Source organism: Hibiscus syriacus, unplaced genomic scaffold (genome assembly GCF_006381635.1).
Source record: "Hibiscus syriacus cultivar Baekdansim isolate YM2019G1 unplaced genomic scaffold, ASM638163v2 tig00116971_pilon, whole genome shotgun sequence".
NCBI lineage: Eukaryota > Viridiplantae > Streptophyta > Magnoliopsida > Malvales > Malvaceae > Hibiscus > Hibiscus syriacus.
In genome coordinates, this window is record NW_024063495.1 from 7,702,510 (window position 1) to 7,774,598 (window position 72,089).

The 72,089-nt window shown below is 35.0% G+C and overlaps 4 protein-coding genes across 4 annotated transcripts; 2 read left to right on the plus strand and 2 right to left on the minus strand.

The window, feature by feature from the left end:
• Nucleotides 1-26,764: 26,764 nt before the first annotated feature.
• Nucleotides 26,765-28,595, plus strand: LOC120191755 (dehydration-responsive element-binding protein 2A-like). The gene is made up of 2 exons (XM_039194677.1): nucleotides 26,765-27,426; nucleotides 27,817-28,595. Exons 1-2 carry the CDS (start codon nucleotides 26,821-26,823, stop codon nucleotides 28,408-28,410), a joined length of 1,200 nt encoding a protein of 399 aa, XP_039050608.1. The 5' UTR covers nucleotides 26,765-26,820; the 3' UTR covers nucleotides 28,411-28,595.
• Nucleotides 28,596-28,828: 233 nt separating this feature from the next.
• On the minus strand, nucleotides 28,829-31,557 carry LOC120191764 (protein trichome birefringence-like 35). The gene is made up of 6 exons (XM_039194684.1): nucleotides 31,222-31,557; nucleotides 30,794-31,076; nucleotides 30,196-30,367; nucleotides 29,842-30,038; nucleotides 29,583-29,735; nucleotides 28,829-29,364 (listed from the first exon to the last, which is right to left on the minus strand). The coding sequence occupies exons 1-6, from the start codon at nucleotides 31,424-31,426 to the stop codon at nucleotides 29,034-29,036; spliced, it is 1,341 nt and encodes a 446-aa protein (XP_039050615.1). The 5' UTR covers nucleotides 31,427-31,557; the 3' UTR covers nucleotides 28,829-29,033.
• Nucleotides 31,558-63,941: 32,384 nt separating this feature from the next.
• Nucleotides 63,942-64,720, minus strand: LOC120192060 (abscisic acid receptor PYL4-like). The gene has a single exon (XM_039194914.1). The coding sequence runs from the start codon at nucleotides 64,675-64,677 to the stop codon at nucleotides 64,024-64,026; it is 654 nt and encodes a 217-aa protein (XP_039050845.1). The 5' UTR covers nucleotides 64,678-64,720; the 3' UTR covers nucleotides 63,942-64,023.
• A 2,198-nt stretch (nucleotides 64,721-66,918) lies between these two features.
• Nucleotides 66,919-68,893, plus strand: LOC120192061 (uncharacterized protein At5g01610-like). Its single transcript, XM_039194915.1, has 3 exons — nucleotides 66,919-67,180; nucleotides 67,784-67,838; nucleotides 68,368-68,893. Exons 1-3 carry the CDS (start codon nucleotides 67,094-67,096, stop codon nucleotides 68,736-68,738), a joined length of 513 nt encoding a protein of 170 aa, XP_039050846.1. The 5' UTR covers nucleotides 66,919-67,093; the 3' UTR covers nucleotides 68,739-68,893.
• The last annotated feature ends 3,196 nt before the right edge of the window (nucleotides 68,894-72,089 follow it).

Consider the following 72,089-nt stretch of genomic DNA (forward strand, 5'->3'; position numbering starts at 1 on the left):
GCAAGAAAATGCACCAGCAAAAATCTTCTATTTTATCCTGATGATGTTTATTTCTTCCAGTAAGGTTGTTACACTGGATGTCACCGACAACAAGGTCGAATTCGACAAATCTACTCATCAATTGCTCCAACCGATCATCATTCAGTTCTTGCACATCTGTTTTCAAAAATATGCCAAGACAGTAGAAGACAGCCTCTGCATTATTGATCCCAGAAGAAAAAAAGAGACAGGACATTGATATCACCAGAGAACATGTCTCTAGCAGCTCCTTATATATGGTTTTTAGGGAAACCTAGAAGCATTTCTACCTCATCAGGTTCAAGTGGAACAACTTTATTTCTTCCAACCCATACCAGATTCCATTTTCGGCACTCATCAAGAACATACTTCTGGACACTCGAAGGTAGCTCATCGTCATAAAGCTTCAAGAGCCTTACAGATCATTTCTGTCAATCTGGAACTTCTTGTACATGTTTGTAAGCAGTTCAACTTTGTTCTTGGATCCCATGAAGACTATCATTTCTTTGTCAATGGAAAAATATCATGTATAGTGCATGGAGAAAACAAGATAAGAGGAAATCTGTTCTCAATTGGCAGATTATGAATATAGCCTATTTTCAGTGTAACAGCATGAAAATGTTTCGAATCTACAAATTCTGGCTATACATCGAATAAGTACTGTGATATTCCAGTCCAAACATTAACTGGAGCAAGTGCCACGTTCTCATAGTAGAAATAAGGAGACCCATAACATCTTCTGGAAGTGTTCTTTGAGTTATCTGATCTGGTTTGGTATGAACCACAGAACCAGTTATTGAATTTGGAAGAGGAATGTGCTCATAGCATCTTCTGGAAGTGTTCTTTGAGTTATCTGATCTGGTTTGGTATGAACCACAGAACCAGTTATTGAATTTGGAAGAGGAATGTGCTCATAGCATCTTCTGGAAGTGTTCTTTGAGTTATCTGATCTGGTTTGGTATGAACCACAGAACCAATCATTGAATTTGGAAGATGAATGTGCTCATAGCATCTTTTGGAAGTGTTCTTTGAGTTATCTGATCTGGTTTGGTATGGAACCACAGAATCAATCATTGAATTTGGAAGATGAATGTGCTCATAGCATCTTCTGGAAGTGTTCTTTGAATTATCTGATATGATTTGGTATGAACTCTAAAATCAATCATTGGATTTGAAAGATGAATTTTGCTCATAGTAGAAATAAGGAGACCCAATAGCATCTTCTGGAAGTGTTCTTTGAGTTATCTGATATGATTCGGTAGGAACCCCAGAACCGATCATTGGAATTGAAAGATAAACTGCATGATCATCTTCATTAAGAAGCTTCTTTTCAAGCTTCCTCTGCTTCTTCCTTTTCCACAAATCATAGCCCAAGTTTCGCCTTTGCTTGTAATTGGGATCATTGCATAATGGCTTCCTATCTTCTACCATAAGAAATGCGTCAGTAACCTTAGCCATTGGATCAGCACATATAAAATCTGTCAACTTTGCAATTGATTGAATCTGGAGCACATATCTCCATGGCTATTGAAGCCTCAGCCTCTGAGAATCCCATTTTTGTCAAGTATAACAGTTTATTCTCCTCATCAGAATCAGAATTCAGGATTTCCTCGATATCAGAAGAACTATCAATATCTGTGAAATCATCCTAAAAGATCGCTTCATAATCAGATGAGTTATTATCAGAATCAACATGTTGCATGGGTGTGGATTTTTGAAGAGCATGTATCACTGTATATGTAGTCTTGTATTGCATCAGATTACTGTTTGCATAAATTGGTTTTTCTCCCACAGAAAAGTATATTTCAGAGATGGCCTTCACTGAAAGATGATAAGCCACTGTGTCAGCCTGGAACGGATTACCAAGCTATTTTTACTACTCTGTCTGATTAAATCCCTCTAGATTCAGAAAATAGTCACCTCATTCAGAAGACACATATCTCAGACATTTTCGTCAGAATGATTGAGTACTTCTTAGGTTTGTGACAACATGAAGAGAATTCCTACAGTTACTTGACAACACTGCTGTTTATTGACACCATAATGAGAGCATTCAAGATAAACAGATTTGGGGCACGAATAAATCCACAAGTACCTACAACAGTGCATTGTCAAAATTAGACCTCAAGAGGATCATGATATTCCAGTCAAACAAACATTAAGAGTAAATCAGAAGTAGAATATTGGGGCATCTCGAAAGCCCATTTCAGATAGAAATGTTTCATGTGGGACATCTTGAGGGCTCATTTCCACCAGAAATAGAATATTGGGGCATTTTGAAGGCTCACAACAATATGAATATTTGGGCATTCTTGGAGGCTCATCTCAACAAGAAGTAATGTTGAACATACTTTTGGCATCTGTATCAGCAAATGTTGGGGCATTTTAAAGGTTCCTTCAGACAGATCCATGTGGGGCATTTTGAAGGCTCAGATTAACAAAAAGCAAATGTTGGGGCATGCTGAAAGCCCATTTCAATCAGAATCAAGAATGTCGATGCATTATGCACGCTTGTATTAGCCGATGTTGGGGCATGCTGAAGGCCCACAATATCTTGTGTCAAGATCATTGACTTGAAAAAATATTTCCAATGAGATAGAAAGATATGAAGAATGAAAATGGTGAAACAGTGACAGTCGAACTGACTATACATAATTGCTTCGTTCATCAGGCAGTTATATTATGATCATGTTGTTGAACAAAATCTACTCAGCAAGTATGTTTTCAAATACCTAATCTTCTTAACCGTATGTCACATGACAGTGTGTTCTTTGATAAACTACATTACGGTTGCATGAATAAAGATGATCCCCAGGTAGACTACTTGATCCAGGGTTCAGTTCCTTAAGATCTCAGCATTGAATTTGGCCTTCTGTGTGTCGGTAATAACTGAAAATATTTCTTTGAGATTCCTAGCAAATAGTTTCAACCATACTATTGAGATTATGAAGCTATTTTTCATATCAGTTTTTACTTCCTTGATGACATTGAAAAGGGAGACTCGACTCTCACTTATATTACTGTTATTCCCGTTGTTATTTGGGATCATCATTGCTAGCCAAGATGAACTGAGTTTTCATCTATTTTGGTTTTATCATTTATATTTCATCCCCAGCTGCAAAAATTCCACGGATATCTTTCTGTACATTGATCCTACAGTTGATGTGTTGCTACTTCCTACAAAGATCATTATAGAAGAAAATGTGATCAGTATCACATTTGTCTTTATCCGAGATGATATCAAGATCAGTTAGTGTCTCCTATTCAATTCGACACCAGCATATCTTGTGAATTTGACCAACTTTTTGGTCATACCAACATTACACTTGAATCCCCACTGAGTTTTTGTTCTCAAATGGTCTTGTGACATCATTCAAAAGCTTTGGACACTAGGCAAAGAGATTCAATGTTTGAGAACATCTGAGCAGAAGCCACAAAAAAATGAATGTGTTGTCAAATGTTTTACGAACATCTGAACAGAAACCACAGGAAAGGATGAATGTGTTGTCAAATGTTTTACGAACATCTGAGCAGAAGCCACAGGAAAGGATGAATGCACTATCAAATGTTTTACGAACCTGCTATTCTGATGCTGAACCAATGTTACGATCATATGGTTTCCATTTATTGATCCAAGATGAAGTTTGTCTTCTTCAACCCCAAGATTAAAAGTGAGATATAATGTAGATTTCTTTCCAAGGAAAGCTGAAAATTTTGACAACAAGAAACTAGTGGAGCCAACTAAGATCAAACAATAGGTTGTTGTTAAACATCTTTACATGATATGGTTTGAGTTGTTTTGTTCGAGATCCAATTAGATGTGGAGACATTAAAGGAATGGGAATAAATCCTCATTGTAATATGTTTCAAGAGTCAAATCAGATCAGACTCTACTCTCCTAATTAATCCCTGCTGAGTCAGGCATATCTACATCTACACTCTTCAAAGATGATAGATTCTCTTTTTAAAGATGACAGATTCTCTTTTCAAAGATGAAAACTTTATGGGATTTCTACACAAGTCCAAACAAATAAAGTTGGTTTTATCCAAAACAAAATGAGGCATCAAGGTCATAGTTTTGACTACGACAAGAGTTCCACAAGTGAAACATTTCTTCTAAGACTTTCATGAAGCAAAGAAGACAGCAAATATATAAGTTGATCAGATGATTCTGCATGAATGCAAGCTTGATAGCATAAGTTGCGATACTGATATCCAGAGGTAACCCTGGCAATAAATGATGAACTGAAGGAAGATCGAGTTCACCACTTTGAAGTCAAATGAAGATTGCATCAACATTCATGCATTCATAAGAACATCATTTGCACAATAAACACTGCATTACATTGATACATTTGAGTGCATTCAAACATGAAGTTTTACAGATCTTCGGAATAACAAGAAGATTCATGGTAAGAAATACCTTACAAGAAGAAGGTATTCAAACCGCAAATACAGGAATCATGCAAATATATGAAAAAGTGATGGATGCAATCCACAAGAATGAAAATTATCTTGATATTGGGGCATGTTACCCAATCAACATATTATTTCAAAAAAATAATGAGAAAACGATTTCCATAGTTTCTCATTCAATATTTTCTGAAAAAAGAAATTGTTGAATAGTAAGAAAACGATTTCCATAGTTTCTTACTTAGTAAACTATTTCCCACGTCTATAAGCCCTTCAGTGCATGATGTTTCCAAAAAGCCTTCGGGAGCTTTTTGATGTTTCCAAAAAGCCTTCGGGAGCTTTTTGATGTTTTCAAAGCCTTCGGGTCATCTGTAAGCCCTTCAGTGCATGATGTTTCCAAAAAGCCTTCGGGAGCTTTTTGATGTTTTCAAAGCCTTCGGGTCATCTGTAAGCCCTTCAGTGCATGATGTTTCCAAAAAGCCTTCGGGAGCTTTTTGATGTTTTCAAAGCCTTCGGGTCATCTGTAAGCCCTTCAGTGCATGATGTTTCCAAAAAGCCTTCGGGAGCTTTTTGATGTTTTCAAAGCCTTCGGGTCATCTGTAAGCCCTTCAGTGCATGATGTTTCCAAAAAGCCTTCGGGAGCTTTTTGATGTTTTCAAAGCCTTCGGGTCATCTGTAAGCCCTTCAGTGCATGATGTTTCCAAAAAGCCTTCGGGAGCTTTTGATGTTTTCAAAGCCTTCGGGTCATCTGTAAGCCCTTCAGTGCATGATGTTTCCAAAAAGCCTTCGGGAGCTTTTTGATGTTTTCAAAGCCTTCGGGTCATCTGTAAGCCCTTCAGTGCAAGATGTTTCCAAAAAGCCTTCGGGAGCTTTTTGATGTTTTCAAAAACCTTCGGGTCATCTGTAAGCCCTTTAGTGCATGATGTTTCCAAAAAAACCTTCGGGAGTTTTTTGATGTTTTCAAAAACCTTCGGGTCATCTGTAAGCCCTTCAGTGCATGATGTTTTCAAACATTTCCATCCTGCTCAAAAGAAGCCAAATGAAAAAATTATTGTCTTTTTCGTCTTTGCTCTATTCTTGTTAACACCAGGATGAGCAAAGAGGGGCAGCTGTAGACATCATTTTTTCATTTAAATATATTATTATTATTAAAATTATTATTATTATTATTATTATTTATTATTATTATTAATATTATATATTATTATTATTTAATAAATAATTACAAAACTGGACCGGCCCAGTTACAAACAAACTAGAACCGGCCCAGACCAACTAGAAACCCTAAACATTTGGGGTTTCAGCTAGGGTTTCTAAACCCTAGCCCCCCAGCCGCCTCTGATGCTTCCAGAAGCCCAGCCGCCGCCTCTGCCGACACTCCCACTGCCAGGTGACCCAACCATATGCTGCCGACGATCCCCTGCTACCACGACTCCCATGAAGAAGTCTCCAGAACGCCACGAAGCTACCCACATCGAGCCCTATGGTGAGTCACCGCCATAGCTATGGTGACTCACCAGAAGTCCCCACTGGAACCGGTCCGACGAGAGCCTCAGTGGTGGCTATAAAAGCCACCACACCTGCAAGAAAGAAGACGACGGCAGAGAACGACAAAAAAAAACAGAACAGAAAACAAAAAAAAAACGAGATAAGAGATAGACAGAGAACGAGAGACGAACAGAACGGGAAATAAGCAACATAGATGAGCAACAGAGACGAGCCACGAACTCACAACCAGCAGTAAACCAAAACAGAAACGAAGAAAAGAAGAGGAACTTACCCTTGAAGCCTCGCTCATTGCCAGAAATACCGAGGGTCACCGGAGTCTCATTTTTCGAAGGTAAAAAAATTCGATCTACATCGATCTAAAGAGATTTAGGGAAAAAGGATACTAGAACTGACATTAGGGTGTTCAGATCTATCTTCTGGGGGGATTTTGTAAATTTTCGGCCACCATTAACGGTGGCCGGCGGCGGTGATCGCCACCAGAGAACGGTGGCCCGTGGTCGCCGGGATTCTCTCCGTTGAGAGAGTTAGAGAGAATTTTTAATTCTCTCGTTTGTTGAGAGAAGAGAGAAAGAAGAGAGTGAGGAAGATGGCATGTATGGCCGGCCATTCGGGGTATTTAAACCCCTCCCCGAACGACGTCGTTTTGGGGGAGGGGTGTGCGTGTAATTTCCATCATGGGTAAACCCTTTCCGCAGTCACTCCGAGTTTGTAACATTACAAATTAGTCACTGAAAGCAAGTTTTGATTCTTTTAATTATGTCATTCAATTTTATTTTATTACATTTTAGTCATTATCAGTTTATATATATATTTAGGGTAAATAACTGATTTAGTACCTTATAATTTTATTAACATTTATTTTAATCCGATTAATTAAATAAGGCTAAATTACAATTTTAGCACTTAAAGTTTTTATTTATTCGAGATAGAGCCTTTAAACTTTGATAAATTTTATTTTAATCACTGATTAATTAATTAATTAAGGATTAATTACACTATTAGTAATTTTATTTTATGATGATTCAAGTTATGTTCATTATTTTAAATAATTTTACATTTATTATTATTTTATTTATTTTTAGTCATTGTTTAGTTATATTTTAACTTAATTTTTATTATTTTAATATATTTTAAATCATTACTTTAATTATTGTTTTACTATATTATAAATATATATATTATTTATTTAATAATGTTTATTTATTTTCCATATTAAAGAAAAGGGCAGTCTTAATACAACTGGATGTCCTATTCTGGTATTTTAAAACTAATTATTATAAAAATTATAATTTAGTTTTATTACATTTTTATTTATTAATATAGAAGAAAAGAGCTGTCTTAAGGTACCTAGAAGCCCTTTTCTGATATTTCTAAATAAATAAATATCTTATTTATATATATTAATATATTTTCTTAAAATTATAAATTTGAAATAAAAGGATTATGAATTAAATATATTCGAAATTTTTTCTTCTAATAATAGAGACAATTTATAGTTAATAAAGTACCAATTTTGGGCGTTGTAGGGGTGCTAATCCTTCCCTAAACGTAACCGACCACGAATCCCTTTTTATTAATAAAAAAAATGAATTTTTGGTTAAACGCAGATCAGTTTATCTTTTAACTGATGTTTTCTTAAAAACTCTTTTAAAAGTTGATTTTTAGGTATTCGACCTACCTGACCCAAAAGGCCGATGGCGACTCCCAAATTATTTTAAAAACCATTTATTCACATTACTTTTCCCATGAAGTTAATATTTCGTGCCCGGACGAAAACCGGTTACGACACAGCTAATACAAAGAAATCATGTTGTCGTTGTTTTTATCTTATGATTCAACCATAACTTTCCCAGAATTCTTTCTATCCCATCTGTTTTTAGAGCGTCATGGAATATTTAATCGCTCCTAATTGAGAAATTATTTCATGAACTATTTCTACCACATCATCAATGGTCTCAACAAATTAAAAATTCAACGTCAATTTTTTTCCATATCATTTACACAAATCAATTTCTTCATTAATACATGTCAAATCAAACTTAAATTTAGGGATTATTTTTAGGATCTTTTTCAATGCATTTTAAAAAAATCTATCCATTTGTTCCAAGGTTTGCTGCAATTCTCGTTTCCATAGTTGACACTTCACTGTAATTGGTGTTTTGAGGATTCATTACATATATTCCCAGAATGTTAATCATGGTTGCTACTGCTTCATCATCACCTAACATGTTGTCTAAGATTTCATCTTGACAAAGTATTTTGTCTTCATTTGGTGAATCGACGACGATGTCTATGAACATTATGTAATCAGTGGCATGATGCAGATCTCTATCTGATACAAACAGTTTCTCGAATGTGATGAGATTTCGCAAGAAAGATTCAGTATAATCATCGTGTTAGATTTGTCTAGAAATTAAGTTGACAAGTTGGAAATTTCATATTGGTTGGTGGCCAACTTATTGGAAATTTCATCTTGGTTGGTGGCCAAACTTTGAACATGTGAATTTCATATTTGGTGGCTAACTTGTACACATTGGAAAATTCTTTGGTAGGTGGCCAAACTTTGAACATATTGTTCTTGAAACTCAACTATAAATAGGTCTAAGTATTTCCATTAGAAATCATCCCAAAAACAAGTTCTCTCTTCCTCTTGTATTCTTCATTCTCCCACTTTGGGAATTTCAAAGAATTTCATTTGTTGTAATATTGGCGATATAGTGAAGTTATCATCCGGTGTGGTGCCCGAGGAGTAGACGATATTCTCGTCGAACCTCGTAAATTTGGTGTGTTCTCTCCTTTATTGTTTTTTATTCGGTTCTTTTCCATTGTGTTTCAATATTCAATAGTTTGACAGGTTTATCCGTTTTTCAACCTTTGGTGGTTTTAATCTTGACATTTTAGGTCAATTTTAAAACTACGTTCGTGTGGGAAATAACCCGTTTTCCCCAACAATTGGCATCAGAGCTTCAGTTGAGGTTATCCTGGTGGTTCCGTTGCTGAAAAGATACAGTTCGTGATATTGAATATTGTTCGTTAGAATTAAAATGCCAAAATACGGATCAGTTGAGACATCAAGCTCTTCATCTGGATCGGTGAGGAGGGTGATGTCATATGTAAATTTCTCGGTGGAGTTGTTCGATAGATCCGGTCATTTTGGCATGTGGCAAGGCGAGGTGTTAGACGCTTTATTCCAACAAGGTATAGACATCGCCATTGAGGAAGAAAAGCCTGAATATATGGAGGAGAAAGAATAGGGAACAATCAATCGTTTGGTATGCAACACGATTCGATCTTGTCTTTCCAGGGAGCAGAAGTATGGCTACAAGAACGAGACTTCTGCAAGTAAGATGTAGAAAGCTTTGGAGGAAAAATTCCTGAAGAAAAGCTCTCAGAATCGTCTCCATATGAAGAAAAGATTGTTCAGATTTGATTATCAACCAGGCACCAATATGAATGAACACATCACTGCGTTCAATGAGCTAGTGGAAGACTTATTGGGCATGGATGAAACCTTCAAAGATGAAGATTTGGCTTTGATGTTGTTGTCATCTCTTCCAGATGAATTTGAGCACCTTGAGACAACGTTACTTCATGGTAAGGATAATGTTACCCTTAAAGATGTAACTGCTGCTTTGTATAGTTATGAACTCAGGAAGAAAACCAAGAAGGAGAGCAAGTAAGAAGCAGCAGAGGCCATGGTGGCAAGAGGTCGCTCGAAAAGTCAAAAGCCAAAGTGGAGAGGGAGATCAAAGTCGAAGTCCAGACTGGGAAATGATGAATGTGCCTTTTGTCATGAGAAAGGCCATTGGAAGAAAGATTGTCCAAAGCTGAAGAAAAAAGGAAAAGCTGCTCCAGATGTATGTGTTGCAGAGCATGATGCACATTACTCTGACATATCATTGGTTGCTTCATCACCAACATTCCATTTCGATGAGTGGATATTAGATTCGGGTTGCACCTATCATATGTCCCCTAATCGGGAGTGGTTCTCCGATTTAGTGGAACTAAATGCATGAGTTGTTTATATGGGCAATGACAATGCCTGTAAAACTGTTGGGATAGGTTCAATTCGATTGAAGAATCAAGATGGATCAACCAAAGTTCTGACGGATGTCCGATATGTGCCCAGTTTGAAGAAAAATCTTATCTCGTTGGGAGCCTTAGAATCCAAAGGCTCAGTAGTCACTATGAGAGATGGAGTTTTAAAAGTCACATATGGCGTACTTGTGATAATGAAGGGCATCAGGAAAAATAATTTGTATTACTACCAAGGTAGTACAATTATTGGAGCAGTTGCAGCAGCTTCCAGAGGTGATGATTTGGGCGCAACCCAGTTGTGGCATATGCGATTGGGACATGCTGGAGAGAAATCGTTGCAAATTCTGGCAAAGAAAGGATTGTTGAAAGGTGAAAAGGCTTGCAAATTGAACTTTTGCGAGCATTGTGTTCTGGGAAAGCAGAAGAGAGTGAAGTTTGGCACCACTATACATAATACAAAAGGTATTGTAGATTATATTCACTCAGATGTATGGGGTCCTTCAAAGACATCGTCTTTGGGAGGAAACCATTATTTTTTAACTTTTGTAGATGACTTTTCCAGAAGAGTTTGGGTGTATCCGATGAAGTCTAAAGATGAAGTGCTTCAAATTTTCCTGAAATGGAAAAATATGATCGAGAACCAGACTGGTAGAAAGATCAAACGTCTTAGGACGGACAATGGAGGGGAATATAAAAGTGACCCATTCTTTGACGTTTGCCATGAGTATGGTATTGTTCGACACTTCACTGTTAGACATACACCACAACAGAATGGGGTGGCAGAGCGTATGAATCGAACACTATTGGAGAAAGTTCGATGTATGTTGTCTAATGCTGGGTTAGGCAATGCATTTTGGGCTGAGGCTGTGACATATGCTGGCCATCTCATTAATCGTTTGCCATCATCAGCGATAGGAGGAAAAACACCATTGGAGGTATGGTCTGGAAAACCTGTTACTGATTATGATTCCTTACATGTATTTGGATCCACTGCTTATTATCATGTGAAGGAATCCAAGCTTGATCCGAGAGCAAAGAAGGCTCTCTTTATGGGAATCACCCATGGAGTGAAGGGATTCCGCCTTTGGTGTTTAGACACCAAGAAGATAATTTGTAGCAAAGATGTTACCTTTGATGAATCTGCCCTAGTAAAGAAGGTAACAAGTGAAGCTGTCCAGACAAGTAGTACTCAACAGCAGGTGGAGCATACTCCAAAACAGGTGGAGTTTCAGCAAATGATGATCCCAGAAGTTGATGCAGCTAATTCTTCAACTCCAATAGAAGAATCAGAAGATGAAGAGGTTCAAACCCAAGAACCATTAGAGACACCAGAAAAACTTGCAGTTACAAGGCCAAGGAGAGAAATTCGTAGACCTGCTCGATTTATTGATATGGTGGCCTATGCTCTTTCAGTTGTTGATGATGATATCCCTATCACTTACCAAGAAGCAACACAAAGCTTGGAAAGTGATAAGTGGAAAAGTGCCATGGATGAAGAAATGTAATCTCTCCAAAAGAACGACACTTGGAAACTGGCACAATTACCGAAAGGTAAAAGACCCATTGGATGCAAGTGGGTATTTGTAAAGAAAGATGGATCTCATAACAAGAAAGATGTTCAAGGCACGGTTGGTAGCTAAAGGCTACGCTCAAAAGGAGGGAATTGACTACAATGAAGTATTTTTCCCTGTTGTGAAGCATTCCTCCATTAGAATATTGTTGGCCTTGGTAGCACAGTTGAATTTGGAGCTAGCTCAACTTGATGTAAAGAAGGCTTTCTTGCACGGTGATTTAGAAGAGGAGATCTATATGACACAGCCAGAAGGATACAAAGATGGTGGTTGTGAGAAATGGGTTTGTAAGCTGAACAAATCGCTATATGGATTGAAGCAATCTCCGAGGCAGTGGTACAAGCGATTTGATAGCTTTATGAGGAGGCAAAAGTATACTAGAAGCAAATATGATCATTGTGTGTATTTGCAAAAGCTTAAAGATGGATCTTTCATTTATCTTCTCTTGTACGTTGACGATATGTTGATCGCTTCGAAGAGTCAAAAGGAGATAGACAAATTAAAGGCTCAGTTGAATCAAGAGTTTAAGATAAAAGATCTAGGTGAGGCCAAGAAGATTCTTGGTATGGAGATAAGCAGAGATAGACAGAGAGGGAAGCTTTGTTTAACACAGAAGCAGTATCTGAGAAAGGTATTACAATGTTTTGGCATGAATGAAAATACCAAACATGTAAGTATCCCATTGGCTTCTCATTTGAAACTTAGTTCTCAATTATCTCCTAAAACTAACGAAGAACGATTGTATATGGCAAAAGTTCCATATGCTAATGCAGTTGGGAGCTTGATGTATGCAATGGTGTGTACGCGTCCTGACATTTCACAAGCAGTTGGAGTTGTGAGCAGGTACATGCATGATCCTGGAGAAGGACATTGGCAAGCTGTGAAATGGATTCTACGGTATCTCCAACAAACTGTGGATGTTGGTTTAGTTTTTGAACAGGATGAAGCACTTGGTCAGTGTATGGTTGGATATGTTGATTCCGATTATGCTGGTGATTTGGATAAGCGTCGATCAACTACTGGGTATTTGTTTACTCTTGCTAAAGCCCCAGTAAGTTGGAAGTCTACATTGCAATCTACGGTGGCCTTATCTACTACAGAGGCAGAATACATGGCAGTTTCAGAGGCTGTAAAGGAAACAATTTGGCTTAACGGGTTGATGGAAGACTTGGGAGTTGTTCAAAGTCACATTAGTCTCTATTGTGTCAGTCAGAGCGCTATTCACTTAGCGAAAAATCAAGTCTACCATTCAAAGACTAAGCATATCGACGTGAGGTATCACTTTTTGCGGGAGATCTTTGAAGAAGGAAAGATTCTACTTCAGAAAATTGCGACATCAGAAAATCCTGCAGATATGATGACCAAGGTGGTAACAGTAATCAAGTTCAATCATTGTTTGAACTTGATTAACATCCTGAAAGTATGAACACCTTCGGGTGTGTGGCGCTTGTGAGCGCAATTAGAGGCACTACAAATTTGGGGAGTTGAAGAAGTTGAGTAGGCTTGGTAATTTCAAGCCAAGGTGGAGATTTGTTAGATTTGTCTAGAAATTAAGTTGACAAGTTGGAAATTTCATCTTGGTTGGTGGCCAACTTATTGGAAATTTCATCTTGGTTGGTGGCCAAACTTTGAACATGCGAATTTCATATTTGGTGGCTAACTTGTACATATTGGAAAATTCTTTGGTAGGTGGCCAAACTTTGAACATATTGTTCTTGAAACTCAACTATAAATAGGCCTAAGTATTTCCATTAGAAATCATCCCAAAAACAAGTTCTTTCTTCCTCTTATATTCTTCATTCTCCCACTTTGGGAATTCCAAAGAATTCCATTTGTTGTAATATTGGCGATATAGTGAAGTTATCATCCGGTGTGGTGCCCGAGGAGTAGACGATATTCTCGTCGAACCTCGTAAATTTGGTGTGTTCTCTCCTTTATTGTTTTTTATTCGGTTCTTTTCCATTGTGTTTCAATATTAAATAGTTTGACAGGTTTATCCGTTGTGCAACCTTTGGTGGTTTTAATCTTGACATTTTAGGTCAATTTTAAAACAACGTTCATGTGGGAAATAACCCGTTTTCCCCAACACATCGATGATGAGTTTAGGGATATATAAGATGTTATTTTCGAGCCTTATATCGAACATGCTATTTCCCTCTATTGTCTTGAATTCCATCCCATCTTCTTTGAGTTTCAAGGCACAACGTATAAGGTTCATATCAGAATTCTGTGTTTCCTCGAAGACCTTTATTTCTAAACTTGAAGGATGAAAGCAATGGTGATATGTAAAGTCTAGCAAGTGATTGATTCCTGATCCGACGGACTTGAGGTCGTTTTTGGGACACCCCTTTCATGGTACTCTATGGAAGTATATATGAAAATCGCGTACATGAATGCACCTCAACCAACTCAGGGCTCAATCATGGCAAATAGATAACGAAGAATGGAAGTTGATTTTGGAGTAACAAAATGTCTTAAACTAAAGCAAGAAAGAAGCCGTTAGGGTAACACTCGAACAAATCTGTATCCTCCTGTAAATACAAGCACATCAGCTAAACAACAAAGCATCATCGACGAGCAACATTTTGATGAAATCATCTGAGTGAAGGCTTAAAGGTTGTCCATAGCATTTTCTAGCTTGTTATTCTGAAACATTAATCTCCTATGTTTCTTCAACAAGTTGTAGAAGAAGGCCAAGCTTTTGGCTCTTCCATTGCTCTCAAGTGACCTAACGAAGATAATTAGGCACTCTGAAAATACAAGGCCGAGGCGACGTCACTGATGAATTCTTAAACTTTTGTTCTTTTAATCTTGTTTTCCGATTTCTAACTTGGATTAACAGAAAGTAAAAGAACTTCATAAACAGAGATATTCCTTTTTAAAAAATGCATTAACGAAGATTCTAAAAATAGTTCTTAAATTTAAGTTAAATTTAATATGTATTAATGAAGAAATTGATTTGGAAAATAAAATCTTTATAGGTAAATGACATAAAAAAAAGATTAATGTGAAATTTTTTAATTGACTGAGACCATTAATGATGTGGTGGATAGGGTCCACGAAAAAATTTCTCTTCCTAATTGCACTGCACGATGGTTTAGCATCTTATTCTTAATGGCTCCATGCTTAATCTTCAAAGGTAAATTACTTGTACAATTGGTCAATGTGGTTTATATGTATAAAATATTACTTTAATTCACCAACTCATTGAATTTTTTAATGCAAATAAAAACAGTTAAAAGATAACTAAATAAATATGTGAATATATAAAAGGTGATAAAAATACAATAGAGGATTAAACTACTGAAATAAAAACAGTTAAGATAATTAAATAAATATGTGAATAGATAAAAGAGTGATAAAAACATCAGAGTCGAGCGTATAATAAAACTATCTCTAAACACAAACCGCATATTCAAATTCAATCGAGGGTCCAAAGCAGAGCAAATCAATGTGATAACAAATAAAGTTTCATCTTGATCAATAGAGACGATGTCAAATTTATCCCTGAAAAAAAATTAAACAAAAAAGAACGATCAAGTGACTGATAGAGAAGATTAAAAGTGTGCCAAAAGACAAAGAATAATGTGTCATAAAATCAAATGAAATTGTGCGATGAAGATAAAATTATTAAAAATTATAAAAAAAAAATATGTATAAGAAAATAGATGAAAATAATAAGAATACCAACAGTTGGCAATTAATACTGCGCTTAGCTCGTAGACTTTATTCTCATTCTCCATGAAGCCAACTCTGCTGCAGATTTGCTTGAAAAATATTCTCTTTGCCAAGGACCCGATCATTACTTTGTCAGCTCTACCCCGTCCTTCATCAATGAAGTTTTAGCTCGAGATTCAAATAGCCCCAGCAGGGCTGTTTTTTAAAGTTGTAAAGCTTTATCTTCTTTTTTATTTAGAGAAAAAAAAAGCTAACCAGCTCGAGAGAAGAAAGAGAATACCCTAAGAGACGTGAAAGGAAAACAACCTTTAAAATCTTTACCATGTTACCAACTCTTTGAATTGAATGGACTAATTTATAAAATAAAAAATATATTTTATTCTGTTCAAACGAGTAAATAAAAAAAAATTATTCATATGACCACTTAACTATTACATCTTTTTATTTTGACTACTGATTTTAAAATTTTGTCAATCATACCACTTATCTATTTAAGTGTGACAATTAAGTCACATGTCGTTAACATTTAACGAAGAAGGTGATGTGGTAATTAAAAGTTTTGATATAATTTCAAATTTAATCACTGTTACTTATATATTCTATCATTTTGCTCTTAATTTTACCAAAATACTTGCAATTTGATGGTTGAGTTTTTTATTTACCCTCCATTAGTCAACTCCTAAACTCCTTCCCGAGATCCTGATTTGACCTCACTGTGTTTGTAGATCGAGTACTACTGAAAGAAGCATCCTCATCGTCTTTTCAAATGGAATCGTCAGCTGCTTCAGGCTTGGCCCACCAATAAAATTTTGGGTCAAGTATATAAATGGTCCCCCGACTATAAGATATTGCTTTGTTGAGTCCTTCGACTATTAAAATTTACAAAATGATCACTCGACTATTCATTATATTCCAAACTCTTTTTTTTTCGTTAAAAAATTAATGGTCGTCTGAACTGGACGTTAACATGTTGATTGAGATATGATAATCGTTTGAGATTATGAGATCAGATTTTATCATATCTCAATCAGCAAGTTAACGTTTAGCTCACACTGTCGTTAATTTTTTAACGGAAAAGACGAGTTTGGAACATAATGAGTAGTCGGGTGACCATTTTATAACTTTTAATAGTCGATACTCAATAAGACAGTATCATATAGTCGAGGGACCTTTGTAGACTTTATCCAAAAATATTTACCGTAAACATTGACCTTGTTAGCATCATTTGACTCATTCTCAAACAAACAGTCATTAAACGTGTAACAAATTCCTATACTCTTCATCACTAAAAATCTTCATAGCTCAAACACCCTTGGCCACGAAATAAACCCTACGTTGATCTCCAGAGTTTCGTCTTTCAAGTCTTGGTAATGTTCTTCTTCATACTCCTCGTCTGAGCCTGAAATAAGATCCTTGCGACTATGAGCGCCTCCCATTTCTATTGAAAGAGAACTCAACTGTGAATTTAGAAAAAAATGTTCTCTTTTGGGGGTTTTAAAGGGAATGGGGGAGAGGATCAAATTGATAAAATACATAGGTAAGATGAACTAAATATGGAATTATATTAAAAATTTTAACTACCACGTTACATTTTCTGTTAAATGTTAACGACAAGTTATTTGATGACATATTTTATATTCTCCATAATAAATAATGTAAATCGAATAAATTTTCATGTTAAAACGTAAAATGTTACCATCAATGTAAACTCATGTATATTTTAGGTTGTAATAAGAATTCTTACTGAATATGTAACTTTTTTTAGGTTAGACAGGGAAATATTTTAAGTTGAAACTGAAAATGTTACATTATTCATAATAAATCATTTAGATCAAATAACTTTTTAGGTTAAAACGTAAAATGTTGCCATCAATGTTAGTTTTTTTCCAATTGAGAAACTCATGTAATATTTTAGGTTATAGCCTAAATTCTTACCGAATATGTAACTTTTTATATTGGATATGATAGTATTTTAGGTTAGAACCGAAAATGTTATATTCTCCATAATAAATCATATAAATTGAAAAACTTTTTAGGTTAAACGTAAAATGTTACTATTAGTGTTAAGTTCTTTTCAATTAAGAAACTCGTGTAACATTTTAGATTTTAATAAAAAATCTTACATAATACGTAACTTTTAGAGGGGAGACGATATTATTTTAAATTGAAATTTAAAATATCATGTTCTTCATAATAAGTCATGTAGCTTTGATAACTTTTCATGTTAAAATGTAAAATGTCACCATCAATGTTAAAGGCTTTTTTTTTTTCAATTAAGAAACTCATGTAATATTCTAGGATGTAACTAATTTTTTTATCGAATATGTATCTTTTTAGGTTGGGTATAGTAACATTTTCGGTCTGAAAATGTTACTTTTCCCATAATAATTACGTAGATCATATAATTTTTCACGTTAAGAATTAAAATGTTACCATCAATGTTAAGTTTTTTTAGTTGAGAAACTCGTATAACATTTTTCTGTTATAATTGAAATTCTTACCAAATATGTAACTTTTTATGTTGGACAAAATAATCATTTAGGTTAGAATATAAAATATTATGTTCATAATAAATCATATAGATCAGATAATTTTTTAAATTAAAACGTACAAAAATTAACATTATCTTGAAAAAAAATTCAATTGAAAAACTCATATAACATTTCAGATTATAATTTTTTTTCATACTAAATATCTAACTTTTTAACATTTTAATTTAAAATTAAATAATATTTTAATCCTATCAATTATTTATTGAACTGATCACACCATAAATTAGCCTTATATACAGAACCTCCCTCAAACCCAACAGTACAAAAAGCTCTAACATATACATAATGTCCTAAAAAGTAATACATTACCAGCCGTACTAATATATATATATATGAACGGCCCATTCTTTCATGGTTATCAGAATCGGATCGGTCAGCGAATTGATTGTGCTATCAGTTCATTGGTTCAATCAGTCAAATCGGTCAGATCGATCGAAAGAATCGGACGACGTCATAATTAATTAATTATTTAAAAATTAAATAAAAATATAAAAAAATATTTAATTAAAAATAGTTTTGTATATCACAAGTCATATTCAAAGTAAATTATAACATATATAAGTTAAAAACTATAAAATCAAGTGAAACAAAATGATTCAAATCAACTATAACTTAATATTTAAGTTAAAACATATTAAATAATAAATATAATTATATAACTATAATCAAAAAATAAATTTGGGGTTAAAAAAATCATAACAAACGATGCCGTTTGGTTTAATTTTTTTTTAAATCTCACATGGCTAAAAAACATAGAAGAGCATCACAAAAGTCTAAAGAGTAAAAATATGAAAACAAAACAATCTCACATGACTAAGAAACATAGAAGAGCATCCCAACTGACTTCTATAAAAAATAGAGGTAATTTGACATTCAAAATCATAAAGCCTTTTGGTGAGCACAGAGCGAACTATTCTTTCGTTTCAATTGAGCTCAAATTTCAGGCTTCAATCAAGCTTCTAATTTTTTTTTGAGTTCGAGTTTTTTGGAGTTCAAGTTTCAATATTATATTTCAAGTTCGAGTTGAACTTGATAATTTTTAGCTCGTGAGTTTTTGAGTCGAGTTGAGCTTACTTTTAAAGTTTTCGAGTTCGACTCGGCTCATTTAACAAATGACGTCGTTTGATTTAATTTTTTTTTTTAAAAAAAAACATAAACGGTTTTCAACCGATTCACGGTTCGGACGGTTCACTGCCGGTTCAACGGTTCCTTCCGATTCACTAGTAACGATATAACCGATGTAGAATAAACCAGACCAAACAACGGTTTCCGGTTGAACCGACCTATCCGGTTTGATTTTCAAAACACTGCACTCTTCCCTCTATTTTTTATCTAATACTCCTTTCGCCGGAAAACCCTTCTACGTCCTTCCATGCGTGAATCCTCCGTCATCCTTTCCCTCTCCTCTAACCTCAATATCCGTCTCCCAAACCATCAATTCCCTTTTCCACCCCTTCAATTTTCCTTCACTTTGTGCGTTCCAATTCCAATAAACGAATCTCTGTTTTAATCCGTTGTCAATCGATATAGTCAACATTGAACCTGTGTTTAGTGGGCATTAGGGTGCGTTTACGCTGCCATTTTTGAGCTGCGAGTTAAGGAGCTTAACGGCGATCAATGAATTCAGAAATGAGGAAATTTATTTGGAATGAAACAAGAAGCAAAGCATCAATCGGAGTTGGATAAGTGCGCCGAGGGTATGCAAATTGGGAGATTGAACCGGTTGGTCGGGCCGGAAACCGTTAATTATTCGGCAGGATTAGAGGATTTATATGAGAAAATGCTTTCTGAAATCGAAAGCTTGGGCAGACTCGTCGAAGCCAGCTCAGCTAAGGCTCCTGAACAGGTGAGGTTATTACCCCCGTTTTATGTTGTTGTAAATCAATTGTTAGGCAGGAAAATCAGAATAGGAGGTTACGATACAAAGTTGCTAGGTCTGCTGGGGCGGAATAATTGGTTCCTGTTTTTTATTTTTGAATACCATGCCATTTAATCATGTTTCTTGTTTTTGCATCACTTGATATGGCTAAAACTCGATTATCATGATAATGTGTATTGGTTTTAGGTTTGTTAAGGGAACAAGTTTGATTCGTTTGTAGTTGACGGTTCAGTTCTTTTAGTTTAGATAGAATCAGTGACGGGTCTATAAATATATTTTTAAGATAAGCATGTCAGTTAAGTTAAATAAACAATTAATATAAAAAATTTCAGATTTTAAACGTGTCCCACTCTAAAATATACACGTACGTCCGCGTTGGCTAGAGTAACAATCGTTTAGCGAACAACTGTTGGCTAGTGTTAAAGAAAAAAAGATGTGTTATGAAAACAAGGATAAAATATAATTGGGGTTGTAGGGAGCCAGCCCCATTTTAGTATCAATTAAGATATTATCAATCAGTTATATTCTAATTAGATTAAAAAGATAGTGTGGTCAAGCTTTAAATTTTATTTTGATCATTTTATTTGAAAACTTTGTTCATATACTATAGTTGATTTAAAAGATTATTGAAGATTTAAGTGAAAAGAAGTATTTATAAGAAGGTAACTGGTGGCATCCGAAGATGATCTCCGGAAGTTTAACAAAGTCCTTGGCTAAACCTGTTTTCTTCTGTTTATCTTTGAAGTGAACTTAGCCCTAGGGATAGCAGAATAGAGTTTGGTAGATGTTTGTTGAAAAATGATAATGGGATAATCACAATTAATCCCTAGGTTTTAGGGTATTTACAAGATTAAGTCCTTAAGTTTCAACTATAAATACCCTAGCTCATTTAGCTTCAAAACCATCCCAAAAATCATTTCTTTCTCCCAATACTAGAGAGCTTTCTTGTGAGTAGTGAGTGTTTTGTAAACACCTATAAATTTTCTCTCTTAGTAAAAGATCTGCAGCAGTCCGGAGACGTAAGCACAATTGGCTGAACTCCGTTATCAATTTCGGGTATTATTTTTCCGCTTTTATTTTGCATTCTCACTAATCTGGTTATAGGGAAATTACTTGTTACTCGGTTTATTTCCTAACAACTGGCATCAGAGCTTTTGGTTGTGAATTCTGTCAATTTTTTCGAGGTTACTATTCGGGTTACTATTCACGTAAATAGTGAATTTCGTGAATAGTGAAATTCGGTCGACGATACGAGTTTGTCGACGAATGTGTTCTAATACACGGCGGTTCGCAGAAATTATCAGAAACGATCCAAACGAAGCCATATTCGAGTGGGAACGATGGCTGCAGACGAAAGGAAGTTGAAAATTGAAAAGTTCGATGGTGCGGACTTTGGATTTTGGAAGATGCAAATTGAAGATTTTCTATACCAGAAAAATCTATATCAACCCCTCTTAGGAAAACAACCAGAGGGCATGAAGAATGAAGACTGGGCTCTTCTCGACAGACAAGCCCTCGGAGTTATCCGACTGACGTTATCCCGCAATGTTGCTTTCAACATAGCAAAAGAAAAGACCACGGCGGGTCTTATGACGGCTCTCTCCAGTATGTATGAGAAGCCATCGACCTCAAACAAAGTTCATTTGATGAGGCAATTATTTAATTTGCGGATGACGGAAGGGGCATCGGTGGCAAAACACCTAAATGAACTCAACACAATCACAACCCAGTTGAGTTCAGTGGAAATTGAATTTGATGATGAAGTTCGAGCTTTAATTCTCTTATCATCTTTACCAGACAGTTGGAATGCTACTGTTACAGCAGTCAGCAGTTCGTCGGGAAACAACAAATTAAAATTCGACGATGTTCGGGATCTGGTACTGAGCGAAGAAATTCAACGGAGAGAATCGGGTGAAGCATCAACCTCCTCAGCCTTGCACACAGATTCCAGAGGGAGAACTTCAGAAAGAAATTCAAATCGTGGCAAATCGAAATCCAGAAGGGGTAAATCAAGAATAGGAAATAAAGATTTTACCTGTTATAATTGCGGCAAGAAGGGCCACTTCAAAAGAGATTGCCGAGCACCGAAGAAAAATACCGGCGCATAGGAATCTGCCAATATGACGGAGGAGACAGGTGATGCTATGATTTTAAGTGTCAACAGCCCGATTGAATCATGGATTTTGGATTCAGGGGCATCTTTCCACTCCACGCCATGCCAAGAAATCATGGAGAACTATGTTAGTGGTGATTTTGGGAAGGTTCATCTTGCTGATGATGAAACCTTGAAGATCGTCGGAAAAGGAGACATCCGACTAAAGCTGCCAAACCAGACCACATGGAAGCTGACAGGAGTGAGACATATTCCTGGTCTCAAAAGAAATTTGATTTCTGTAGGACAGCTTGATGGAGAATGATACAGTACAACCTTTTCAGGTTGTAAATAGAAGATTACCAAATGAGCACTCGTAATTGCTCGTGGTAAGAAGACTGGTACTCTCTATGTAACCTCAAATTTAGAGAATATCATTGCAGTAGCAGATATTGATGGAAAATCAAACCTATGGCACCAAAGGCTTGGCCATATGAGCGAGAAAGGAATGAAGATACTTCTGTCAAAAGGGAAGCTGTCGGATCTAAAGAATGTAGATGTCGAACTATGCGAGGATTGCATATTTGGCAAACAAAAGAAAGTCAGTTTTGCAAAGATTGGCAAGACACCCAAGGCAGAAAGGTTAGAATTGGTTTATACTGATGTATGGGGACCATCCCCAGTTCCATCTCTTGCAGGCTCACTACATTATGTCACCTTCATCGATGATTCAACAAGGAAGGTGTGGGTTTATTTTCTGAAGAAGAAATCAGAAGTCTTCGATACCTTCAGAAAATGGAAGGCCATGGTGGAAAATGAGACTGGTTTAAAAGTCAAGCGGTTGAGGTCTGACAATGGAGGAGAGTACAGAGATAGTACATTCAGAGATTTCTGCGCAAACAATGGGATCAAGATGGAGATAACAGTTCCCATACCGCAGCAGAATGGCGTAGCAGAGCGCATGAACAGAACTCTGAATGAACATGCCAGAAGCATGAGGATACATGCCGGATTGCCCAAATTTCTATGGGTTGAAGCTATCAACACTGCAGCTTATATGATCAACCGTGGGCCCTCAGTTCCTTTGGATGGCGGAATACCAGAGGAAGCTTGGAGTAAGAAAGAAATAAACCTTTCACACTTAAGAGTGTTTGGTTGTATTTCTTATGTACACATAAACTCTGCTGAAAGAAGTAAACTTGATGCCAAGTCCAACAAATACGTATTTGTTGGTTACGGTGGTGATGAGTTTGGTTACCGGTTTTGGGACTACGAAAATCGGAAGATCATTAGAAGCAGAGACGTCATTTTCAATGAAAATGTGATGTATAAAGACAGGTCAACCGCAGAATCAAGTAATACCGAAGCTGAAACAAAGGAATTTGCTGAGTTCGAGGAGATTTCTGGAAATGATGTTCAGATCAGTCCTGAAGCAGTTCAAGAGGAAGAACCAGGCACACCAGAACTGAGACGCTCCTCCAGAATTCCTAAACCAACCCAACGGTATTCTCCTTCTTTGCACTACTTGTTGCTGACTGACAATGGTGAACCAGAGTGCTATGATGAATCAATGCAAGTGGAGGATTCAGTCAAGTGGGAGTCTTCCATGAAAGATGAGATGGACTCGCTTTTGTCAAATCAGACGTGAGAATTAGCTGAATTACCACCAGGCAAGAAAGCGCTTCACAACAAGTGGATTTACAGGATCAAAGAAGAGCACGATGGGAGCAAACGCTACAAAGTGAGATTGGTTGTCAAAGGTTTTCAGCAAAAAGAAGGTATTGACTAGAATGAAATTTTCTCTCCAGTCGTGAAACTGTCTACAATCAGACTGGTGTTGAAAATTGTAGCTGCAGAGAATTTACATCTTGAGCAGTTAGATGTAAAGACAGCTTTCCTTCATGGTGATTTGGAGGAAGAAATCTATATGAGGCAGCCAGAAGGCTTCATAGAAGCAGACAAGAAAAACCTGGTATGCAGGTTGAAGAAGAGCTTGTATGGTTTAAAACAAGCTCCTAGACAGTGGTACAAGAAGTTCGATAGTTTCATGAGTAGCAGTGGTTTTACCAGATGCCAAGCAGATCATTGTTGCTACATCAAGAGGTTCGAAAATAGCTTCATTATTTTATTGTTGTACGTTGATGACATGCTCGTTGCAGGCTCAGACATGCAAAAGATTATAAACTTGAAGCAAAAATTGTCAAAGCAGTTTGCTATGAAGGATATGGGCGCTGCAAAGCAAATTCTTGGGATGAGGATCAAGAGAGACACAAAGTCAGGGACTTTGATATTATCACAGGCTGAGTATATCAACAAAGTACTCTCCAGGTTCAACATGCAAGATGCTAAACCAGTAAGTACACCTTTAGGTGTTCATTTCAGACTCTCCAAAGAACAGTCACCAAAGACGGAGGAAGAACGTGCACACATGGTGAAGGTGTCGTACGCCTCAGTGATTGGAAGTCTGATGTATGCCATGGTTTGTACCAGATCAGATATTGCTCAAGCAGTGGGAGCTGTTAGCAGGTACATGAATAATCCGGGCAAGGTACACTGGGAAGCAGTCAAATGGATCCTCAGATATATGCGGGGTACCATAAACAAAGCACTTTGTTTCAAAGGTGGAGATACGATACTGACAGGCTATGTAGATGCTGACTTAGCCGGAAATATTGACATCAGAATGAGCACTACAGGGTATGTCTATACTCTAGGAGGAACCGCAGTGAGTTGGGTTTCTCAACTACAGAAGATAGTTGCTCTCTCCATAACTGAAGCAGAATATGTCGCTGTTACGGAAGCTAGCAAGGAGATGGTTTGGCTCCAAAGTTTCTTGGAAGAGTTAGGCAAGAAACAAGAAAACAATGTCTTGTATTGCGACAGTCAAAGTGCTATACATCTAGCAAAGAATCTGTCTTTTCATTCCAGGACAAAGCACATACAATTGCGATATCATTTTATCCGGTCTCTTCTGGAAGATGAGATTTTGAAACTTGAAAAGATCAGTGGAGCTCAAAATCCGGCAGATATGTTGACAAAGACGGTGACTACAGACAAACTGAAGTTGTGTTCAACTTCAGTTGGCATGCTAGAGTAACAAGACTAGAAAAGATGTTGCATTGATCTAGGTGTGAAGACAAATTAAAATCAGTCTTCAAGTGGGAGATTGTTGAAAGTATTAAAATTGTTTTCAAGTTTGGTAACCAACTTTGAAAAAATGGTTTTCAAAGTTTGGTAAATGTTTCTTTGAAAATGGTTTTCAAAGTTTGGTAAATGTTTCTTTGAAAAATAGTTTTTCAAAGTTTGGTAAATGTTTCTTTGAAAAATAGTTTTTCAAAGTTTGGTAGATGTTTGTTGAAAAATGATAATGGGATAATCACAATTAATCCCTAGGTTTTAGGGTATTTACAAGATTAAGTCCTTAAGTTTTAACTATAAATACCCTAGCTCATTTAGCTTCAAAACCATCCCAAAAATCATTTCTTTCTCCCAATACTAGAGAGCTTTCTTGTGAGTAGTGAGTGTTTTGTAAACACCTGTAAATTTTTTCTCATAGTAAAAGATCTGCAGCAGTCCGGAGACGTAAGCACAATTGGCTGAACTCCGTTATCAATTTCGGGTATTATTTTTCCGCTTTTATTTTACATTCTCACTAATCTGGTTATAGAGAAATTACTTGTTACTCAGTTTATTTCTTAACATAAAGAACTCCTTTAAGCTTCTTGCTTCTGCACTGTTTTTATCGTTTGTGAATTGAGGGGTATTTAGTAGGCATTACTTAAATATAAACTTTTATAAACTCGTTACGTGTTACGGTGTCAAATAATAATTATTAAATTTAACTATTGTTATAATTTATATATTTAAAAATATAACGTTAAAAAAGTTAAACATCTACTTTTAATAAAAAAATTAAATATTTAGAATTAATTTAAATACTTATTTTATATTAAGGCCTTCTCTCCGTAGATTTTAATCAAGTGTAGGTTATCTAATAATTCAATGGAATTATGGAGCAACTGAAGCCAAAATATTATTATATTATTTGTGTAATTAATGTGCGAGATGAAGGATATATTTGGTTGAGAATGACGTTATCTTGGGCAAGACTACCTCCCGGGAAAGGAAAAGAAGAGTAATGCCCATCGGTCCAAAGTATCCAAAATAAATGCAACATAAAAAAAGTAGCCGCCACAATCAAAAGTTCTAATCAAAACACACGTCTTCTACGCCAAGATAACGATGGAGGATGGGAACTCACCTACGTTTGCTAGGTTTTGTCCACCACTTCTATCCCTATTTTTTATTCCGTACACAATATGCCACCTCCTATTTTTTTTATTCATTTTAGGATTGTTAAATTTTTTATTTTTAAAAATTATAAAATGATCATCTAATTATTTATATGATTTAATTTTTTTTATTTTTATTATAAATTAACGTTTGTATGAGCTATACATTAACTTTCTTATTATGATATAATAAAATCTAATCTTTAAATCTTAAATAAATATACAAATTAAACAGTTATGAAATTAGATTTTATCATATCTTAGTTAATATATTAATGTCAAGTTCATAATATTAAATTTTTTTCAATGAAAAATAATAAATTTAAAACATACGAATAATTATGTGATTATTATATATTTTTTAATTATTTGGAGACTCGATAAATTAATATTTTATAAATAAATAATTATTTTGTAATTTTTAATAATTAAAAAATTAAACAAAATATTTATATTTAATTAGAGATCATTTATATAGTTCATTAAAAATAAATAAATAAAACCAAGTGTTTCCCGACCCTGCTTACAGGTGTTTTTTTCCTTCGTTTCCAAGAAATCATCAGCTAACCCTAACCACAAATAGATTACAACGTCAACATGTTCATTTCTCATGATTCCAGGACAAACCCAAACCCAAACCCCTGCTCTTGCCTGTTGCTAAATTTTCTGCTATTGTTTTTTTTTCTTTTCTTCATTAAATTACTAGTACCTAGTATATATACACACATACTTTCGTTCCTCATTTTGTTCACTTGTTGAATCAAGTACGAGTTAGCAAATGGAAGTAAAGCGCGGTTCTTCTGATATGGAGGATAGTTTTAGAGCTAGAAGAAATAAGAAGCCACGGGCAAGAAGGAATGGACGTGAATCAGTGGAGGACACCATTGAAAAGTGGAGGAAGTACAACAACGACAACCAACTTCGATTTGGTGAAGAAGATGGCCTCGAAAGGGTTCCCAAGGTTCCTGCAAAAGGTTCTAAGAAAGGGTGTATGAGAGGGAAAGGAGGGCCCGAGAATACCAGATGCAAGTTTAGAGGTGTAAGGCAAAGGATATGGGGGAAGTGGGTGGCGGAAATTCGGCAACCAATCAACAGTGGTTGTCTAGCGAGTAAAGGGAACAACAATAGGCTTTGGCTTGGAACGTTCTCTAGTGCCATTGATGCAGCTCTTGCTTATGATGCAGCAGCCAAGGCTATGCATGGTACTCGTGCTCGCCTCAATTTCCCCGACGAGCATTCCAAGGAATCGGTTGGTAACAAAGTGTCTGCTTCATCCACCATTGAGATATGTTCAATCGAGTCTACTTCAACATCAGATTTGAATGACGAAGGAGCTAAAAAGGAATCAAGTACTACTTATGAGTCCCCTGCAGTAGAACCTATTGAAGAATCAAAGGAATTCATTAAGGGTATTTCGACAGAGAAACACCATCTTTATCGAGTTACTATGGAGGAGGATGTGGGATATATAGCAAAGGACAACGAAACAGCAGCCAGAGCCAGCAGAACAGGTTGCAGTTCGAATAAAGAGAGTGGAATTGAAGTTGAGGCATTATTAATGGATGACTTTATGCGAACCCACAACTCTAATGGTATCAAGGAATCAAATGATTACTTGCACAATGAACTTAAAGATGAGGAATGCCACTTAAGGATCAGTGGTACGGATTATTATATCCCGACAAACTTCAATAGTAATGAAACAGAATCAGAGCTAGAGCTAGCGCAAAATACTATATCAACACCAAATGGCTTCAATTCAAGATATAGTTACCTCGACGATGAAGACCGAGATGCCAGCATTTCGATTTCGGAGTTGGAGCCTTGGAAGGATGCTAAAGTCGAGATGCCGGTAAGTATTGAATCCAATACTGGTTATAGTTGTATCTTTGGTGAAGATGATAACTTGAAGACTGAGCATACAGGTTCAGATATGTATTGTAAGCCTCCAAATGAAATGATAGCAGAAGTGGAGGTTGAACCAGAGGGATTTCATGATTTTTATAACTACAACAGTTTGGATAATCTTTATGATGAGCCCCCAGATTTGAGATGCCAGCAACAACTTAATACTCCATCGTCTCTTGGTGATGGCATTAATAGCTTAAAAAACAAATTGGAGTGTATCCATGGTTTGCCAGCAGAAGCCATATCCATTGCAAAACCTTTTGCCTTAAACAAGGAAGAAAAAGATTATAATTCTAATAAAGTTGATTCTTCTTCTACGAGCTACATTCAAAGAAGTGGGAATGATGGGACAAGCTTTGATTTGGATTACACTATGGAGTTTCTGCGACCCGAGGCTGATTCAGACTTTCTAGAAGCCACGAAATTCAGTGATTTTTGTTTTACTGATAGTGGGTTTTAGGAGTTTTATGTGCTGCCTAGCATTATAGTTGAACATCAAACATGTAATTGGGACGACGTTTGGTTCCCATAGGAAAATTTGTCATACTCTGATTAGGTGGTTCATTATTTTGGAGAACTGTTTTCTTTGTTTCATGTTCCTCCTTGTTGGTTATGGAGAAATATATATACTTTGTTTTTATTATTTTGATTATATAATCTTCGTAAATAGAAATAACAACATGCCATGTTATATCCTTTCTCAAGCCACATGATGTTTATAGAAAAGATGGTATCTATTCAGAGTTTTTTTTAATTATTGACAATATGCACCTGCAAACACAACTACATTAACACGTAGAGCTTGAACCAAGACCTCTAAAGAACTTGACCAATTTAACTCTTCACGGTTGTGATAATGCAAATATCATTCTCTCCTAATAGTTTATGGTCCTCAAATTTTACACAGAATTTAGTTCTCATGATAGCTCATGATAAGCAATCATTTCACTCAACTATCCAAGTCCCAAAGGGTTGTCATTCTCATTCCAGTTCCAAATGGCAAGGAATTCACAATTAAACCCTTTTTTTCTCTCATTGCTATATGTAAAGACACTCGAAAGAATTTCAATTGTTCACTAACTTTTACAAAAAGTGGAATATCAATTCATTCCACACATCAGGCACACCCGGTAAGCACCAATGTATGCAATCAGAGTAGCTTGCAGGGTTAGCCAATTGCTGGGGGCTCAGTGTCTCCCAAAATTTTCTATAAATAGAAGGGTGACCGTCTTTTCGATATTCCGAGAGCTGAGTAATATTGATAACAGATACCTTCGAACCCAAATGGGAAAGCACTTTATCCACCATGCGCATGGTCGGCAAGTCGGAACCACTTCCCCAATATCCCTCTGTAGTGATGGGCCTCATTTGGTTATAGCAATTTCCTTCGCTTCCAGGTTCCCACTCTTGACTCCTGATTAATGGCAAAATGTCAGCAAATATAGGCCAAAGTTTCTTAAAAGTGCCCTCGATTGAAAATGAGAAGAGCAAGGCATACTAAATAACTTCACGCTGTGGCCAATAGCTCTATATTATGATTTACAGCAATTAGATAGGTTTGCAAGCTTTCACCGGGCGAATTATCGAGATGAGAGAAACAGAACAATTCAATTTGGGGGTAAAGACCCTCACCAGAAATGGGTTGGTGACATTGTAACAAAAAAGACACGTTTCTTCAGCGGAATGACTCTCGATGCGACCCAGTCTGCCCAAGTGCTCATGGCCAACTCCATGGCTTCTAGACCATCGAGCTCCTCACAGGCTCTGTTTTTCTCAGAACACCACCTGCAACAGTAGGTAAGTATACTAGGAATTCAGTACATCTTCAAACATATATGCATCTTTCCTAAAGCTAAACTAGAACCTTTCAGGCCTCAGTTAACAAACATACAACAATTTCACCGGGCCTTGTCTCCACCACAAATACGAGTTGAAAATTAGTATATCCGCATGCTCCCACTGCGATGAATGCTTAAGTACTGAATCCGGACGGATGATCCGTTCAGCCAATCTGTGATTAACTGGGTCATCAGAATTAGATTCAACCATAAGTGGAGCCCAGAAAAATTCCACCGTAGCATTGTATTCCTGCAAATGACACGAGCAGCAATGATATACTGTACTATCAGATTTCCAAAATCTATAGCACAGAGGAACTTAAACAAAAAAACTGATCACCATTATATAACTACGTGCAGTTCTTTTTCTTTCTATTTAACCCTCTTAGAGGATGTTCCTGACTTACCTCCGCTCTGAAAATGGTAAGCTGAGCATTTGGAGTCATAGTTTTCTTATTTGCCGGGATCACCGACTGTAACAAGCACACCATTGATATCCATTGACCTCGGTTCAGTGAATCCCCGACAAACATTAGCCTTTTCCCTCTCAACTTCTCCCACATTCCGATCAAATTCCACCTACACACCAGAGACAATAAGAACCACATTTCATCCTTCACATAGTATTAGTTGCAATGCCAACACATCTAAATTCACATCCATATCAATTAAGTACTCTTGAATTAGCAACACCTTGTATTTGAATTTATCGACTATGCTACCATCATTAAAAGCTTGAAACCAATATAGTAAGCAAATACGAGTAAAAATGACAGAAAGTTCCATTATCTAAAGGCCAAAATATTAACCCCCAATTCAATCACATGCCATTCTTCACATGGTGTTAGTTGTGATGCCAATACATCAAATTCATATCATATCAATAAGTACTCTTGAATTAGCAACGCCTCTGCATTCGAATCAACCTACAATGCAACATATAAGCAAATCCAAGACATGGTTTTTAACCTATGAGAAAAAAAATAAACGAAACTGGAATTTTACCTCTTCAAATTGCAGTTATGAGGCTGCCATCTCCAATGCTGATACTGGAGATCTGACCTTCCATGCTTATGGCATGCCAACTGGTCCGACATATACGGGCAGCTGGACTCTTCGTAAAGCGGATACGATTGGTTATCGAACACCCATTTGCCGGAGAACACGTCACAACTCTCTTGCCTTGTACTCCGCCGCCGAACCGACTCTGCATCCGGATTCACCCACCGGATTTTCTTCCCACTGTAGCTCTTAGTCGAGTTGCAACTGCTGAATCTATCCAAAACCTCTAAAGCCCCACATAAATAGAGAGATATCCAAATCCCCAGTAAGTCAAACACACCAAAAATCTTTCTAAAAAATAAATCTTTTGGGTTGAAATTCAAAGAAAAGGGGAGAAAAAAACAGTAGAGAATGAAGATGGATGACAACACCTGAAGCTCCTTTGGGAAGATTTGGTTTCACATAAGTAAATGAAATTCCTTGAGTGCTGCGAGCAGAACCATGATCCGGGCTTTCATGGATTTGTTGAATGTTGAATTCATTGTAGAGGATCGAACAAGTTATGAAAACTAAGAGAAGAACCGCGAGCAAAGGGAAATGGGGTTTCTTTCTGCTCCATCTAGGCGTCAGGGACATGGTGAATAGTGCCAAAGGGTATTGCAGAAAAGCAAGAGCCTTGAACTTCCGAAATGGATGCTACTTGTAAAAAGCATCAGAATTTGCTAAAAATAAAAAGACACTTAATGATTCAACAGTGGGTTGACAAATTAATGGAAGCCGAGTAAAAGGTCATAAATACTTAATAAGCAGATTCGGCCAGCTGATTATGGCTGTTTTTTAAGAGTTTGATTGGTGGTTCAGGTCTCTTGCTGGGATAGTTATGCTGTGCGCCGGTTAAAAAACGGCGTAATTGATTAAACAAATGACTGGTTAAAATTTTAACCGGTAATATTATATTATTTAACTAAAAATATTATTAAATACAATAACATATTAGGTAGCGCTTATATAATGTAATAGGTAGCGTTTATATAATGTAATAGGCATTTAACCGGAAATATTATCAAATACAATAACATATTAGGTAACTCTTATATAATGTAATAGGTAGCGCTTGTATTGACCTATTTTCGAAGTAAACCAATATATTTATACCGGTAACATTACAAATTTACCTATTAATTATTATTATCGGTTACGATATTTTTTTAGATCGATACAATTTTAAATGTATCGACACTTTATGCTTGCACCTGGTTGGACATTTATATTTCATTCTGGAAAAAAGTATCGACACAAACTAACAACGTGTCGATACATTATTTAGACATATTCTCTCATAAAACCGGTATATTTATACTGGTTACATTGAAAATTTACCCTTTTTTGTATTCATTTTGAACCAAAAGTATCGACACAAATTTATCAAGTGTTAACACTTTATGCGTGCACCTCGTTTGTGCATTCATCATGCACAATAAGTATCGACACAAATTACACAAGTGTCGATACATTATGTTGACATGTTTTCTAATTAACCGATATATTTATACCAGTTACATTGTTAATTTACCTATTACATTATAATTATTGGTTTTGATGTTTTTTGGGTCGATACTTGTATAAAATGTATCGACACATATTTAGGTAGTTATTGTACATACCTAAATATGTATTGCAAATTTAATGTTGTACCCACCCTTTAACTACCACTACCAATACCACATCCTATTGAAAGCAACACGACTGAAACATGTTCAATGAACCTTTGCTTACATCTCCATCAATTCACTGAACTTGCACAACAAAATTTTTGCCATGGATCATACTGATGTAGACAATGTTAAGCCAACCGAGGAATGTCATGAAGTACATAATGTTGATGAATCTGACAGATTGGTTGGTCAGCTCTTCTGTTCACGTGATCAAGCTTGGTACTTTTACAAGGGATTCGCACGGGAACATGGGTTTAGTGCACGTAAGGGAACAACACGGCTTGACGTGGAAGAGAATGTGAAGACATAAGAATTTTGTTGTTCCAAAGAAGGGTTTCGAGCATCAAAAGTCAATATTGTTAATCGTCAACGTGCTCATACGTCAGTCACAAGAACAGGATGTAAGGCTAGAGTCATAGTTACAGCAACAAATACAAACGATCAGTGGGTTATAAGTAAGTCTTATCAGGAACATAATCATGCATTGTGCACACCTGCTATGACACCATTTATGCGTTCTAATAGAGCTGTAAGTAAGGCTGATATCGATGAGGCAACAACATTGAAAGAGGTCGGTGTTGGCACGTCACAAGTAATGAACTATTTAACGCAGCAGGCAGGGGGCTATCATAATGTTAGATTTACACATAAAGACCTCTACAATGCACTTCAAAGAGGTAAAGCAAAGGAAGTCGTCGATGGGGATGTGAATGCGCTTATTGCCTACTTTGATTATAAGAAACATGATGATCCCAGGTTTTTTATGACATACTCGGTAGACGAATCAGGGGCATTATATAATCTTATTTGGTCGGATTCTACATCGAGATCGGATTACATATGCTTCAGTGATGTAATTGCGTTCGACACAACGTACAAAGATAATTTGTATGGTCGACCAATTATGCCTATTGTCGGTGTCAATCATCACCATAACACAATTGTGTTTGCCACTGCCATAATCGTTGACGAGACGTCTCAATCTTTTGAGTGGGTACTACAGAATTTTTTAGAAGCCATGATGAATAAATCACATATTTCAGTTGTCACCGATGGGGATAGAGCAATGCAGAGGGCTATCAAATCTGTTATCCCTTATGTTAAGCACATATTATGTTATTGGCATCTTTCTCGCAATGCACAAGCTAACATTGGTGACCCAAAATTTACGGCAGCATTCTCAAAATGCATGGCTTCCTGGTGGACAACCGAGGAAATTGATATTCAATGGCGTTCGGTTGTTTCAGAATTCAATGTCGAAAAGCATCCATGTGTGATTGAGAAGGGAAATACACGACACTTATGGGCACAAGCATATCGAACCGGTCATTTCTTTGCCAATATTCGCTCAACACAAATGTGCGAGTCTATGAATGCTTCACTAGCGATTGCACTGAAACACAAGAAGACATATTTAGATGTTGTTCGTGCAATTGAAGATGGAATTAGTAGAATGCGTATGAACGAGTTGAAAGCGGATTACTTAAGTTCTCATACGAAGCCCTTCCAGATCACAAAATTGTTCGACCTTGAAAACCATGCTGCTACGATTTTTACCCGTAAATCTTTTCGTGCGTTCCAAGATGAACTTCTACGGGAGACATTGTACCGGATTGAGGCAGAGATTCAGTCCTTATCAGATGAATGCCAACATTATATTTTGTCAAAGTACAAAGAAAAAAAATAGGAAATTTGAAATTAGTTTTGATTCTCGTACGAAAACCCTAATTTACTCCTACAAAAAATTCAAGACCGTTGGACTTCTGTGTCACCATCAACTTCATATTTTGAAGCACTTGGATTACATATATTTGCCCGGGACTTTGATTCAAAGTAGGTGGACTAATGATGAGAAGGCTTCTGCACCAAGTTATGTTGACTTGAATGTGTCTCCAAAAGTAATGCAAATGGCACGGTTCGCTACTCTACGTTCAACGTCAAGTAGGTTATGCTACATTGCATCAAAGATAGACGAGTCTTTCAAAACCGCAAGAGATGAGATGAAAAGACTAATAGAAGAATTAGAAAACTCGTTTGGTTTGAATTATTCAGTCAACCAGAGCATTGTAGTAAACAACGTTCGTGACCCTCAACGAAAACAACGCAAGCGAAAAAAAGTACCGAAGAACAAGGTCGAGAAGATAATTAGACGATGTGGGTACTGCAACGGTGAGGGACATAACAAACTAACATGTCCTCAAGTCAAGCTCAGTTTGAGTATAATGTAAATTATACAAAATTAACTCTATATTTACAAAATCTACTCTCTTAGTCTATTTTTATTGTGGATTACGAGACCGTTTAATATTTTATCCGCATCATTACATAAATGCCAAACAATATGTAGAATATAGTCTCCCGCAATCATGGCCGGAATCAGTTTTGTAACTGGGATTATCCAGGTTAATCATGTTGACAGCATAGCCAATAAAACCTGGGGTTTTTCAACAAAGTGTCGATACACGTTGTATACCTATTCTCTCATAAAACCGGTATATTTATACCGTTTACATTGTAAATTTACCTATTACATTATAATTATGGGTTTCGATGTTTTTGGGATCGACACTTTATGCGTTCACCCTTTTTGGCATCCATTATGGACAAAAATTATCGACACAATATTAATAAGTGTCGATACATATTATAGACATATTCTCTCATAAAATCAGTATATGTATACCGATTATATTACAAAATTACCTATTACATTATAATTATGGGTTTCGATGTTTTTGGGATCGACACTTTTAATAAATGTATCGACACTTTATGCTTGCAACCCTTTTGGATCGACACTCTATGAAAATGTATCGACACTTTGTAGGTTCACCCTTTTTGGCATCCATTCTGGACAAAAAATATCGACACAATACTAATAAGTGTCGATAAATGTTGTAGACATATTTTTCATAAAATCGGTATATTTATACCGGTTATATTGAAAAATTACCCATTACATTATAATTATGGGTTTCAATATTTTTTGGGTTGTTACTTTTTATATATGGATCGACACTTTATAGGAAACTTTAAGTTTGAATACATTATAGAAAACGATTATAAATATGCCAATATTTCTAAGTATGAAAACTTTGTTGTGGAGATCATAGAAAATATTTCTTTAATAATGTGTTTCGATACATTTGCACGCAGATGTAAAATACATTAATAACTAGTATTGATATTTCAACAATCCTCAAATGTATATGTATATAGAGAAGCAAATATGAAATAATTAATGAAAATATACACACAATATAATCAAACCAAAAGATACATACATAACAATGTTCAAATAATGTACCGGCAATGAAATTAAACTGATGAAAAAAGGTTATTTCTAACTAAGTCCGGAACATTAGGCGCCTTCAACAAATTTTCCAAATACTCTCGTATGTTTCCGCCTTTTTCTGAAGACATATATAAATAATTTCAATTATCAAACTAATGAGGTGCAATTTTACTAACCATAAACTAAATTCGCATAAGCATGAATAAATTTGTATCATACCTAGAGCACTGTCGTTCGAATGGGAATCAACATCAAAGGTATATGGACATATGTAATTGTATTTCTATATAAACACATAAATTGTTAAAATAATCAATGTATGAAAACCTGTTTAACTGGAAAAACATATTGCATAAATGCAACTTACCGGATTATAAATCATTTTTTCCGCTGAATTATCGACCAAAAGTGTATTTAGCTCGTTAAAATTAGGACACGCGTTCCAAACATCATTGAGATCTTTACAGTAGGTAACATTATCATATGTTTTGCATTTTGCTTGATCCTGTTCACAAACAGTCGAACATAAATATGTAGGAATTGTAGACAAAGAAAAGTCAGCAAACTGTAATGACATTCATCTTACCCAAACAAATAGAAAATGCTCAGAAAATAAAGGTAGTTTCTCAAGTACACGGTCGACGTTATGCTTGAGATTGTAATCAAGTTTGAATGTTAACATTCAATTGTATATTAACGATTTTGGCTACAATAATTCTATTGCTCACCAGTTCTAACCTCATCTTGGAAGACCAAATGGCAACAACAAAATTGTCTACACAAAATTACATAAATTCAAATAATCCTATTCTGATGACAACATCTACAACATGAAGAAAATGAGATTAAAGTTCTACGCTTATATGTTAAAATAATGGATACAAAAGAACAGAATTACCTGCAGACAATATTGGGATGTAGGCAAGGACACCATTGAGATCAAAAATTAAAAGTTTTCTTAAAGGCAGCGTTGCAGACACGATATACTTGTTTGGATCATCATCATCATCATCGTCGTCATCTTCATCTTCATCGTCATCTTCATCTTCATTGACCGCTTGGTTGTCCACATATGTTAAAAGAAAATAAAATACATTTCAGAACGTGTAAATGTTTAGAACTATAAATAATGAATTACCTAACTCGTTTGATGTCGTTGATGTAATTCGTCACGCAATATGGAGACTTCATCGCGCAATGATGAAATATCGGCTCGCATTCCACTCACAAGGGAATCAATATGATCCTGAAAATTGACCATGTATTCCATCACGGTATTAATTGTGACATACTCTCCAACTGGAGCTTCTTCCATCATTGCGTCTCCAATTGCTTGCTCGTCTTCATGGCCAATGGGGTCCATTTCCTCCCTCTCTTGATCTAATCCGACCTCCTTGACACGCTTCCAACCGAGCTTTTCAACAAAATCATATCCCGTTTTTTTTAATAAATAACATGTCAATCTTGCAGGTTAATCAAACAGGGGCGTCATGCGAAAAATCAATTTCTTTCTTCTTCAACAGATGGGTGATGACACATCCATATGGTAGTGAAGTTGAAATTGTTGCTCCCTTTGTGACCATATATACAATTGTATTAAATAACAGTTTAGCAATGTTTGGAACCGTTTTGGATTTGGATTTATACTTTGCTATCCACCAATAATCGCTGTCTCGAAGCGTTGAACGTTTTCCCCCACTAGGCCAGATATACCATGTGAGCATTTTGTGAAACACTATACATCTAGGTGAATTGGGCTATTTCTAACAACCCGTTGTATTGTAGTATCTAAATTATTTTCATCTGAATCCCCTTTATTCTCGACACCTAGACCCTCCGCAATAGTTTCTGGAGATATATATATTTCCTTCCCCATGATATGGTATTAATTCCTATTATATTAGTCTTATTAGGCTCGTGCTGTAAGGAAGCATTATTGTAGAAGACTCTAACTAGGTTGGGGTAATATTTTGGTTCTACACCAAGGAATTCAAGCCAACCCCAAGATGTAAATGTGGATTTAAAACTAAATGCATATTTATCATCAAACAAGAAACCCAGGTCAATGACACGTTCGGGATGAATCTTCCTTACTTTAAAACTCATCTGCCATCTTTGTTTCTCCATATCGGATCTAAAGTTCAGAGTTTTGAAGGACATGATTTCCTCATAAGAATCGTTTGTTTGAGAAGGAGGTTGTGGTTGAGAAGAACTGGGTTGAGAAGAGCTTTGAGAAAGACCGCGCTTCTGACGCTGACGTTTTGGAGCCATTTTGGGTGTGGATGCTATTACAATGGAACAAAAACACATTCAAGAAAAAAAAACTCCAATATACAAATCAATCAAACCCATAAAATATCGATAAATTTACTTAAATATCTGATCGTCACTGTTATGATAACGCTAGTATTCGTCGGAGAGGAAGAGTTTAGAAGCCTTTAGGTTTAGGGTTTATTTATCGATTTTAGAGACAGAATAAATAATGAAGGGGAAAAAACACGCAATATTTAAATTAGTATCGACACAAAATTAAACAAGTGTCGATACAAGTTGTAGACCTATTCTCTCATAAAACCGGTATATTTATACTGGTTACATTGTAAATTTACCCATTACATTATACTTATGGATGCATATGTTTTTGGGATCGACACTTTTTGAAAATGTATCGACACTTTATGCGTTCACCCTTTTTGGCAGCCATTCTGGACCAAAAGTATCGACACAAAATTAAACAAGTGTCGATACATTTTGTAGACATATTCTCTCATAAAACCGGTATATTTATACCGGCTATATTGTAAATTTACCTATTACATTATACTTATGGATGCATATGTTTATGGGATCGACACTTTATGCGTTTACCCTTTTTGGCAGCCATTCTGTGCCAAAAGTATCGACACAAAATTAAACAAGTGTCGATACATGTTGTAGACCTATTATCTCATAAAATCGGTATATTTATACCGGTTACATTGTAAATTTACCTATTACATTATACTTATAGATGCATATGTTTATGGGATCGACACTTTTTGAAAATGTATCGACACTTTTTGAAAATGTATCGACACTTTATGCGTTCACCCTTTTTGGCAGCCATTCTGGACCAAAAGTATCGACACAAAATTAAACAAGTGTCGATACATGTTGTAGACCTACTCTCTCATAAAATCGATATATTTATACCGGTTACATTGTAAATTTACCTATTACATTATACTTATGGATGCATATATTTCTGGGATCGACACTTTTTGAAAATATATCGACACTTTATGCGTTCACCATTTTTGGCAGCCATTCTGGACCAAAAATATCGACACAAAATTAAACAAATGTCGATACATGTTGTAGACCTATTCTCTCATAAAACTGGTATATTTATATCGGTTACATTGTAAATTTACCTATTACATTATACTTATAGATGCATATGTTTTTGGGATTGACACTTTTTGAAAATGTATCGACACTTTATGCGTTCACTCTTTTTTGCAGCCATTCTGGACCAAAAGTATCAACACAAAATTAAACAAGTGTCGATACATGTTGTAGACCTATTCTCTCATAAAACCGATATATTTATACCGGTTACATTGTAAATTTATATATTACATTATACTTATGGATGCATATGTTTCTGGGATCGACACTTTTTGAAAATGTATCGACACTTTATGCGTTCACCCTTTTTTGCAGCCATTCTGGACCAAAAGTATCGACACAAAATTAAACAAGTGTTGATACATGTTGTAGACCTATTCTCTCATAAAACCGGTATATTTATACCGGTTACATTGTAAATTTACATATTACATTATACTTATGGATGCATATGTTTCTGGGATCGACACTTTTTGAAAATGTATCAACACTTTATGCGTTCACCCTTTTTGGCAGCCATTCTGGACCAAAAGTATCGACACAAAATTAAACAAGTTTCGATACATGTTGTAGACCTATTCTCTCATAAAACCGGTATATTTATATCGGTTACATTGTAAATTTACCTATTACATTATACTTATGGATGCATATGTTTCTGGGATTGACACTTTTTGAAAATGTATCGACACTTTATGCGTTCACCCTTTTTTGCAGCCATTCTGGACCAAAAGTATCGACACAAAATTAAACAAGTGTCGATACATGTTGTAGACCTATTCTCTCATAAAACCGGTATATTTATATCGGTTACATTGTAAATTTATATATTACATTATACTTATGGATGCATATGTTTCTGGGATCGACACTTTTTGAAAATGTATCGACACTTTATGCGTTCACCCTTTTTTGCAGCCATTCTGGACCAAAAGTATCGACACAAAATTAAACAAGTGTCGATACATGTTATAGACCTATTCTCTCATAAAACCGGTATATTTATACCGGTTACATTGTAAATTTACATATTACATTATACTTATGGATGCATATGTTTCTGGGATCGACACTTTTTGAAAATGTATCAACACTTTATGCGTTCACCCTTTTTGGCAGCCATTCTGGACCAAAAGTATCGACACAAAATTAAACAAGTGTCGATACATGTTGTAGACCTATTCTCTCATAAAATCGGTATATTTATATCGGTTACATTGTAAATTTACCTATTACATTATACTTATGGATGCATATGTTTCTGGGATTGACACTTTTTGAAAATGTATCGACACTTTATGCGTTCACCCTTTTTTGCAGCCATTATGGACCAAAAGTATCGACACAAAATTAAACAAGTGTCGATACATGTTGTAGACCTATTCTCTCATAAAACCGGTATATTTATATCGGTTACATTGTAAATTTATATATTACATTATACTTATGGATGCATATGTTTCTGGGATCGACACTTTTTGAAAATGTATCGACACTTTATGCGTTCACCCTTTTTTGCAGCCATTCTGGACCAAAAGTATCGACACAAAATTAAACAAGTGTCGATACATGTTATAGACCTATTCTCTCATAAAACATGTATATTTATACCGGTTACATTGTAAATTTACATATTACATTATACTTATGGATGCATATGTTTCTGGGATCGACACTTTTTGAAAATGTATCGACACTTTATACGTTCACCCTTTTTGGCAGCCATTCTGGACCAAAAGTATTGACACAAAATTAAACAAGTGTCGATACATGTTGTAGACCTATTCTCTCATAAAACTGGTATATTTATACCGATTACATTGTAAATTTACCTATTACATTATACTTATGGATGCATATGTTTCTGGGATCGATAAATTTTACCTATTACATTACACATATGCTGACTTATTTTTTGGAAACTTAATGTTTGGGAATCATACTGGACAAAATGTTGGAAACAAATCAGTGTTTATTAATTTTTCAGTAAAAAGTCTATTTTTACCAACTACATTGTCAATTTACCTTTTACAACAATCTCCATATATCGTACGTATGAACATGACTCTTAATGTGTATAAGAAAATGTACAACAACCTACTGCTAACTTTTCTCATCTCATACATAATTACATTCACATACAAAATTATAAATCTTATAAAAAAATTAACCCTACATTTACATCATTGCATCTTTTTGTTATTGTAGTGTCTCATGGCAGCTTTTGTTATCTCCTGTCTTCGTTGATTTTGATTGTGGCTTACGAGATCGTTTAATATTCGCGATCGATCCCACTCTCCAACAATCTATATTCAAATTGTCAGAACGTTAAGTATTGTAAACCAAAACATTCAATATACGAATTTTAACAATTTTACCACAAACGAATTTTTAATTCCATTTACAAAATCATCAGTTGCCCCGGTAGAACCGATCGATTCCATCCACATCATCACATACGTGCCGCAATCATATATGTTACAAAATTTGAAAACCACATATGTCAATTATGAATCCTGCATAAATTAAGCTTTCTATTTATGATAACATCTCATACACATTCAATTGCTTATTCTTTTTATGCTCCATAAATTTGAAATTTTTCAAGGGGAACTGTAACACCCTCAACCCGTATCCGACCCGAACACGAGTCTGGGGTGTCACATTGACTTTTCAAACTTTGACTCTTGACAAAATTCAAAGAAAATTTAAAACTTTCATTAAAATAAAAACTGTTTATTTACATAAATTGACCAAAATAACCAAAATCGATCAGAGCATATTCAGCTCAATCAATTAGTACATGCCAACTATGTTCAGATTAACCAAACACATTTAAATCATTTATTTTCTGATCTAAAACTTTGTAAGGAAAATGCTGACCTGTATTGCTTCTATAAACTTCTCTTCTTGCTTTCCAGAACCTACGTGTGAAACTCTCACACGCTAAGTCTATGACTTAGTGAGGCATTAAACACATTAAAGTAACTTTAACTACTTAATCATGCATGAACATATCATATCATGCTGTCACACAAAATAATATAGCATTTCATGTAATCAAATGTACACATATACACATAATCATACCAATCATATAATACAATTCATATCACAAAAGCATATACTTTACATGTAATATATATGTTTTTTATTATCTCTTTGTTAGCCCATGTACATCTGTGAGAACTGTAGATATGTGAGTCTATTGAGGTTGTGCACTATGCTGTCACCATAGCTCGTATGGGGTTCCACTAGGGGCTATGAGATTTATCCCGAAAGACCTATGTACTGTATTTTTCCCGAAGGACCACTCCTTAAGAACCATATACATATTTCAATGGATCACATATGTGTCTCATAAGACCCTGTAAATGTTCCAAAGAATACATATATGTCCCGAAGGACCACGTAAAACCCTCGACTCTTGGCATGCCAACTATACCTCTAGCTCTCTTTACACATAACATGGGCATTAGCAATCTATCATGTCACATATTCACATGTACACTTTCATATCACGTCATATAAGCTCATAGCTTCTTTTACATATACATGTAGTCACATAGCTTCTTTTTTATATTCTCATAAGATTACATAGCTTATATCTTATACTTTGTTTTCTCATGTTCACATATATCCTGTCATATGGCTCATATATATACATCACATAGCACATACTTCTCATATCATTAAATTCAAAAGCATGTTAACACATATAATCATGCATACATACAATTTATGTCATGCATATACGTATAATCATATATTCACACATTCAACATAGGAAATAGACTTGTCACAAGTCTTGTTTCCATTTAGCACCATAAACGAATTAATATGCACTCACCTAAGCCTCACTAAGTTACAATCCACTTTTGTGAATTTTCATTTCTTTCGATCGAATCTTAACTTGATGATCGTTCCAGAACTTGTTCGTGTTCGATATCTACATAATCACATATTGATACATATCAATATCCAATTGATATACTCTAATCTATCATTTCATAAACTAAAAGAAATGTCTATTTCAATTTCCCCTTGAAGTGCATCGATGCATTCTACAGTGCATCGATGCATTCTTTAACATGTGCATCAATGCACTACCCATGCATCGATACACAAATTACCTTCGATGTTTTCATTTTAAGGGGATGCATCGATGCACTCCTTATGCATCGATGCACCAATTACATTCGATGTTTCTTCTTTAAAGAGTGCATCGATGCACATTGAATATGCATCGATATACCTTGCCCAGAATTTGCATTTTAGCACGAAAATTATCAACTCTTCCCTTAATTCTTCTATTTAAGCCTCTAATATGTCATTAAACTCAACTACCATTACTTAAACCAACTTATATCCATGTAAATCATCTTTAACCTCAAAATCCTATCTTCCTTATGAAATTCAAGAATCATACTCAATTTCTAACATGTTCCAAAATCTATTCAATTACTTCTAACTTCTTAATTAGACACTTGACAAGTCAAATCCAACTTTAGAACTTCAAAAACCTTTCTATAACAAAAGTTCATTTCTACACCCTTCATATAATTCCTTTAATAATTCTCTATTCTTGATGTTTAAAGCTTATATAAGCTTTCCTTAAGCTTATATAATACTCAAAGAATCAAAATCAACTTATAAATCCAAGAATTAAACAGCTAAAATTAAACTCACCTTTGCTCAGCACGTTGGAGAAGAAGAAAGCAAGAAGAAGAGTTTTCCAGATATTCCTCCCCCCACGTGTTTATCTCTTCTTAAAGAGATAAAAAAATACCTTTTATGAAAAATGACCACTTTGCCCTTAATTCCTTTAATAATTACTAACAACTTTCTGGAAATATTCCCAAATAAATCATTGAACTATTTCATTCTTCTACTTTAGTCACCAAATTCTAAAACTTTACAATCTGATCACTAACCCGGTATTGAGGATGTTACAAATCTTCCCTCCTTTAAAGAAAATTCGTCCTCGAATTTTCACTGAACAAATCAATAAGAACATATCTTCTATTGTTCTCATGTTACCTCCTTTACTTAATCTTTCATTCATTTAATTCTTCAACTACCTTTTTCCCTTATATATTCATCTACTGTTACTTATCATATAAACAGTAACTAGTAACTTTAATCCATTTATGTCTTTTATCTCTTTCGATTTTACATTTTCCTTTGACCTTTCTAAAATCCATATAATGTCACTCATTATATAGACAATAACATTCATTTTCATCGTTCATCATAAATCCATCTCTAACTACCTTATAATAACCAAATTCGTTTTCCATCATCATTTAACCAAGAACACGACCTTAAATATTCTTTAAATATGATTTAACATACACTTTAAAGAATCTTTTCACATCACCTTACACACTTTTCTTAATTCTATATCCAAAATTATCATCTACACTTCCATATAACCTTTATCGTATCTGATCTTTTAACTCATCCCATTCATTTCTTTATCCCATTATTCCTTTATTTATTCCTTATACCCAAATCATATATTTCCTTTCATGTTCACATACTCTTGTCTTATCACCTACACTCATCTCTACGTACCAATCTTCATTGCATCCTCATAAGTTCGATAACCCATTTACTTATATAGAACTTCATTCTTTATCATTTCTTATACTTGTATTTTCATTCCTTAAGGTTCCATACAAATACTTATCTTCTTTTGTACATCATAGCTATCTGATCAGAATACATAACTATATTCAGTTTCACATCATAATTGATTAACTCAATTTTACCTTTCTTCCAATATTATAACCTTTACTCTGACAATTAATTAATAACATCTGTCCAATCTAGGGCACAAACCCTAGTCAACCAATCACATACATCCTTTCCAATCGAAATTATCTCAAAATTCATTTACTTAACTTGTCAATTTCACCTCCATTCTCATACATCCTGAAATTTCCGTTGTTCAACTCAACATTATGACTTCCTTTGTCTTATAAACTGATCATCGATATACACATTCTCCAACTCTTCTTATCAATCCTCAGCTTTACTCAAATATACAAATCCTTATTTCCTTTACTATACCACATTACTATGATCCAAATAGACAACTGTATCCAGATCCATTTCATATTTGGTTATCATATCCTGACAATATCTTATAATCTTATAATTCCAGTACATTTTTATCACATACTCTGGTTAGCCAATGCTAACTCTTTCCATCTTAACTGCAAACTCTTATCATAAACATACTCTTGTTTACGCTCAATACTATCACTTCATTTCAACTCATAAGCTCTGACTTTATACATCTTATACACTTGTCACTAATGCACTTATCCTTGAGTTCTTCTATAAGTACTCACCACGTCATTCGATCTTTTTAACGTTTTTATGGTGACACTTGTTCACCATATTCTATCTTATCCATGTACTAACTAAACTAATCCTTATCGCTTTTCCGATTCAAAACAATAATGATCTTCTTTCACTATTCTAATATGATTTCAACTTTCTGAAATCAACCTTTGATCTTATAAGGCACTTCCTGAGGTGTCCGCTCTTCCTCCTGCCTGGCCAGGGCAGGTGAATTGCTACAACCATCAGATTCACCCCCTCGCTTTCTTTGAAATTCTCATAATCAGATTTCTACTATATTAAACTAATCTTATTCTATTAGCAAGACAACATACTCCTTACACTATCAGATCAGATTTTTTTTACTCTGTGTTGGCATGTACACATTTTATGACACTTTGGACTTTAGTTTATGCTGAGAATCAGCTAAACCGTAGCTCTGATACCATTAAATGTAACACCCTCAACCCGTATCCGACCCGAACACGAGTCTGGGGTGTCACATTGACTTTTCAAACTTTGACTCATGATAAAATTCAAAGAAAATTTAAAACTTTCATTAAAATAAAAACTGTTTATTTACATAAATTGACCAAAATAACCAAAATCGATCAGAGCATATTCAGCTCAATCAACTAGTACATGCCAACTATGTTCAGATTAACCAAACACATTTAAATCATTTATTTTCTGATCTGAAACTTTGTAAGGAAAATGCTGACCTGTCTTGCTCCTCTAAACTTCTCTTCTTGCTTTCCAGAACCTACGTGTGAAACACTCACACGCTAAGTCTATTACTTAGTGAGGCCTTAAACACATTAAAGTAACTTTAATTACTTAATCATGCATGAACATATCATATCATGCTATCACACAAAACAATATAGCATTTCATGTAATCAAATGTACATATATACACATCATCATATCAATCATATAATACAATTCATATCACAAAAGAATAAATTTTACATGTAATATATATGTTTTTATTATCTCTTTGTTAGCCCATGTACATCTGTGAGAACTGTAGATATGTGAGTTTATTGAGGTTGTGTACTATGCTGTCACCACAGCTCGTATGGGGTCCCACTAGGGGCTATGAGATTTGTTCCGAATGACCTATGTACTGTATTTGTCCCGAAGGACCACTCCTTAAGAACCATATACATATTTCAATGGATCACATATGTGTCTCATAAGACCCTGTAAATGTTCCAAAAAATACATATATGTCCCGAAGGACCACGTAGAACCCTCGACTCTTGGCATGCCAACTATACTTCTAGCTCTTTTTACACATAACATGGGCATTAACATTCTATCATGTAACATATTCACATGTACACTTTCATATCACGTCATATAAGCTCATAGCTTCTTTCACATATACATGTAGTCACATAGCTTCTTTTTATATTCTCATAAGATTACATAGCTTATATCTTATGCTTTGTTTTCTCATGTTCACATATATCCTGTCATATGGCTCACATATATACATCACATAGCACATACTTCTCATATCATTAAATTCAAAAGCATGTTAACACATATAATCATGCATACATATAATTTATGTCATGCATATACGTATAATCATATATTCATGCATTCAACATAGGAAATAGACTTGTCACAAGTCTTGTTTCCATTTAGCACCATAAACGAATTAATATGCACTCACCTGAGCCTCACTAAGTTCTAATCCACTTTTGTGATTTTTCCTTTCTTTCGATCGAATCTTAACTTGATGATCATTCCGGAACTTGTTCGTGTTCGATATCTACATAATCACATATTGATACATATCAGTATCCAATTGATATACTCTAATCTATCATTTCTTAGACTAAAAGAAATGTTTATTTCAATTTCCCCTTGAAGTGCATCGATACATTCTACAGTGCATCGATGCATTCTTTAACATGTGCATCGATGCACTGCCCATGCATCGATACACAAATTACCTTTGATGTTTTCATTTTAAGGGGATGCATCGATGCACTCCTTATGCATCGATGCACCAATTACATTCGATGTTTCTTCTTTAAAGAGTGCATCGATGCACATTGAATATGCATCGATACACCTTGCCCAGAATTTGCATTTTAGCACGAAAACCATCAACTCTTCCCTTAATTCTTCTATTTAAGCCTCTAATATGCCATTAAACTCAACTACCATTACTTAAACCAACTTATATCTATGTAAATCATCTTTAACCTCAAAATCCTATATTCCTTATGAAATTCAAGAATCATACTCAATTTCTAACATGTTCCAAATTCCATTCAATTACTTCTAACTTCTTAATTAGACACTTGACAAGTCAAATCCAGCTTTAGAACTTCAAAAACCTTTCTATAACAAAAGTTCATTTCTACACCCTTCATATAATTCCTTTAATAATTCTCTATTCTTGATGTTTAAAGCTTATATAAGCTTTCCTTAAGCTTATATAATACTCAAAGAATCAAAATCAACTTATAAATCCAAGAATTAAACAGCTAAAATTAAACTCACCTTTGCTCAGCACGTTGGAGAAGAAGAAAGCAAGAAGAAGAAGTGTTTTCCAGATACTCCTCCCCCCCACGTGTTTATCTCTTCTTAAAGAGATAAAAAAATATCTTTTATGACAAATGACCACTTTGCCCTTAATTCCTTTAATAATTACTAACAACTTTCTGGAAATATTCCCAAATAAATCATTGAACTATTTCATTCTTCTACTTTGGTCACCAAATTCTGAAACTTTACAATCTGATCACTAACCCGGTATTGAGGATGTTACATGAAATTTCCTAGAGATCCACAGTATTCAACCCAAATGCGTTTCTTGTTATAAAAATCTAATATTTTAATCTGCATTAAAAAAAAGAAGTTATGATCCAAAAAAAAAGTATGCATTATAATTTACATAATGTCCTTTCATACATACATACATACCCATCTCTTAGCTTCCTTCACTCTCTGTTTAGCTGCTTCAGATGTAAACATACTATCATATATTGTTGCAACACGATATACCATATCCAACACCAACATATACCAATGTGAATTATGGTAGTTTATTGTGATCATGATCTGCAACAAATTTCACACCCAATTTGACAAAATTCAACTTTCTATATCCGAAAAATATCATTTGCAATTGGTATGGTGTCTTACCTTCTCACAGTCGGTGAATTTCACATAGTTATCCAATATGGGACCCCAAAAGGTAGCAATAATCTCAACACTTTTTTTGTTGTTGGCATCCAACGCCTGTTGCTGCAATTACGCAACAAACATTATTAATTTACCGTCTATAACACTACTTTTCAACATTTATTAGTTTAACTCACCGCTAAGAGGTATGGAATGTAGTCAATCCTCCGGAGTGACTTTTGAGAATCGTAGCATACTGTCCAGACGAGCAAATCAATAACCTAACAAAATTAATTACACAATCAAAACATATTCAATAAGTTTTAACATTTTCTACTTTCTACTTACCACACCGCCAACCCATTCCGTAGGCTTCAACGTTGCAACGTCGTATACACTAGCGAATTGATTTCCCATTGAGAATACATAATATCTATATGAATTATTAGGATTAATATGTTGTCATGAAATATTTAAATATCACTCACAAAGCAATATATTTCACTTACCCCGATTCTAACTCACTATTCCATAAATAATCACAAATTGTAGCTTCGATGTCATCAATTTCGCTTGGAATATCCGCTTTTTCAACCTATAATTTTGCATACAAATTTTTGTCACAACAACATGATAAATATCAAATTAAGTTTTCTTTTATTCAACTTACCTTCTGCTTCTTCTTCTGGGGTGCAGGACATTCCGAATCCAAATCTGTTGCTATAACACTCTCCGGTGTATAAATGACATCGACTTCCTTCCTCCTCATTTCTTCCATCTTTTCTTCTTCCTCCTCCCTCTTTTCTTCTTCATATTTTTTTCCAGTTCATCGTATTTTTGCTCTACATAGCTCTTCATCTCTTTTATTTCACCCTTCAATTGATCTCCTCTATCCTAGTATTGATCAACCACCCCCTTCACCCCCGTAAGTTCACTCCTCAATTCCACAACCTCCTTCACCACTCCATCAAATTTTTCACCCGTCACCATCTTAAGATCACCCCTTAACACCTCAACTTCTTTTACCACTTCACCCCTCAACACCTCTACTTCTTTCACCACTCCATATATTTTTCCTTCAACTTCCCCCTTATGCCTCTCAAGTGTATCTTCGACTCTCTCAAGTTTCTCTTCGACTCTCTCAATTTTTTCTTCGACTCTTGATTGTCTTTGCATGATATCAAATTGGATTTTTTTGATATCAGCCAATTCAGACATCAAAATGTCGAAGTTACTCTGTTTCCCCTCACCGTCATCCCCCAATACAACCATCTCTTCTTTATTCTCCTCTGCCTCCTTGCCAATAACCTTCAAAATTAAATTACAATATTAAGACATTGATTATATTCTTAATATTATTTAATTACATTTATTACCCTTTCGTGCTTCCTCAGTCTATCCAACTTCAACTTCAACATCACTCTAACCACCTCCTCTTTCCCCCCATGCACGGATGTGTGCCACTCCGGTTCTTTCATAAGCCGGCACTGCCTCACAGCCCGACCAAAAATCGAACAGTGCAACCTGCATTTATAATAAAATTTATAATTTTATATAATAATTATACTATCATTTTATGTAAAAACACAAAAAAGTTCTTCAAGTCATTTACCTCTAAGATTGCTATGCACCCTTTGAGGTATCTCTGGCTGCCCTTTTTAAAGGTGATTATTGATTTAATTAATCTCGAATGGACATATTCAGCCCAATTGAATTCACCATTCAAGCCTTTATCGCAAATGAGCTTCATATAGTCCTTGTTCGTTGACGTATCACCCGTTGGATAAAGAAAGATACCGACAAGGTACAATAGAACTCTGGCCTTCATCTCATCCCCCCCGTAAGATCCACTTTTTATTTCCTTTTCAAGTTCGGCATATGTCACCTTCTGCTTCAAACCATATTTGGAGGCAAGTGATTTCCAGTTCTTACTCTTACAGACTTCTACAACACTTTTGCCTTCATTTTCTACCCCCAATACGGCTGCAGCACATGGGATCCCGAAAGGAAATGAAAAATCACCATACTTAGCAATACATTATTTGACATCAAATTGTGCCATCAAGGATCGACATAATTCCCTCCGAATAAGTCAATCCCTTACTCCTACCAACGATCCAAAACCTATTTCTCCCAGCACATTCAACTGACTCTTCTCCTTAAGGTGTTTAATTAATGAATTCACCCTTTTAATGATGCACCTTGTCGACACTTCCTACATTTTTTAACAATATATAATGTTATAGTTCTTATATATTTTGTATCAACTTATTTACATATTTAATGAATACCTTATTTTCATGTGATTTCCTCCGTTCTTTGTATTCTTTACTATCATTCCTTGACTGTGTGTTGTAAGGTTCCTTTTCAGCATCACTCATCGAATTCCATTTGGACCTCACATTTTTTGTCACCTAATATTAAGCATAAACGTTTCTTAATCAATACATTAACACTAAATAATACTCAATGTCAATTTAATTTTACATACCGAACCGCTCTATGTGCCATCTTCCTTCATCCTTTTGCATTCGGTCATACTGTCAACATTTAAAATTTGTAATCAATTTAAAGTTCTTAAATACTTTAATCCAATTATCATTTCAACAATAACAACAAAAAGACATTGATACTTACTAGAAGTACATATATCCACCCTTTGGTTGCTTTCGAGTCTCGGCCTCAATTTCAAAGTCATATGCGTTACCAACTATTTTTCCACCCATTTACTCCATTTTTCCTTCATATATCAGTTTACGTAAATCAAATCAAATACTTGTTACATACACTTTATTCAATATACAAATATAGATAACCACTCTTGTGGTAAAACGGTTTTCTTCAAAAGAATTTGAATGGCCACTACAAAATGTGTCGGCACATTTATACAACCTATAATATCATTTTCTACCTATAATATTTAATAAAAGTATCGACATTTATATTTTACCTTGAATATCACTTTCTACCTGTAATCGGTCCCAAATGCTTCTTTACTCCAAAACCATAAACAACACATAAAAATCCTATTTACGATTACTATAATAATAAAAAAACTAGGGTTTCGACAACATACTTTTCGATTCGACTGCAACAACAACAAATAAACTTCTCTTTAGAAACGCCTTCTGAAATGCAGCAACAATTACGCTTCGATTTCAAAAACTCGTCCGTTCTATCTATTTTCAGAGGATATTTAGCTATGTCCTTTATATTTTCATCAGATATGTTATTTATATTTAATCGACATAACTACCAAAGTGTTGATACTTTTATGTCAGGTGTCGATACTTTCGAAAGGATAATTATGTATTTCTTTGAAATTATCGATAATTTATTACACATACTTATTAAAGTATCGACACTTTCAATATATCTGGTAGCGCTTTATCGGTTTTATCATTTTAATACCGGTTTTATCATTTTGATATCGGTTTTATCATATTTTTACATGTTATATCGTTGTGGATCGATACATTTTTATAAAGTATCGACACTTTATAGGCGCTAAAACTGCTTCTCTTTTAAATTCACAAAGTGTCGATTTAGTGTTTTAAAGTATCGACACTTTTAATATATCCGGTAGGGCTTTACCGGTATTGTCTTTTCATGACCGATTTTGTCATATTTTTACCTTTATATTGATATGGATCGATACATTTTTAATTTGGATCGACACAAACTGACAAGTTAAGTTTGTCGGTTGCCAAATTTTTTAATATTTCTTCATGATTTAGACCTACTACATTATTATTACTCAACATTTCTGGTAGCGCTAAACCGAATTTGTTAAATATCTTTTAATGTATCCGGTAACGTCGTATATTAGCCGTATATTAACCCGCTTTTCCTGAGACAATCCCCTCTTAGTGGGAAGGGAAGTATTCTATCTTTGCTTCTCTCACGTTTTCCATTTCACCGACAAAACCAACCCATGATTATTTGCGGTTATCTAAAAAAATAATTAAAAATGTTTAAATTGTAATTTAAATTCATGTTTTAATTTTTGTTTACATGCATTGAAAACAATGTTTATCTTAAGTTTGGAGTGTGTTGTTCGTTCATTCTACCCATTTATTATGCATTTGCACACACTTAAATTATAAAAAAGTAGTGATATGTCTTTGTTGGCGTTTTTCCCAAAAAAATCACCGGTGACCGGTATATTTACCGATTAGGCACCGGTCAGGCTATATTTCCCGATCTAACACCCTTTGCAGTAAGGTGCGCCCCCCGTAGCGCGCTATACACTGATTTGGCACCACGTGGGGTAAGGCACGCCCCCTGAGACGCGTCTTATGCTGACATGGATACACGTGTGAACGGGCGAGGGCAGGTTGGTAATTAAGGGTATGGCGCGGCGCAGGGGCCGCGCCTTACTTATGATTCTGACACGCGTCAGAAAGGCGCAGGCCCTGCCCCACACTATACCCTTAATTACTAAATTACCCCCACCCGTTCATACCCATCCCTCCCTATAAATACCCCCATTCTCAACCACTTTCATCACACCAAATCCTCTCAACTTCTCTCAAATACTCTTATATTCTATTATTAAGGTATATTTTATTATATTTAGTATTTTTAGTAATTTATTTAATTATTTTAATTGTTTAATATTTTATTTAATTATTTTTTTGCAGATATAAAATATAAGGTGGTCTACTTTGGTTGGATGGAAATCATATATCTCGACACTTTGCTGATACGGTAACATTTTAACGTTTTAATTTAATTAATTAATTTATTTAATGCATGATTATTAGTTTAAAAATTAATTTGTGTAATTATTTATTTTTTAGGAGAGAGACCGTATATTAGATCCTTTTATTAGGAACCTTAAGTTAGTTATACCTACTCGTGTAATGTTGTATTTAGTAGAGGCTGGATTCGATCACCTAGGTAGATATCAGGGTCACTGTAAGATAGAACCAGACCTTATTTCTGCCTTAGTAGAGCGGTGGAGGCCGGAGACCCACACATTCCATCTTCCGTGCGGAGAGTGCACGATCACACTTGAGGATGTTTCTATGCACCTGGGGCTTCCGGTGGATGGAGATGTGATATCAGGGATAGCTTCTGGTTTTTGGACTACTTTGTGTCGGGTTAGTCTAAGACGTGTCCCGGAAAATTTTAACGGTGGATGGATACCGTTAAATTGGTTAGATGCTAATTTTTGGGAGTTGAGCGAGGACGCGTCTGACGATGAAGTTAAATAGTATGCACGGGCATGCATACTGCAGCTGATAGGAGGGTTGCTGATGCCGGACAAATCGATCAACCAAGTTCACTGTATGTGGTTGCAACAACTTGGCGACTTTTATCTGGCTGGATCACTCAGTTGGGGCTCGGCAGTTTTGGCTTGCCTGTACAGGGAGATGTCTCCAGCTGCTGCAGTCTTGGGCATGGTATTGATTGCCCTTTTTATGTCCCGTTGTCAAGAACACATTCGTATTTTCGCTACTTCTGAGGTAATTATAAAACTGATTTTGTATATTAATAATTTTATACAGTGAATAAGATTTTTTTTTCTTGAATAGGTGGTCTACTGATAGGAAAAATCATCAGGAGCTACCTGATGATTTAGAAAAAATTAGGGTGTTAATCGATCAGAAGGCTGGCACACAAGTATGAATTTTAATGTTTAAAAATCGATTTTAGATTATAGTTATATAATTGGATTATTATTTTGATAAAAATTATATATATTTGTTTTAGTTTGAATGGGTACCATATTCTACTGATGATGTGAGGGCGATGATCCCACCTGAGTTGAGGGGCCCATCAGATGTTTGGATGGCAATGGTCTCTTTGATCTGTTATGCGACCGTCGAGTGGCACTCCACTGATCGCGTACTCCGGCAATTTGGTTGTTTTCAACCAATTCCGGAAGAACCTCGCAATATGGACGAGTTGCATAACACAGATAAATGCGACAAGACAGATACAGATTGGCTGGTGAGGCATCATACGTGGGACGTGTTGTGGGAGGATCGACATCGGCGCCTTCCCCGTAGAGAGCCCATTTTACTTGACCTCTTGATGGTTGCTGGCGGTTATTATGAGTGGTTCAACAATAACGGCAAATCGTTTCTGCTTCCCGAGGATGCACGAGGGCAGACCTTTCCGTGATGTCGACAGAGACGTTCACCGACACATCACCATCGTCCCTAACTCGTGGACAGAGAGCAGGTGCATCCGGTTCATCCTCAGCTGCACCAGCATGACCTTCACAACAGCCATCGTATCCAGTGACTTACATACCGCAGCCATATATGATGCCACCACCGCCTTTCCATTACCAGATGCCACTGCTACCACCTTCACCTGCTTTTATGACCCCGCCGTCGCCACCGTCACAGATGACCTCTCCTGGAGGCTATTATGGATCTATGTTTGCAGATCCGACTTGGGGTTTATATGCTGGATATTTGGTGGGTTCAGCTTCATCACTCATGGCCGCAACACAGACACCTCCTGTACAGTATTCACCAGTGTTTTGAAAATCGGACCGAACCAGCCGGTTCAACCGGGAACCGCTGCCTAGTCCGATTCAATCTACACTGGTTGAACCGCTACTAGTGAACCGGCCGTAACCGCTGAACTGTTCGAATAAGACTGGCTGAAAAAATCGAAAAAACTGGGAAAAAACCACCAAATTTGTTTTTTTTAAAATAAACCAAACGACGTCGTTTGTTAAACGAGCCAAGTCGAACTCGAGTATTGCTGAGCTCGACTTGAACTTGAAAACTTTAAAAGTAAGCTCAACTCAACTCAAACTCACGAGCTAAAAATTATCAAGTTCAACTCGAACTCGAAATATAATATTAAAACTTGAACTCGAAAAGGCTTGAACTAAAAAAAAATTTAGAAGCTCGATTGAAGCCTAAAATTCGAGCTTGATTGAAGTGAAAGAATAGTCCACTCAATGCTCACCAAAAGGCTCCATGATTTTGAATACCAAATTACCTCTATTATTTATAGAAGTTAGTTGGGATGCTCTTCTATGTTTCTTAGCCATGTGGGATTGTTTTGTTCTCATTTTTTTACTCTTTAGACTTTTGGGATGCTCTTCTATGTTTCTTAGCCATGTGGGATTGTTTTAAAAAAAATTAAACCAAACAATATCATTTTGTTATGATTTTTTTAGCCCCAAATTTATTTTTTAATTATAGTTATATAATTATAATTATTATTTAATATATTTTACCTTAAATATTATGTTGTAGTTAATTTGAATCATTTTGTTTCACTTGATTTTATGGTTTTTAACTTATATATATGTTATGACATGCTTTGAATATGACTTGTGATATAAAAAATTATTTTTTATTAAATATTTTTGGTATTTTTATTTAATTTTTTTAAATAATTATGTCGTCATCCGATTCTTCCGACCGGTTCGACCGGTTGAACCAGTGAACCCGTAGTATGGCCGGTTCGCTAATCGGTCCGGTTCTGAAAACCATGGTTTTCACACTCAGCGATGTATGGGTTTTATGAGTTTTCTCAATTTTCACAGGCCGGTGGGATAGTCAGTCATACACCTCCAGGGTCCTTATTCTATTGAGGTGCTTCATCGTCATCAGCTCCTCATCAACTTAATGTACCTACTTAAGACGACGACGACGACGACGATGGTGGTGATGATGATGACAACGATGAGTCACAACCAGTGATACGAAGAAATCCTCCTCGAGACCGACAGCCACCGCCCTACGGAACACATTCGCGTCGCAGGCATCAATAGATTTTGTTTTTTATTATATTTGTATTTAGTTTATTGGACTTTTTAATTGTAATTTTTTTTTATTTCTCATTTAATACTTACTTTATTTTGTTAAATTTGTTTGACTTTTTTTAATGTATTTTAGTTAATTTTGTTTATTATCATTTAATATTAGTTATTGTAATTTGGTTATCATTTACCATTTAATACTTATTGTAAGTTTGTTGTATTTAAAATTATTTTAAAATACCAAATTGTTCGATAACTTTCTTAAGTTTGTCACTTATTATCTCTTTTATTATAATCACATATAACGCAAATGTCCAATCTCGTATTATTGTATCATTTTTTTAATCTTCATCAACGATTATCGAATGACATTAACTTGAAGTAAATGCAAATCAAAGTACAAGAATTATTATTTGATAAACAAATACATCATTTCCTCATCAATTGTTACTTGATGGCAACAGAAGTGGACATATTTTTCTAGTGTGTCATGGGTTTCTACAATGCCCACATCTTCTGTCTTGTCTAGATCTTTCTCGAATATCTATATCGCAATGAATTTGATTAGATTTTGGACGACCACGCTCCCTCAATAAACTCGGATTTGGTACAATCGGAAGCCAATCTTGAACCTCATCAGGGTCTTTGTTATTACCTATAGGGGAAACTCAAATTTGTATACCTTAAAAACTTCAGATAGTAGGTATACGGGATCCACAAAATGGTTATAGTCTTGACGTGTATGCGAGCAAGCTACTATCACATGAGAGCATGGATACTTAAGAGCTTGAAAAACCCCGCAATTGTACGTTCTGTCCCTTAGATTTACTCTTAACGACACAACTTCAATCCCTTGAAGAGGTCGCGGCAACTCTGTGACACGAAACATTTCATGCCTTCTAGAGAAGCTTGTTACAGACATTCCATTGATGCAAAAAAAAAAACTATGTAGATCTGCAACTAATCTAGGGTGATAGATATGACCGCCTTGCATCCAGGTTTGAGCTTGTCCCCCGAGCTTCACAAAAAGCGCCCCCAAACGAAAATATATAGTCTTTACCAAAGCTGCTACTGGTAAGTGACGTGTACCCTTTAAAGTTGAATTGATTGCCTCTGCCAAGTTGGTCGTCATGTGTCCATATCGATATCTACCATCATATGCGTTCGTCCACATTTCTTTATCGATGAGGCTGATGTAATCGTATCCTTCCTCGTTCTTCGCCCGTAAATCTTGAAGCATTGATTCAAACGTTCGAGGAAGTAGTTCGCAACCTGATCAAAAAATGTATAACTTACTAACTTGCTTTCTTTGCAAAATTAAAACGATCGAAAGAAAATAAACTACATCAGTTTCACTTACCCATGCGCACAATTAATTGACGCTCATCATTCTTCTTGTACCTTCTATGGTAGTTCGCAGCAATGTGTCAGAGACAATACCTATGTTGGACAAAGGGTGGTCGCCACATTGGACCCAAAAACTCCATTGCTTCTTTGATCCCAGCTCCGTGATCTGAAATGACACAGATGTTTTCCCTCGTGATAACAAGTGCACGTAAATTTCGGAGGAAAAAAGCCCAAGAATCTGTATCTTCTCCTTCGACAAGAGCAAAAGCAACTGGAAGAATGTTGCGATTGTTATCTTGGACAACTGCCAATAATAAAACTTGCTTGTATTATCCATACAAGAAAGTCCCGTCGATCTGGACCACAGGCTTGCAGTATTTGACAACATTAACGCACTGTGGGTAAGTCCAAAAAACTTGGTAGAATTGGCATCGATCGCGGAGAACTTGATCATTATAGTATGCATAGAAGGTTTCGAAGTCCACAATTATCCCAGGATTCAACCTCCGCACCAGCCTAAACCAGCCTGGAAGTTCGTTGTAAGATGCATCCCATTCGCCATGAAGTTTGACAATGGCATTTTGTTTTGCCAACCAAGCTTTTTTATAGGAGACAGTGTACCCATACTGCGATTGTATAGCTAAAAGCAACACAACAACAACTATATGAGAGCTTGCTTTTACCATGGGCATGATGGCTTGACATATCACTTCAGAGTCCAAGTTGGGATGATCTTGGTTGACCCCTCTAGCACAACATGTGTGAGGACCGTTATATACTGTTAGTTCTCATCTGTTGTTTTTTCTCTTCGATACATAAACCATCCAACTGCATATGTTTTCGCGTCGGGCACAGTAGCATACATATTTTTTGGTCGTGGAGCGGTCGACTTTGGACTGAACAGAATTACGGATATTGTACTTTTTTATAGCCATCATCGCTTCTTCCTTACTTGAAAACTCCATGCCTAAATATAACTCGCCATTATTTATTGATGAACAATATCCATAGTCACCGAGATGAGGCATATCCGTAAATTCTGGCCCATACATTGCATCATAATCAACTTCATACATGTGTGTTGGAGGGTCAATTTGTGCCACATTTGCTGGAACTTCATCTACATCATCATCACCATCGGAGTTGAATTGTGTTGATTATGGGTGAATGAATAGTCCAGTCTTAGCACCATCCCCACTAGGCTCACGAAGCGGTTTTTCTGGTGGAGATGATGGTTCCTCCATGCTCTCCATATTTAGGTCAAAGAACCTACTACTGGCACACCTTCCCCTTGAACTAGAAAGCATATCTGGATTGAGATCGAAAAAGCTCGCAGTCGAATGCCTCCCCCTGGAGCTTGAAGCCTTCGTGTCAAATGGAAACTGCACAGATTGTTGCGTCGATGGCATCTCCATATTAAGGTCAAAGAAATTTGTAGATGAATGCCTTCCTCTCGAACTGGACGCGATGTTGCCATACGGATTGTTCGTGGACCCACCTTGATACATATCGTAAGGAGTTGCGGATGAATGTCTCCCCATTGAAGTTGATGAGTCGGCACCATGATGTGGATTTCCCATTATGGCATTAAAATCATTACACATTACTGTAGTCGGGCTGTCAACTTGATCAACTTGTTCAGCCAGCCCATAGTGTGAGCTTAATGGCTGACCCCGAACAGCACATACTTGAACAAACTTTGCATACATCTCAATATCGCCGTATGAATAATTACTTTGAGAATCAACCATCATTTCAACATCATCATTGTTCGATAGTTCGAACGCTGTATAAATTAATGGCAACAATGATGTTGGAAATCTGTACTGCAACGACGACATTCTTCTACTACTTCCAACATGAACCTTCCTCGAAATCTTCGTTATCAGCTCCTCAAGAGTTATGTTTCTCTTGAATGATATTTTAACAAGCTCATTTGATATGAATACAACGTCGGTTTCATCTTCTCGAATTTCTCCATCATAATAAATAATAGCTGAAAGTCGCGTCATTCTTAGAGTTTAAAAGTGCAACAATATTATATCTGCAAAAAAAAAACAACTGAAACAAACATAATTAAATAAATAATATATGACCAAAAATATAACAGAATAAATTTTTTACACATAAACGTAAATAATTTTATATTATTACTTGCACCGTAAAAATATTTCGACGTATGCTCCCACTTTCTAATTCTACAAACACAGAAATTAATTGAAAACAATTAGTATAATATTTTTTTCAAATAATCATATATAACTATAAAATAAATATTATAACAAAATTACCTTATAACGAAAGATCGAGCAAACTTCTGAATCAAATATAAGATGATTGTCGGATGTTATTTACTTATTCAAAGGATTGTTGGTGAGAGAGTTTACGGGAGACGACTATTTATAGCCGAGAGAGGATGCCTTAAAGCCGAGAAGTTTGAGAAAATAATTATCTCAATTATCAAACATGCATAATGCAAGGCGCGGTCCTTGCACCGCGCCTTGCATTATGCATGTTTGATCATTGAGATAATTGAATAGCGCAGCCCCTGCCTCGCGCTATATCTTACGCGGCGTAAGGCGCGGCCCCTACCCCGCGCCATACACACATATATCCATGTCAGCATAAGGCGAGCTTCAGGGGACGCGCCTTACCCCACGTGGCGCCAAATTAGCGTATAACGCGTTACAGGGGCGCGCCTTACTGCAAAGGGTGTTAGATCGAGAAATATAGTCTGACCGATGCTTGATCGGAAATATTAAATTAAAAAGATGATTTTTCGGGAAAAACGTCGTCTTTGTTGTCACAGATAAAATATTTTTATTAAGGAATTTTTAAGCCTTTTTTTATGATGTTCGAAGAGAATAAAAATTTGAGCTATGAAGATAGAAAAGAAAAGTTTCAGACTCTTGTTGGGTTAGATTTTATAGGTTTTATTCTTGACAATTGATTGTATGCTTTCAATAGTTAGAGACGTTAGAAATTTGTTGAGTTTTAAATTCTCACAGCAGTAGAAAAATATTGTAACGACATTCGAAGTTCTTTATTAAAAAAAAAAATTATTAGAGGTGTCCATCTAGCTCTGGTTGAAAGAAAAGAAAAATTATTAGAGACGTAGCTACAATACAGTTTTTAATAATAATATGAGTAAGACCATTTTTTTCTTTCTAATTTCACTAAGTATTGACTGAATACACCGGACGTCCACACAGCATCACACTTGTTGGTTTTTAGTTTTAGCAAGATGACATCACATTTATGAATTAAGATCACACAATGCTACAACAACTTTTGGCAGCAAAACCAAATTTTTGAGAACTGAAAAATAAGTTTAAAATGACTTAGCATGATAGTATAATCGTTTTAGTCGGGTTCAATTATGACATTATCAGGTTCAATCGGGTTTAGGTTATTCTAAAGTTGAGTGTAGGTCGGGTTCATATACAAAATTATTAGGTCCAACTCGAGTTCACATCAATATCAATTTAGACTCGAATCGATTTCGAAACATCATCACCTCAGATCACAAACAATTCTAATTCAAGTCAATTTTAGTCAGTTTAACAAATCGAATCAATTTTTTTATATCCTAAAGAGTACTGATATGAAAATCATAAAAGAAAGTATCATCCGTACAAATTTTGAATCTTACAGATTAAGATTTTGGAAAGAGTAAAGCTAGTAAAGCAATAATTCATAAACATGTAGGATTATTTATATATTTTTTAAGCCTAAATATAATTACTTGCGATGCATTTGTAAGTGGAATAATTTAACTAAATTGAATTCAAAATATGTAAAATGTCAAATTAAATTACTTTTTCAACCAAACTTCAATTGGGACAGTAAATATCGATTTAATTTTAATGTGAAATGTATTTAAGATATATATATATATATTAGAGATAAGTAGATTCTAATACATACATTTTACAGATTAAACTTGTTCACGTGAAAAGTTAAATTTTAACCATATTATTTTATCTTCTAAAATTGTTTTAATAATTTATATTTGTAATTTGTGGTTATTCTTTGAATAATATCATCGTTAAAGTTTAATTTTTATGTAAATAGAAGTCATTAATTTTATCAAAGAAGAAATATTCAAAAGTATCATGAATGTTTACAACTATAAATGTAAGCTGAACATTAAAACATTTTATTATAACCACTGACACAAGAAATTAGCCCATTGAGATCATAGAATGACCATATAAGGAAAAAGTTAAAAAAATCATCCAAAAAGCTAGAACAAAAGATAGATACAAACAAATCTGATTGCATCATCAAACAAATCACAACATGTGATCAAACTACTGAAAGACCAATGACAATCGTAAATCAGAGTTGAGCGTCGTGAGGAAACTATCTTTGAAAGTAATCTATGTATCCAAATTTAATATGAGGCTCAAAATCAGAAAAAAATCACAACATGTCATCAAACTACTGAAAGACCACTTATAATCGTAAATCAGAGTCGAGCGTCATGATAAAACTATCTTTGAACATAATCTATGTATTTAAATCTAATATGAGGCTTAAAATCAGAAAAAATCAATAGGACATCATCTTGATTAGTCAAGACGACAATAAATCTAACTCTAAGAAAATTAAACAAAAAGAACGACCAAACGATGAATTAAAAATAACAAAAACATATCAAAATTAAAAAAAAACATATCATTTATAATAAAAAAAATGTGTCATAAACATATAATGAATCATTATAAACTGAAATAAAGAGCATCAACGATTAACGATCGACACTGAAAGTAATTCCGACACATGCCAAAAGAGGGGGGGGGGGAATTGGAGTAACCGGCTATAAGCTGAGAGAAATATATATATATATAAAGTCTCTTAGCAATTGTCTATTTGAAATTAGGTATAATGATGTGGTTAAAGTTTAAATATATATTCTATTATTAAGTATACAATGTATCTTGTTAATCACTAGACATTTAAATTAATTTTATGTAAAGACGGTCGCTGAAATTAAGCCGTTTATATATAACTACGTTAACATAATATATTAAAAATATCAAAAGAAGAATAGGAATGGTAATTACGGAAGCTACTACAAATAATATTAAGATAAATTATATAAATAGTCCCTAATTACAAGATATCGTTTATTGAATCTTCAACTATTAAAAGTTATAAAATTATCTCTAGAGTAGAGAGGATTGATTTGTTGAGTTCATCAATTATTAAAAGTTATAAAATATTCACTCTACTATTCATTATATTTCAAACTCATTCTCTTTTGTCAAAAAATTAATGACAGTCTGAATTGAACATTAACCTGTTAACTGATATATGATAAAACATAATCGTATAATCTTAAACGACTATTATATCTCAGTCATCATGTTAACGTCCGCGTCAGATAACCGTTAATTTTTAATAAAAATGATGAGTTTGGAATATAATAAATAATCTATCATTTTGTAACTTTTAATAGTTAATAGATTCAACAAAACAACTCATTATAATCGATAATCTTTATAATCTAAGTACTTTATCACATAATATATTAAAAATATCAAAAAGAATAATAGGAAAGGAAATTGTGGAAGCTACTACAAATAAAAACAGTGATGACAGTGGGGGAGATAATGAATGAAAAAATGCAGAGAAATGGAAAGTCTGATTTCATGTAATGTGATGGGTGATGCAGAGATGGGTGGCGTGAAGGAATTCAAAAGGACACGAAGATAATGAGAAAAAGTATTCCCTCAACTCAACTTGCACCCCAACTTGCACTTCTTTTTATCAAATAAACATTTCGCAACTTGCATGCAGCTGTTGGATGGATTCCTTTCACGTTTTTAGTTATTTTAATGCATGCAATTTCTAACTTATTCGCCACCCTTTTAATTCTGCACTTCTCTCTCTATTCCTTTAGCATGGTCTGACTGTCTTATTTTACTTTACAATGGTGTTGTTATGTCTTATTTACTTTACGTTTGGTGTGTAATGTGTATTTCACAGATTAAACCAAAAAAAAAAAGAGAGTAAAAGGACAAAACAAGTTGATCCACATACACAGGTAAAACCATAAACATGAACTTTGGCAGCGATGAGAAGTTGCATCGGCAACCCAAACATCGGATACTCACAAAATCGACGGCTTATCACCAAAGACTTTTCCAGAACGAAAAGCATGCATTACAGAGAAATTAATCTATTTTCGATGGAGGGTTCCGAGTCTACTCACGAAGATGACTTTTTTCCCGTTGATTTGCTATTTGGGCCTGGCTAGATTCTCGGCGATCTGAGCTAATGACTGCAGGTTGCACCGAACAATGGTGTCCACGAACACACAGGTGTCGTCTTTACTGTTCCCCGGAGGCACGTCCACCACGTACGATTCCACCACCACCGCTCCGTTTCCCGTAGTCGAAGGGTGGAGGGTCGTCACAGACCTGTAGTTAGCCAGCCTGTGGTCCCCACCCACGACGCTGAAGCTGAGAACGTGACGCTCGTCGTCGAGGATCTCGAGGCGCTCCGTGCTCCTTGCCGCTGGGAGTCCCGAGATGACGTTGACTTCACGAAGGGTACCGACTCCACCGTCCCCGACGATGACGTGACAGCTCTTGACGAACTGCTTGTAAGCCTGGGGATTGTCGAAGCGCCGGACAACGGACCAGACAGTGGAGATTGGGGCGTTTATCTGCCGCACGACAGCTGAGCAGCACTGGTTGGGAGCAACGGGGTGGGTGTGGTGGCGAGCCAAGGTATCGGGGACGGGGATAGTGCAGGCTAGAGGATAGCGCTTTTGAGCAAGTATGAAGGAATTATCACTGGCTGGTGGGCCGGTGGAGTTATGTGTTGCTGTTGGGGTGTTACTGTTGATCCTGTGGAGCAAGATGGATGATTTTGGAGGATTTGCAGGCATTTTTGTTATGCTATTTCCTTGTTTAAAGAGTATTCTTTTATATCTCTAAACAGCAAGGAACAAAGAAAGAGTGTATATATGAATGGAGAAATGGCCAAGGTGTTGGGTTACTTGATTTCCAACTGGGAGGAGAGGTGTTTTATGAGAGAAGATGGTGGATTACTAGATTAGGGTAAACTATACTTTAGTACGTAAACTATTATTGTTTTGACACTCAAACTATACTATTTATAAAAATTATACTTGATGTTTAATTGAGGTTTCAATTTCATACTCAATCGTTAAAAAATTAACATAACTGTTGATCACTTGCGGAGCCAGGCTATTATGAGGGGTGTCAAATAATACCCCAAAAACTTTTTAAAGTTATTCTTTTATAAATTTAATATAAAAATGTTTCAAAATAGAATAAAAACAAAATATTCTTAAAATATTATGCACGGGTCGGTCTAAATTAGTCAAGGTGAAGCCTTGGAATCGAGAGGACAAAAAAAAGATAATAATTTTGGTACCTTTAAACATAAATTAATAGTCATTATTCATTTTTATCGACTTTTTAAAAAAATATTAATACAATTTCTAAATTTGACACATCAAAAAAAAATCTTTAAATTTGACACCCAAAAGTAAATTTTCTAACTCCGTCTATGGTGTTGATTGTTTTTTTTAATGATGGAGTGTCATTACCTTATGGTGATACATCAATATCACTGCTAAATTTTTAACGGTGGAGTACCAAAATGAAACATAAATTAAATGTTATATATAACTTTAAACAAATAAAATTTAAATATCAAAATAGAACTAAAGTAATAATTTAGATACTAAATATGTAGTTTACCCTCAATTTTATTTTTTTCTATTCTATGGTAAATTCGAGGTTAGGGTTGACTTGATATTTAAAACTTAATGTGGGGGATGCCTAGTTGTTTCTAAGGATGGCAACTCAACCCGAATCCGACGGGTTTCGATCCGATCCGACTTGATCGGGTCGGATTTTTTTAAAAAAATTCGGGTTCGGGTCGGGTCGGGTTTTTTTTAAATGCACTGTTCGGGTCGGGTCGGGTCGGGTTTAGGGTAAAAAAATCCGACCCGACCGACCCGAAAAATATATATAATTTTATCTTATATATTTAGGGATAATTACAATAATATCCCTCCATATATAATTTTTTTCAATTAAGTCACTGTTTTCATTGAATTAATTTTTTTTTTATTATTTCGGGTCGGGTCGGGTTTCTAAGTCATATATTCGGGTCGGGTCGGGTCGGGTGAAACATTAATTTTGTCGGGTCGGGTCACGGGTGGAGAACCCTTTCTTCTCGGGTCGGGTCGGGTGGCCCAAAAACCCGACCCGACCCCGACCCGACCCATTGCCATCCCTAGTTGTTTCTTCTAAATTTACCAACTGTTCAGTATGTTTGAATGCTCCGAGACTACCAAACTACGGTTTAGTTGGATAAATAATTCAATTAAAAAAATGAGAAATATAAGTATTGAAAAATTAATTTGGGATCTAAATTATTTGATACATCATTTTTTAAATTTATAATGTGACGAATTTCATAAAATATAATAAATAATTAAAATTCATAATATCCTTATAATGAGTTTCCAACGATCTTCGTCAAATATACATTACGAGATATACTTTTTTAACTTATTTTATAAAATTCATCACGAGGACATGTCGGATTTCACGTATAATGCAATAAATATTTTAGATCTCAAAATAAATTTTCATATTTTTAAAATTTTTGTTTTCTGCCCATAATATTTCACAAAGTTAGTACCCCATATTTTCTATGTTTTCCTTTAATTATTTTATGATGATCGTTTAACTCGTAGATCGTTAACACATCAATTTATTCATTTTGACTTCAAATTTCTACACTGTCGGATCGTACCGATACTGCAAGGATAACCTACGTATGACCCTAAATAGCTTTTAGATTGATTCATTTTGGGTTCGTCCATCAAATTTAAAACATAAATTTTTTAATTGTATTGATTCAAAACGATTAAATTAAAAACGCTACGTGTTGGTTTTGTTTAATTGTATTGAATATATTTTACTAATAATGAAGAAAGAGAGGATTCTTTAATATAATTTTAAATATAATTTTATTTAATATTAAATTATAACAATGTGAGAAGAAAGATACATGAGGATATAAATGAAGGTTTAAATTGACTTGCGAGTTTGACTTTAGGCAGCGGAGTTGATGAAGGTGGAGGAAAATTTTACTTGGCGTCTAAGATTAAGAATCTTCCATCTAACAACCATAAGATTAGGGATAATTACGAAAGATAAATCTCTCTCTCTAAATTCCATCCGTTAGATGCTGATCTTTCTCTTCCATCTCTTTCGACGCGGAGAGAGAGACTGAGAGAACCAGAGCAGAAATTTTCAGAAATGGATCAGATATTGAACAAGGTGGGCTCCTATTGGCTGGGCAAGAGGGCCAACAAGGAGATCGATTCCGTCGGCGACGACCTCAACGTACGCTTTTCCTTTCTTTCTCTTCACTTCTTGTTCAGTTTTCTCAGTTCAATTTTCGGTTTTTACCCTCATCTGCTTTGGAATTTTTGTGAAATCATTAGTTCGCCTAGGGTTTCTTTAGGAATTGATTCAATTTTGATCTATGCGGATTTCTTTTGTTCTTTCATGTAACTGTGACTGGTAATTGGATCTCAAAATTAAGATTAATGTTCGTATTGCTTTGTTTGTTCAAGGTAATTAGCAAAGACTGTTTATCTCCCTCATTGTTACTGGAAATTTCAACCTACGGATGATCGGAAATCTTTTTCCCCGGTCTGTTTTCCAACCAATTGTGTGCTAATTTTCAAATCTTTATATAGCATTTAAGATATTTCTGAGAAAATTGGAATAATGCTGTTTTTGTATTGTTTAAAACAATATTGTTCATCTAAGAAACTCTTGGGTCGTTATGAAGAAGTATGTTATAAACTCGTTTCATGTTTTCTCCAAATTCTGCAAAGCTGGTATGTTGATGAATACCCTCAGAGCAATCGAGTTGTGCGTGTCTATCTTTTCCTATTAGCATTCTTCCGGCTAACATCATCTTCCCTCTCTTTTGATCAGTCATTATCCACCAGTATTGAAGGAGGAGCCAAATGGTTGGTTAATAAAATCAAAGGTTTGTCATTCTCTTGCAGAATCGTTTTTCTATTTTCTCTGTGTTGGTGTTTTACGCTTTATAGATGCTAATGCTATGCTATTCAGAAGGATAAAATGTGCATGTAGTTCATTGCTTATGCTTTTCAAAGGTAATGCACACAAAGCTGTTAAAAATATGCTAGCTATTACTCTAAAGTAATCAGTTCTGGAATACCGAATACCAAATGGCCACCTAAATTGTGATGATACTCTATGTAGAGAATGCCAATAGAAAGCTTCTGGCGTTTTCCATTGCCAACTTTAGTTTCAAATCAATATATATAAATTGTCAAAAATGAACATATTGGTCCTTAAAATAATTTTTTAACACACTACCTACCAATCGAACATTTCCATGAAGCCTTTCTTTTATCTTTGAGTTGGGGTATTAATGGTATTAACTTGGGGTATGTGGACTTCTTCTAGACAGTTTATTTGATCCACACTGCAGTTCCTAGAGATTTTCCCCCAAAATTTTGTTGTTGGCACCGATATTTGCCTTTTTACAGGAAAAATGCAAAAGCCATTGCCGGAGCTGTTAAAAGAGTATAACCTGCCGATAGGAATCTTCCCTCGTGATGCCACAAATTATGAATTCAATGAAGAGACTGGGAAGCTCACTGTTTTTATTCCAGCAATATGTGAAGTGGGATATAAGGATTCATCCAAATTGCGCTTCTTCACCGCTGTGACTGGGTATCTGGAGAAAGGAAAACTGGCTGATATAGAGGGAATGAAGACAAAAGTGTTTGTATGGGTTAAAGTAACCAGCATCACATGTGAAGGATCAAAGCTCTATGTTACAGCCGGAATGAAGAAAAACAGGAGTAGAGAGGCGTACGAGGTTTCCAGAGATGGAGTAAGTGTAGATAAGTTTTAAAATGGTCAGAACGTCTGGACGACCGTACCATTCCCCCCCCCCCCAACTTTTTACTCCCTTCTCATAGCTTTTGAATCTTCATACTTTTGTCTCCATAATAATATATGTTTCAGTATTCAAGTGAAAAGACTGGTTGTCTTAATGGTTGTTATCTGTGGTAAGGCTTTATTACGTTGGCAATGCCGTGAATCATGTGTATTAAGATCATATATATATATATATGGCATGGAAGGTGCTTTAGAGTACCCATCGGCACTCTGTTTTTAGTAGTCTGTGGTGTTATCTTATAAAGCCATCTTTGTTAGCAGGAGAAGGAATGGAACTGATCCGAAAGCAACAAAATGGATATTTTATAGGGTAAACTACACATTTAGTATCTAAACTATCAATTTTGGTTCGTTTAAATACTTAAACTTTCATTTCCCCCCAAAATTATGCTTAACATTTAATTTTAGTCATTGCCGTTAAATACTTAACGGACGGGTTTGCCGGCATCGCGTTTACATTCATCGGTCGATGAATACAAAACATTTTCAGCCCGTACCTTTTCTGATCACCTAAAAGTGATTTCGGCATCCGTTTTATCGGAAAACGCTTCAATCTCTGCAAATCGACAATGGACTATTCGAATTTTTTCATCCTTTGATCTCCATGGTCCACTGTTCGATAGGCTTGAAATTGGACTATGCTGGTCAACTCATCATTCTCTGTGGTCTATCGTTTAGTTTGGTCGTTCGGCCATCAGGGTTATACCACGTCAGCTAGTCCGTTAAGTTTTTAACTTTAGGTATGAAACAAAAACTAAACTTTAGGTATGATTTTGAAAAATATAAAAGTTTAGATACTAAAACAGATCAAAATTAATAATTTAAGCACTAAATGTGTAATTTATCCTAATTTGTAGTTTTGCACATTGCTGTATCTTCTCCAAAGCTCTAATTATGTTTAGGAGATGTAAACTGAGTTAAGACCTTGTTAATCATGCAACTCCACGACTTGAAAAACGGAAGGGTTTATTGAGGGGTAGTGTCCAAATTGTGCATATTATTACAGACAGGGTCAATAGTAATTTTAATGTGTGAAATGTTAGTCGTTTGAGTTGAGGCGACAAAGCTGAGGATTATCTACACTTGGTTTCTTTGGTCAATCTATTTAAAAATTGGTGTGAAATTTTGTTTTTAAGAAGTGTTTTTGGATTGTTCGATAGTGTTTAATGTTATTATCAAAAAATATTTTTAAAAATAAATTACCATTTCAAACATCATGTTATGAGTTAATATGTATATATAAATATATATATATATATTTCTCTCGCTTTTGGCATAGCGGGCCCCCAGCGGGAGGCCCGCACGACGGGCTATTAGCTCAGTGGTAGAGCGCGCCCCTGATAATTGCGTCGTTGTGCCTGGGCTGTGAGGGCTCTCAGCCACATGGATAGTTCAATGTGCTCATCAACGCCTGACCCTGAGATGTGGATCATCCAAGGCACATTAGCATGGCGTACTTCTCCTGTTCGAACCGGGGTTTGAAACCAAACTTCTCCTCAGGAGGATAGATGGGGCGATTCAGATTCCAAATGAATAAATTCAAACTTGAAAAGGATCTTTCTGATTCTCGAAGAATGAGGGGCAAAGGGATTGATCGAGAAAGATCTCTTGTTCTTATTATAAGATCGTGTGATTGGATCCGCAGATGTTTGGTAAAAAAAAAATCTTCTCTTTTGAGAATAATCAAAAATGGAAAGTGTTCAATTGGAACATGAAAACGTGACTGAATTTGTCCTAGTTACTCTTCGGGACAGAGTGGAAGAAGGGAGGAGATTCTCGAACGAGGAAAAGGACCCAATGATATATATATATATATATATATATATATATATATATTTAAGTGATTTTTAAATTCTTTAACGTTATAATGTATAAAATAGGATGAGATTATAGTGAACTCCACACATCCACGTGTATTAGTAAAAAAAAAAAAAAATTATAAATAGTTATTAAATTGTGATAAAATGACTTTTTAGTCATTTAACTCTCAAAAGTTATAAAATTAACAAAAAAATTTAGATTTTGTTAAAAAACACTAAATTAATAAAAAAAATACTTCATTGTTATTTTTTATTTTTTCAATATTTTTAAGTAATAATTCCAAAAAAATTTAAGAAATTCATTTTTAATATAAATAATTTCATAATTTATTTTTGAAATTATATATTTTAAAATTATATTTAAAATGACTAAACAAAAGTTAAAAAATTGAATCACATTGCTTAATAAAAAATTGATTTCATTTTTTGATAATTAAAATTATTGGATCTTAAAAATTATAAGTTAGAAATTTTAAGAATATAATCACAATTAAATACAAATTAATTATAAAATAATTTCAGGAATTAACAAATTCATAAAGCTATAATTTTTAAAAAATACTTTTACAATTTTAAAAATGAATTGAAGAGTTTTATATATAGAATTTAAAAATCAATTGTTTTAGAACTATTACTTAGAAATATTAAAAAAATATAAAAATAAAATTTAGTTACAATTGAAGATTCAAACGTGATATTTTTATTAATTTAACATGTCACATTACTCCTTTAATAGTAGTTAAAGATTTGTTATCCATTTTGTAATAAAATTTAAAATTTAATGCCTTGCATGTATGATGTAACCTTTAAAAGTTCAATGTTCAAAAAAACATATTTTAACATAATTTATTGATCATTTAAAAAATTTACCATATAAAATTAGTGGTTCATATAAAATATATCAACTTAAGTTATGATAAGAATATATAAAATATTTTTATTAAAAATATTTTTTAATAACTATATGTATTTTATGAAAATACATAAAATTAAAAACATCAATGATAAAGATTATATTATATTAAAAAAATTACAACGCTCGTCGAGTGTGGATGAACACAATTAATGATGAACACCATTAAATTAATTTATAAAATGTTAAATTATAAAGTCCTAAACGTATAATTATAAATTAGTTAAAAATCTAAATATAATTTAATTAAAATATAATATTTATAAAACATTAGTTTTTAGGGTAAACTATAACATTGACCACCTAGTTATTTACCCCTTTTACTTTAACCACCGATTTTCAATTTTATCAATCGAGTCACCTAACTATTTAAATCTTGTCAATCAAGCCACCTACCATTAAATATTAACGGAGAAGATGACATGGCAGTTAATCAAATTTATATAATTACACATTTAGTCCTCATTACTTACATATTCTATTAATTTAGTCCTAACTTTTAATCAATTCAATAAATTTAATTCTTAATCAGATGATGACATGTATCACTACGTGATTGGATGTGTCACGT

What these genes read in the sequence shown, in the direction of transcription:
- LOC120191755 (XM_039194677.1), top strand. Translation starts at nt 26,821, where the DNA reads ATGGAAGTAAAGCGCGGTTCTTCTGATATGGAGGATAGTTTTAGAGCT. An exon ending in CCCCTGCAGTAGAACCTATT is followed by an intron (nt 27,427 to 27,816) that starts GAAGAATCAAAG and finishes AGATATAGTTAC; the next exon opens with CTCGACGATGAAGACCGAGA.
- LOC120192061 (XM_039194915.1), top strand. Translation starts at nt 67,094, where the DNA reads ATGGATCAGATATTGAACAAGGTGGGCTCCTATTGGCTGGGCAAGAGG. An exon ending in CCGTCGGCGACGACCTCAAC is followed by an intron (nt 67,181 to 67,783) that starts GTACGCTTTTCC and finishes TCTTTTGATCAG; the next exon opens with TCATTATCCACCAGTATTGA. An exon ending in GTTGGTTAATAAAATCAAAG is followed by an intron (nt 67,839 to 68,367) that starts GTTTGTCATTCT and finishes GCCTTTTTACAG; the next exon opens with GAAAAATGCAAAAGCCATTG.
- LOC120192060 (XM_039194914.1), bottom strand. Translation starts at nt 64,677, where the DNA reads ATGCCTGCAAATCCTCCAAAATCATCCATCTTGCTCCACAGGATCAAC.
- LOC120191764 (XM_039194684.1), bottom strand. Translation starts at nt 31,426, where the DNA reads ATGTCCCTGACGCCTAGATGGAGCAGAAAGAAACCCCATTTCCCTTTG. An exon ending in CAAGGCCCGGTGAAATTGTT is followed by an intron (nt 29,736 to 29,841) that starts GTATGTTTGTTA and finishes CTACTGTTGCAG; the next exon opens with GTGGTGTTCTGAGAAAAACA. An exon ending in ATGTCACCAACCCATTTCTG is followed by an intron (nt 29,365 to 29,582) that starts GTGAGGGTCTTT and finishes GCCATTAATCAG; the next exon opens with GAGTCAAGAGTGGGAACCTG.